Source organism: Melanaphis sacchari, unplaced genomic scaffold, assembly GCF_002803265.2.
Source record: "Melanaphis sacchari strain LSU unplaced genomic scaffold, SCAv2.0 Contig74_pilon_pilon, whole genome shotgun sequence".
NCBI lineage: Eukaryota > Metazoa > Arthropoda > Insecta > Hemiptera > Aphididae > Melanaphis > Melanaphis sacchari.
The window spans coordinates 2,072,499-2,144,587 of NW_020271531.1; the positions used below are offsets into that span (position 1 = coordinate 2,072,499).

At 26.9% G+C, this 72,089-nt stretch overlaps 6 protein-coding genes and 1 long non-coding RNA gene across 16 annotated transcripts; 3 read left to right on the forward strand and 4 right to left on the reverse strand.

Moving 5' to 3' along the window:
- Positions 1 to 4,756: 4,756 nt before the first annotated feature.
- Positions 4,757 to 6,058, reverse strand: LOC112601095. The gene is made up of 3 exons (XR_003115029.1): positions 5,952 to 6,058; positions 5,237 to 5,412; positions 4,757 to 4,839 (listed from the first exon to the last, which is right to left on the reverse strand). It is a non-coding gene; the product is annotated as an uncharacterized LOC112601095 (long non-coding RNA).
- Positions 6,059 to 12,252: 6,194 nt separating this feature from the next.
- Positions 12,253 to 15,780, forward strand: LOC112601120. The gene is made up of 2 exons (XM_025348559.1): positions 12,253 to 12,704; positions 15,509 to 15,780. The coding sequence occupies exons 1-2, from the start codon at positions 12,595 to 12,597 to the stop codon at positions 15,741 to 15,743; spliced, it is 345 nt and encodes a 114-aa protein (XP_025204344.1). The 5' UTR covers positions 12,253 to 12,594; the 3' UTR covers positions 15,744 to 15,780.
- Positions 15,781 to 22,680: 6,900 nt separating this feature from the next.
- On the forward strand, positions 22,681 to 39,653 carry LOC112601138 (LIM homeobox transcription factor 1-beta-like). Of its 3 annotated transcripts, none has more exons than XM_025348588.1 (7): positions 22,681 to 23,054; positions 34,425 to 34,617; positions 35,129 to 35,367; positions 36,460 to 36,599; positions 36,894 to 37,095; positions 37,885 to 37,986; positions 38,397 to 39,653. In XM_025348588.1, the coding sequence occupies exons 1-7, from the start codon at positions 22,988 to 22,990 to the stop codon at positions 38,684 to 38,686; spliced, it is 1,233 nt and encodes a 410-aa protein (XP_025204373.1). In that variant the 5' UTR covers positions 22,681 to 22,987; the 3' UTR covers positions 38,687 to 39,653. The 3 variants fall into 3 exon arrangements, with proteins under 3 accessions (XP_025204373.1, XP_025204374.1, XP_025204375.1); XM_025348589.1 differs by having other exon boundaries at positions 34,428 to 34,617; XM_025348590.1 differs by lacking the exon at positions 37,885 to 37,986.
- Positions 30,444 to 34,014, reverse strand: LOC112601137 (E3 SUMO-protein ligase KIAA1586-like). Of its 4 annotated transcripts, none has more exons than XM_025348587.1 (5): positions 33,648 to 34,014; positions 33,395 to 33,516; positions 33,045 to 33,126; positions 32,871 to 32,993; positions 30,444 to 32,790 (listed from the first exon to the last, which is right to left on the reverse strand). In XM_025348587.1, the coding sequence occupies exons 3-5, from the start codon at positions 33,088 to 33,090 to the stop codon at positions 30,650 to 30,652; spliced, it is 2,310 nt and encodes a 769-aa protein (XP_025204372.1). In that variant the 5' UTR covers positions 33,091 to 33,126; positions 33,395 to 33,516; positions 33,648 to 34,014; the 3' UTR covers positions 30,444 to 30,649. The 4 variants fall into 4 exon arrangements, with proteins under 4 accessions (XP_025204372.1, XP_025204371.1, XP_025204370.1 ...); XM_025348586.1 differs by having other exon boundaries at positions 32,871 to 32,981; positions 33,383 to 33,516; XM_025348585.1 differs by having other exon boundaries at positions 32,871 to 32,984; positions 33,383 to 33,516.
- Positions 39,654 to 41,473: 1,820 nt separating the features above from the next.
- LOC112601035 (cathepsin B-like) lies at positions 41,474 to 45,527 on the reverse strand. Its single transcript, XM_025348435.1, has 6 exons — positions 45,334 to 45,527; positions 42,597 to 42,827; positions 42,259 to 42,459; positions 42,026 to 42,173; positions 41,838 to 41,948; positions 41,474 to 41,755 (listed from the first exon to the last, which is right to left on the reverse strand). The coding sequence occupies exons 1-6, from the start codon at positions 45,451 to 45,453 to the stop codon at positions 41,544 to 41,546; spliced, it is 1,023 nt and encodes a 340-aa protein (XP_025204220.1). The 5' UTR covers positions 45,454 to 45,527; the 3' UTR covers positions 41,474 to 41,543.
- A 3,520-nt stretch (positions 45,528 to 49,047) lies between these two features.
- On the reverse strand, positions 49,048 to 50,588 carry LOC112601076 (U6 snRNA-associated Sm-like protein LSm2). 2 transcript variants are annotated; one of them, XM_025348496.1, is made up of 4 exons: positions 50,468 to 50,588; positions 49,930 to 49,997; positions 49,295 to 49,385; positions 49,048 to 49,240 (listed from the first exon to the last, which is right to left on the reverse strand). In XM_025348496.1, exons 1-4 carry the CDS (start codon positions 50,468 to 50,470, stop codon positions 49,118 to 49,120), a joined length of 285 nt encoding a protein of 94 aa, XP_025204281.1. In that variant the 5' UTR covers positions 50,471 to 50,588; the 3' UTR covers positions 49,048 to 49,117. The 2 variants fall into 2 exon arrangements, with proteins under 2 accessions (XP_025204281.1, XP_025204282.1); XM_025348497.1 differs by lacking the exon at positions 50,468 to 50,588 and adding an exon at positions 50,148 to 50,426.
- Positions 50,589 to 52,473: 1,885 nt separating this feature from the next.
- Positions 52,474 to 56,530, forward strand: LOC112601042. Of its 4 annotated transcripts, none has more exons than XM_025348446.1 (9): positions 52,474 to 52,605; positions 52,721 to 52,805; positions 52,889 to 53,009; positions 53,156 to 53,388; positions 53,456 to 53,711; positions 53,789 to 53,911; positions 54,447 to 54,608; positions 55,295 to 55,533; positions 56,065 to 56,260. In XM_025348446.1, the coding sequence occupies exons 4-9, from the start codon at positions 53,183 to 53,185 to the stop codon at positions 56,258 to 56,260; spliced, it is 1,182 nt and encodes a 393-aa protein (XP_025204231.1). In that variant the 5' UTR covers positions 52,474 to 52,605; positions 52,721 to 52,805; positions 52,889 to 53,009; positions 53,156 to 53,182. The 4 variants fall into 4 exon arrangements, with proteins under 4 accessions (XP_025204231.1, XP_025204230.1, XP_025204228.1 ...); XM_025348445.1 differs by having other exon boundaries at positions 52,475 to 52,605; positions 53,134 to 53,388; XM_025348443.1 differs by having other exon boundaries at positions 52,476 to 52,605; positions 52,721 to 52,809; positions 53,125 to 53,388.
- The last annotated feature ends 15,559 nt before the right edge of the window (positions 56,531 to 72,089 follow it).

The following is a 72,089-nucleotide window of genomic DNA, read 5'->3' on the forward strand; positions in this document are numbered from 1 at the left end:
TCAAAAGTTTTTTGATTGACCTAAATAAAAATAAAAATGAATAACATTGAAAATGTATAGTATCTTCAGTTATTTATTTATTACAGTCAGGCTAATAAATGAAAATAATTTTTTTTTTTTTTAACTAGTAAAATTTCTCATTTTTTTCATTTGTTTTTTATTTTTCTTTCAATTGTTTTGAAAAAAACTGAATATTTTCAATTTTGATTTTTCAATAGTACCAACTAGACTCAATGATCCATAATGTAAATTTCAAAGTATTTTAACACTTTTTGATTATTTATAACCATTTGATATTTTCGATTATTTTAAATTTATATCTATAAAATATTAATATAATTAGGGTTATAGTGAATTTCAGCGAATAAACTATTAAGAATTATTACAATTTGAGAAAAGGGATCAGAATAATTTTTTTTGAAATGTATTTATTTATTTTTTATTTTTATTAAAATTATATTATAAGTTTGAAATGGTGAAATGTGTATATTATGGTTACCGATACTTTTCCAGAATACAAATTACTAATTAGTATTATCTATTATCCTGTTGTTAAAAAATAATTCAATACATTTTATAGTTTTCTGTATTTTAATACATACCTATTGAAGAAATACGAAATGGATAATTTAATTACATTTTTTCAAAAAAACAATAAATGATAAAACATAACTTAATAAAATCTTTTATTGATTAATCAAATATTATGCCTTTGGACCAATTTATCGCTATATTATACGAAACTTTGCATAATGATGGTAGTCACGAATATAATATTATAGTCAACAGCAGAAATTCCTTTTTAAATGAATTTTTTATTTTTTCCACGTATTTTATAAAATCCAAAAAATGTTATATTTGTTTAAAAGCACGACTCAATATTAAAAAAATCTGCAATGATGCGTAAACGGAAAACTAAATGTACATAAAAAAAAAATATTTATACCTTTTTATATTATTAAATATATACATATATATGTATAAACTCTATGTTTATAGATGTTGAGGGGAAGTGAATGCATGCGTTGAAGCGTTTTTAATAAAGTGTAGCTCGTCGTACAAAGGCACGTGTATATAGACAACGAACCTTTGTAATTGTCATTCGGCTTCGAACCCGTGATGGATAAGTGGTGGAATGGAGCGCAGGGTGGGTTTGCACGTAGAAGAGGGCGTATATAGTATATTATATATATATATGTATATTATAATATTGTATATATAAACTACATATTATATACATGTTGTTTATAACACTCAGTTAAGCTTCATTAAGTTTTCACTCCTCATTCGGTATTTGTATAATTTATTATAAATCGTCTGTATTAGTATCAACATCAACCAACAGCAATACGTTTTTAGGTATACATTGCAAACCATTTTTTATCATATAATTATATATTAAATGTTTATTTACTAATTTAATTTGTATTTCTAATAAATATTTACCACTACGTTAATATATTATACAGTTATTATCCACCTAACTTTATTTTGTTGCAGGGTTTTGATTCTTCAACAGTGACCGATAAACAATGGTATTTAAACATAAAATATATCACAATACATAAACTTTAGGTTGTTTCAGAGTATCTACAGCTTCGAGCTGATCACGATAGTAGTCTAAATGACTGTAATATGTTCAATATTGTTTTATACAGTGATGTGAGTAGTGTTATAGACAGGTATGTGTATAGGTACTTAGAAATCAATTTCATTATACTTAAAAAGTTTTTATGGATGCCTGTGAGAGTGTGAAACCCATGAAAATAATGCACAAACTAATTTTTATTTTTTAGATTATAATTTTAATATATCTTATACTCTTTAAAAAAAAAAAAAAAAAATTGCTATGATAAATAAATACGTATAATACATACTATAATAGATATGGTGTTACACTGTTACTGCATGAAAAAAATTATTATCCTAAAGTAATAACAAAAACCATCAAAATAACTTTCCTATAGATTAATTAATAATAATATAAAAATAAAATAAAATTATGTGTTCCTTTTTTCTTCATATTTCTAATTTGGGCTAACTAATAGAAACAAGCATTTAATTACTCTGAGAAATAAGATTAAAATTAAACCATCCTTAAGTAAAAATCAATAGAATTTCTGTATAACTATTTTGGCGATAAAAGTAACAATAAAAACATACACAAATAATTGAGTAGATTTGTGAATTTTTAATCTTTAGCTATTATCTAATAATATAATATGTTAACTGGTTTTAATGTGGAATGGAATAGTAAATATATGGCAAATATTTGCTATTACTTAAGTACTTAACCATTCGTATGTGAACAGTTTACTTGGTTACTAGAGGCTTGTAAAATTGTTAAATTTGTCAAGTATGCCAATCATAAGCCAAATACTTGATTTATAAATTAATAAATTAAACCTCGATACTGAATAAAAGATAATAAAATAAATCTTAGCATTAGAAATTCTTGTATTTACTCTGTTATTATACATAACTATACAACTTTATTTCAAAATCAAACTTTGGAATGATTTAAAAAAATTAATAACGGAGTAAAAAGTAGCATAATGTTAAATGTGTTTTGTTGATTAGATATAATTTAGTGACCATGTAATAATAAATTTTTATAATACTATGTAATTTAAATCAATGAGTTCAATTAATTTCTCTTTCTTTATCATTTTTTAAATGTATTATATTATAATTTATAATAGTAATTATATATTTTTTATCTATTATTATAACCTGAAAAACTCAAAATAATTTGAAAATGAATAAACTCGTGTTAAAATATTTTAAATACATTTCAAAGTCGATATTATTTCAAAAATGTTAACTGCAGTTTAAATTGTTATTCGACTCAATGAACATATTAATATATTATTATTGGTTTAAAAGCTCATATTATACACTGATGTATCGTTTAACAATCCAAGGATGCATCGTGTATAAAAACCTAAATTCTGACGGGCTTTTCATATTATGCAATCGGAAAGCATAAGCACACCACCACCGGCACCGTTTATTTGCATTCATGTCAAGAATTTCATCCCCCATTACGTAGCCGTTTCACGGATGGTTATACAAAAGCACGAGGGAAACTGTGAGTGTGAGTGCGAGTGTCGGTGGTGGCGATGAGGAGACACATAGTAGGAGTGGGGTGGTTGAAAAAGGGAGTGGGGACGGAGAGAAATAAAGATAGACTGAGAGGCGACATCAGTGGAGTGCTTTGCTAGCGTGGATGGATAAGGGACGAACGCTGGGTACAAAAATTCCACGGCGTGACTAACAGCTCGGAAACAGCTGTCTACCCTTCCTCGTAGATTTTTGGCAACCCCTGACAATATTAGATACAGCTCGTTTTGCTCGTGACGGATGACCCTCGACATTCCTGGCCGACTGGAATTCACTAGTGTCGTCCACTTGCTCCATCTCGATCCACGAACTTTTTTTTTTCTTCTCTTACCCACGAACACCGTATACACTGTAAATTCGATATGCTTGGTTTTTCACAAAATATACTATCACACTAGAAAACATAAATTCATGTACAAATAACCGAGACAAAATTATCCTAATAAATTTTTTGATAAAAATAATTCAAGAAATGAGTATGTTTTAACCTTATAAGTTATAACTAATATAACTTACAAATTATAATATATATTAAGTATATACGTAGTACTTAGATGTCTGCTGTAAATTTCAAATGTATAATCAATAATAATCATAATTCTTGAGGAACAGAGAGCGGTTTTCCTAAACGATATCTGCTCATATAATCATGTGTGTATATAATATACATTTAATAGGTAAAATAATATTTGATTATTTTTGTAATAATATGTGTAGTGTATTTTGAAAAAAAATCTGGCAATGTATATCTTTATAAATATGATTTAAATATATATAATATGGTATCAAACGTTGTCAAAATATTTAAATTAATTTTATTGCCTATAAAATTTGAATATTATTATTTATTTCATTTAATAATTGATTGAAAGTTAATTATTAATATTACTGAAACATAATAAATAGGTATTATAAAAAATGTATTATAATATGTTGATACAGTGCAAATTATAAATGCAAAGTTGATTATTTGTATCGTTATTGAGCTGAAAATAATCTTACCTTAAAAATAATAACATAAAAGTCAATTTCTAATAATAAGTTATATGCCTACTAATTTTATTCTTTTTTATGTTTTATATAAATAACTCTTATTATATTTGTCATCCAAATTAATTTTTTTATTAATCGCAGAAAATATATATTGTCTTATAGACATCTCATATTATATTATGAGTGATTATTTAGTTTTATAAATATTCATCGTTATTTTTTTAATAACTAATTAATTTACTATGAAAAAATAAATAGTTTGAGTAATAATTTAAATAATTAAGTATAATTTCCAAGTAGGTATCTTAAATGTATTTGAAATTTTTATTTATATTATAAGTATATTGAAGAGGACACGAAGCTATTAAAATCTTTCCTTTATTTTCTTATTTATTTTTAAGAAACAGTAATACAACCTTAGCAGTAAGTACCTATATTTTCTATTTAGGAACAGTTAAGTCAACATGTTTATGACTTAATATGCAATATGTGTTAAAAAAAAAAAAAAAAAATGCAGTATTTTCAATAAATTATAATATATTTATGTTACAGTAAACAGTTTTTTAAAAATTATTTAAAAGGTATTACATAGTTAGATGAATATAGAAGAATTAACAGTGGAAAAATAGCAAATAATAAATGTAGTGAAGTAAATATATTTTCCGTTATCATCGTTTTCGTACAATGGGTATTAAATAACTGTAGAAAACTCCAGATGGTTATCTAAAAATATACATATACAATTTATTATTCAAAATAATATAATAAGTTAATATACATTTAATCAATAAGAAATTATTAAATATGATTTAAGATGTAATATTAACAGTAGGGAAGAACGAATGTGTAGTAAAGAGTAGGCAAACATAAATTTAATTTAATTTAAAAGATTCAAGAAATAATGTTAACGTTTAACACGATTATAATAAAGACTAATTGATCCTCAACCATGCATTGTATGGCATTTAAAATTTTATGATCATTATACATGAGGGTTTATAGTATTTAGGATACGATTTAGATAATTATATGTATTTAATTATCAGATGACTATATTATATACATAATTAAAACAATATAATAATATATTTAAAATTTATATATAAACTTTTATACTTACAAATTTGGTAGAAAATGTATTTATCGACGAAGTAGAGTGATGTATGGATTATAAGACACAGGGTAAGTGTAGTGGTACAATGGATAGGTGTATACCGGTGCGTAGGTTTGAGGGTAGGTGTAAATTGTTTGAGAAGAAGCAACAGCGATCAAAGCCAGAGTGGCAAAAACCAAAAACTATCAAAAAAGATTTTTAATTAATAATTCATAGAGTACAGAGTAGATTTTTTATATAAACATAACATTATTTTACATTTATTGTTAGGAAAATTAAATTTTCTATTGAAGAATTTTACATATCTATAAATTATATTATATCGATTATTATTAAACAGATCTTATTCGAAAAAATTGTAATTCATTTAAATTAAATTTATTAACACTGAATGTTTGAGTATAATATTTGTTTCTTGAATCTAATAATATTGGGTTTTTTTTAATGCTGATATAAAAATATAAACTAATAAAAAATAATATTCATTAATAAATTGTACGATTTTTTTTAAAAAAAAAGAGGCAAATAAAAATTATTAATTGTACAATATAAAAATAAAAAATTGATTTTTAGTATATATAAATGAAGAAAAATAATCATTTTTATCTTTTAATTAATAAACTTAAACAAGTTTATAGGTATTTACTAGCTATTACCTATGTATTTATTGCACTATTTTCTATATTTTAGAACAAAAAAAAAATAAAAAATAAATACTCACCAATAACTTGTACATGATGATGTTTGGAGTTAAATTTGAGGTGACTCAACTTGTGAAAAACTCGATGTGTATCGATGTAATAACTGTAGATCACTGATGTTGTGTTTAAAGATCTTAATAGTATTTATACATCTGTAAAATATCCCACTCTAATGTAGTTTATACGATTTTATAATATGTTAATAATATTGTGTAATGATTGTTTATTTTGTGTTTTTGTTGTTAAAATATTTAAAAACGTAAAAGCAAACTGGTTTGACAAACCAAAAATCGGGTTTTGGACAAATCAAACAATATAAAGTGACATTGGAAAAAAAACCTGCTAGCTATTCGTAAATATATGCGTATTTTTTATTACATGACATTACATTTAAGGTAATAAATTTAAAGGCTATGAATTAAAACACATTAATGGTCTATTTGTTATAACAAATTAACAAATAATAATAATAAGCCCTTGACATTTGAAATGTGTAAAATGTCAAGATTATAATTTTTATACCTAAATATTTTTAAATGTATTCATTTGATTGGGCATATAAGTTTAAATATCTGGATCAAACAAGGTCAGCTACAGTCTACACAACTTTAGCAAAAATTAAATGTAATGATTATTAATTAAACAGAATATTTTGTTATTTGTTTTATTATAATATTACATAGGTATTTAATTTTACTGACAATAATATTGAATCAAAAAAATACGATATCCAGCTAATTATTTCAGTTACACAAACGTCACTAATGTACATATATGGCCATCGAGTCAACGAGATCATTTAGTAAATTGTAAGTATCTATAGGTATATAATTCATACACGCATAAGTATAAACATCATTGATGATGTCAATTTCAAATATGAATAACATTTTGATAAGTTATGTACTCATATAGATATCTATAATAGTTGAAATATAAACATATTATTTTATACTTATTTTATAGACTACAATATAGCTTGTCAATTTTCCATTATTAATGTTAAGTATGATAATTAACAAATTTTGCGTGATTATGTATCATAAAAAACACGAGATATAATAAAATTTAGTGATCGTTTTGAAATACATGACAAATTTTATTTTATTATTATCATTACTTATAGCTTAATTATTAATAGATCTGATTTAACATAAGACAACAATTATTCAATAGGAAATTTGACTAGTTTATACTACTGTCTGTAAACAATAATAAATTATGTGATCTCAAGAATTTTTATTTACTTATAATCTTATAAAAATTGACTTAAATCAAAGTTGACGATATGAGTAATTATCTTGAGTGCAGAAATGTTTAGAATAAAATACAAATTCAACCAGTACCGCTTATTATTTTCTTAATTTTTAAGCTTTTTTAAAATTGATTGAGGGAGAAGGTTTACTGATATTAATATTTGACTATTTTAGAAATAAAATAATGTATTCTCAAATTTCCTGACAGATTCCACCAGATAATTAAAATAATATATTGAAATATTGAAATATTTTAATATAATTCTTAGATGCAGTATATAATATATACCTGCTTATGTTAATTAATTCGAATAAATATTCAAAAAACAATTTATTTTTGTTTTTTTGATTTTTCAGTAGGTATTTAAAAATATTCATTATAAATAAGGTCAAAAATCTATTTTTAAATCTATTGAATTTTCAATTAAAAGAGTAATTCGTAATTTCAAAAAAAAAAACTGCAAATTTTATCATTTTAAAATTTTTGTGATTTTTAATAGATAGTGCAAACCTAATATCAAATATTATACTTGTTGATATTGTCTATAAAATTTTACATTTTTTTTTTTTTTTTTACGTATATAAGTATATAAATTTAATTATATTATTCATTAAACTAAAAATAAAATTAAAATATATATAAAAAATAAGTTATTTTAATACAAATTATAATTGATAAACAGTATTGACTTAAGTGTTAATTATCAGTAAACTTACTAGAATATTATTAATATTTTTATTAGTACTATTATTTAAATACTTTTAAGTATTTTAAGGCTAATTATAATTTAAATATGCTTAACATATTAAAACGTTTGCTTTAGAAAAAACATTACACGTTTAATTTTGATGACTGTAATGCAGCCTATTAATTTAAATGTTAAAATTTTGAAAATAATAGCAGTTCATAGTGGATATTTTTAACAATTTTAAATCTATTATAAAAACAAATATAAAATATTACATATATTATCAATATGCTTAGTGCGTTCATGGTTGGATGTATATCACTATTTGACACAAAATGTGAAATTAACCGTAAAATTTTATAGTTTACTGTACTTTTTACATTATAAATTGCTTTTATTGCATTCATTCAAAATATCATAGATTTAAAATATTTTTTCTATATTATCAAAAAGTAACTTTATATAAGTTGTCTTTTCATCTTAAAAAGAATTTAAGCTTTATTTAATTTTTTTTTTTTTTTTTTTAATCGTGGTAAAATAGTATCTAATATTTAGTCAATTAATCGCATTCTTCACTAATTACTTCAAACATTGCCATATTTGTTTTTTTTTTAATAATTCTATGAAATTGGTTTAATTAGAAAACAGAATTACGTGAATATCACAAGTAATGTATATTATATACCTAGATTTAAATTAAAAAATTGTTTTAGTTTAATATAGGTTATCCGGACACTTATTCAAAGTGGTCTCGAGATTCAATCTTCCTCCGTCCATACCCGAAAAAAATTTAATATATACTTATACATTGAATATTGTAACAATTTTTTTAACCTTCCCCTAGATTTTTTTTTTTGTGTACATGCCTGAAATTACCTATAGTTTACTATAGGTACTAATATCGTAAATGAGTATGACAATCTTTAAGGCTTAATATCTTTCATATATGATGATAAATATACTTGTATTACTTAAAAAAAAAAAAAATAGTAAAAACTAGAATTTTGATTTTAACAATAAATTTTAAAATTTTTCTATCATGATAAAAAATCAATATACAAAAAAAACCTCAACGAAAGAATATGATAGTACACTCTCGACCCTTTCAATATTAACGTCACAGTCTCACAGAACTAATCAATCAATTGGAAAGAATTGAATATAATAGATTGAAATTAAGAAAGTTTGATTTAGGAATAATTTAAACTTAATTTTATCGTGACCTTAAACCTAATAAAAACGTACCTACGTTATTATCAGTGATTTAGCAATTTTTGAGATAAGAAATTTCAGTTTGAAAATGTTAATGTAATGATTGCACATTTTTTTTTCATATTTACATAACAAAATAGTGTACCTTGACTTAAGTAGGTTTTATAATACTAGCCTATGCCAAGGTCAAAAGTTGTATATGATGCGACTTTACTAGTTTTACATGACAATATTTATGTAATTATGTTGATACCTCGTAGTTTAGTAATACCTTCTAAGTTTAGGAATATCCAAATACCCTATATACTATCTACAAAGTAAAATATCTTAAATATTAATCGTTTAATCGTAATTTTCATTGATATTTACAAATTGATAAAGTATGAAAAAGAAATAGGTAACTATTAAGATCCACTACTAGACTACTATTATGACTAATTAACTTTATGTTATATAAAAACTTACTCAAAAACAAAAAGGTCTAATCACACTTATATTAAATTTTAATACTATGTATGATAATTTTTAGAGTAACAAGTAACTACTATAAATAGTATATAATATGCATATTATACCTAAATATCTATTTATATTATATAATATATTTATGAGATAATAATATATTATTTTGTTAGCTAAATTGATTGAATTTTTCGGTAAATTTAAAGAAATCTTATTAAATCTTAGGAAGGGGTTATATGTCGCACACATTTTTCTTTTCTCGCGTTTACCAGTGTTGCCTCTACGACTCTACCCTACCTCTACTCTTTAAAATGTAACTTATTGTACTGTCCCTAAAGCAATCTGTGTTTATGTGAACGTGGGTGTAAGTATAGTATATGTTTATGTTTGTACATAAGGAACAGCAGTAATTTTTCTTCTAGATTTTTCACTTACATACAGATTTAGTCGAGCTTCTACCCTCTTTCTACTAAGTCGTTGTGTGATTAATGATACAATTTAATTAAAACTACCCCAATACACTATACCTTGAAAAATTATCAAAGAAACGACATACTAAGAATGCAATAACAACAAATAAAAAATAGGAAATGTCAGTTTGTTAGTTTGTTGTTGAAAGAGGAAATAGTTTTATCAATAAAACATATGTTACAAGTACACACTTAAACATTAATGTATATATGGTATAATGTAAATGGTGATTTCAAAAAACATGTGGGGGGGGGGGGGGTACCGTTTGTTTTAGCAAAATCTACTAATAATTTCGACATGACACAGACCCATATGATAATTATTAATAATAATGTATACAGATTACATACATACATCTATATTCCAGTACTATGTATATAGATAAGTAATAATAAATATAGAAATTTGAAGTAAGAATAAATTTTTACTCGAAATAACAATTAAAAACTGGGATTTAGTAAGTATTTGTCAATATTATATATATATATATATATATATATATTAATTAAGTGCAATTTACAAGCATTCATTATTAACAGACAACACAGCACATAATTAATCATAACGTACAAACAATTTGATCATAGAAACTTTAATTATGAAATGTAACATTGACACATTTCAATAATATTGTATGAAATAAATTGTTAATAAGTTGCAACATACTTGGATTTACTTAACAAAAAAGGTGGACAAGTGGTTTTCTACTACTCTTCTAAACAGTAGGTTAGGATGAATGTGATAAATTTAAATCCAATGACATATCATTAAATGCGAAAAACGATACTAAGTGAAAACAGTCTATTGGCCTATATTACTAAAAATATTTTCTAGTTATGTTTTTTTAACATAGATATTAGATAAAGTAACAATAATAAAAAAAAATTGCATTCGAAAATATTATTTTGTAAAATATACACGTAAAAGTTTTATGTCCTCACTAATATTTATTGAACTATTACTAAATAATAAATATCGTTTACTAGTAATTTAAATGTGTAATCTCGTCCAAATTTAATATTAAAAATGTCGTTAAAAAAATTATACTTTTTTATTTATTTTAGATTTTTTTGATTTCAACTAGGTATGGGGATATTTCTATTAAATTTTAAACTTTTTTTATAAAAGTTATATTATTTATAAATTTTCAACTAAAAACAACTTGCAAATTTTCATAGTTCTGTCAAAATTTAAACTTTTAATTTTTATAAAAATATTATGTTATGATAATGTATTTTAAATATTTTTATAAAATTTCTTGAACTTGTATTAAATGTCCAAGCATTTTGATAGAAAAAATTAAAATTTATTATTAATAGAAAATGATTATTTAAACATTTGGTGAAAATTTCAAGTATCTTCAGTTACTTACACGTTTTTTTTATTACAACGAAATATCATAAGTCCCTTGATAGGAAATAGTTATTTTATGGGTAAATATGTTATGTTATTAAAATTTTAAAAACTTCAAAAGCACAAAAGTATTTCATTTAATTTTTAGTAGACATTTTTTTTAATGAAAGATGAAAAACTTTTAAAGAACCTTGAATTAAATTTTTAAATCTTAAATAGAAAGAAAAAATGTTTTATGAATTTTTGACTACAAAATAATTTTGGCATTTTTAGATTTTTACACAGCAAATAATAATATTTAAAAAAAAAAAATAATAAAAAAATAAAAATAAGATAAATTTCAAATGTTAATAAATAGCCAAAAAAGAGTCTAAATGTTTAAAAAATGATTTTATCTATAGAAAACAATCATACAAAGATTTAATGAAAGTTTCAAGTATCCTGCACACTGCACAGTTTTTCGTTTTGGAGTTACATCAAAAAAACAAAATTGACTTTAATTATTTTTGTTTTTCCCATTAATTTTCAATTTACTTGTGAAGTAATTCTAATGTTCTTGTTATAATATTTAAATATTCATATTGCAATAAATTAATGGTATATTTTAGTATTTTACCTATACAGTGTTTATAGTTCTTAACTTTTGTCCGTTTCAGAATTCATCGTTTTAATTTATTCATATAAATTAAACATCAACTGTACGACATAATTCTAATATCACATAAATACTAAAAGGTCTCAAAGTACAAATTGTAATTTAATTTAACGTTAATTGTTTGATATAAAAACCAATGTTGGACAAACTTACGTGTATCACAACGTTCCAAGGGTGTAGCCTTGGAGGAAAGTAATATATTATTTAGCTAGATACTTATTTTTATTTTATCCCTATCGAATATTGTACACGATGCGTCAATGCAGCGACTGCTGGAAGCCTGGAAAATATTTTGGACGACCCTGATCCACGATTCATGATTCGTGAATACTGATTGTGATTCGAGTTCATAGTTTGTTTACGATATTGTCGAATTACGTAAGATTGCTGTAATCGCTGTTTAATGTAAAAGTGATTTTCAATATAGTTACATGTTATTAAACTATTATTTGTTTGTGTATACAAATACAAATTTACCAAGTTTTTCACTGTCGGTCATTTCAATTTACAAAAGTTCAATTGCGCGGACGAACAATCTGCGAGTCTGTCCAAACGAAATACAATCATGTTTAAGAAAATCATGTCACGTATTAACAATAAAGGCATCCCGTTGACACCAATGTCGAAGAAAACGATGCCCAATCTGTACAAGACTACTGTGGCTTTGAAAACATGGTAATGTATTTTATTCGAATATTGATACAATAATAACAAGTAACAACATATCAGAGTAAAAATTAATATTTTTTGTTGTTTAAAAACCACAATCATGTAAAACGATAACAATTAAAAACATGTATGTATACCTACATAATAAATATTGTATTTATATTATTTGAAATCAGAATATGCTTAAATATACTATCATAATGATTGTTTGAACAATTTAAAAATATATTCAAAATGAATACCTCCAAACCAGTTAAATATAATTTTTGAAATAAATTCTGAAGTTAATGTACCTATCAAATTGGCTAAATTAATAGCCAACTGTAATATTATTACTTAACTTATGTATAAGTTAAATGCACAACCAGCATCATAGATGCATGCCTATTCATTTAATTATATATATATATATATATATTATATTTTTGTAATTAATTGGCTGTTTGTACTTTCAAACTAATAGCCTTGTTGTTCGCGAGAATAAAATTTTTCGAACAGATACTATATGTTTTTAAATGTATAAAATTCATAAAATAATTTAATTAAAATATCAAAAAAGTAAGCAATTTTGAATAGAACTTCTCAAATTTATTTTAATTTAAAATGTATATTTTTACAACTGAAGAGGACTGAGAAATTGAGAACTCTTGGAAGTTCAAAATATGCATGTTTGTTGTTTTTGAAACGAAACAAACAATTATATTTTTTGGCATGTGCTGTCGTGCTGAGTGCTAATACTGCTAATCAAGTAAGTGCTAGGAAACGAGAACAGATATTATTTCATGTTTATGGTTCTCATTCTCTTATACTCGCAGTCACTACAGTGGTGGTATCTCACCATTATTAAAAACAGGTTTTCCTATCACAACTCTTAAGAGGACGCGACACTGAAAGTGAAACATACACAACAAATAACAATATAATTTTATATAAACAATAATATTTGTTATAGAGTATATTTTTTATTATTATTCAATTATCCGTTAATCCGATTTTATAATATTGTTGGGTTATTTGTGGTATTTTACATAGATGTAAATGTCTGATATTAAAATTAATTTTAAATCAACTAAAAAAAGTACGATTTAAACCTTTTTTTTCGACTTTCAGGAAATACTACGATAAAATTAATTGTTTAACTTTGAACCAAATGCAATATGTACATTGAAATTAATTTACCTACCAAAAAACCATACATATGGATATACTGGTTTATAACAAATATATTTATTATTTATATATCTAAGTAAAGTATAAATGTTTGTTCGAAGTAATTATCTCTGTCAAAGTTATCTATATATTTATAAATTATTCTTATAAAGTGTGTATATAGTATATGAAAAGAGTGGACTGTAATTAAAATTAAAACTATTTAAACCAACTAATATTGATTACTGTTTATTTTTTTATTGAAGATTCACGATAAACGCGATACGTCACGATGATCTATGATCATATTATATAAGAATTCGTACGTACCTATACCCAATGCAACACTATAGGTACAAGATATACATTATCTATTCCATAGTCTCTACTCTTCAGCATCTAAACGATGAGACGAGTAAATATGTACTATATTCGACTTTAGCTCGTAATGGATACTATAATTCAATTTGTTATTAAGTGTCTCATAGACTCATACTAGGAATGATCTTATAAACTCATAAATCATACCATATCTGAAGCAAGAATAAGCCATTCTTTTTTGTTTTTAAATTAAATTACCATTCGAGTTAGATAATGCAATTTTGAAGTTCTTTTACATAATTTTCAAACAATAACTTAAAAGTTAAAACTAAAATAATAAAATAATAATAAACGTTGTATAATAATATTACAAAACTATAAAATAAATCACGCACCAAACATTAAAATAATTATTATTTACTATAGGATATAGATTAGATACCATTTTTAAAAATATTAGTTGTCTGTCTTATAATAGTAGTGGTTAAAAATTAAAATTGAAAATATTAAATGATAGGTATCAATAAAATAAAATAACAATAATTTATGAAGGTATAAATTTGCGCGATTGTGACATTTATTAGTACAATTAGAAATTGCTGAATTATAAGTAAAATTATCCAAAAACAATGTATATATTAAATAATAAGTAATGACAGTCAAAACTCTGTATAAAAAGCAAAAATCGTTTAAGAGTTTAGTTTGAATTAACTAAATTTTCTTTTTAATGTTTAATGTGGGTAAAATATTAAATGACTGTTGTTATTTTCTTAGATAATGAGATTTCTATCTTAAGATAGTCTGTTATGAAAAGGTTTTCCAGAAATCAAACTATTAATTTTTTGATAGAATTAAGGAGACATTACTATCACATTTCACCGTTTATATCTTCACCTACTATTCTGATCAAGCGTGATAGCTGGCTGCTGGCAATAAATGTGTTTCTATATTATAATATACCTATAATCGTTTGAGCCCGTTATACACAAAATTAAAAAAGTTTCTAATACTAAGTTTTTATCAGTAATTTAAACTCTTTCTCACTTCTATGAAGCCAATAATTATATAATTTAAACTTCAAGTTTATTTAAAAAATATATATAAATGGTTTTTTAATAAAATTCAATCTTAAATTATTTAAGTTTATTCATACATTGTATACCTACTATAAAATATCATATACTTGGTTGATGAGTGATAACCGATAGTTGTCGTCGTTTGTGATACTTAAATTCTCCACATCAAACCAAATTCTTTAAGCTCTTTCTTTGATAATATGAATTTACATTTTAAACATTACATTTAAATTATTACATGTATATATGTATATATATTTTTAGGGGTATGTCCGGATTGTCTTTTGGTGTTACAAGTTTTGTACTGCTATGTTATATGACAGAATGGCGCACTGTACTACAATTTTTTCCTTACTACAATGGTAAATATAGCCAACTGGAAATAGAAGATAACTTGAATAAAATCCATGAGGCCGAGCTTACCTTAGAACGCAAAGAAAATGCTTTAAGAGATTTTCAGCAAGAAAGAGATGTAAAATTCAATGCGGAAAACAAATAATTCTTTAAGTTTTAAAATCTTAAAATAAACATGATATAGTGGAAAATAAAAATAGATATATAATATTATATGAATGAACCATGAAATTTGATATTTTTTTATAAATAATATTTAAATAATTTGTGTAATTTAATATTAAATTGCTTAAGTGATAACTATGTCACTATTTTTTTTTCGTAATTTTTCTATTGTTACTACAATAACTTTATTCATATTTACATTTATTATTCAATTACACCTAATTTTAAAATTACCCATAAATACTTTTATTTCTTGTTATTAAAAATAAAACAAACAAGTGTTTCGTAAACTACAGTTTGCTATGGAAATAATTATTTCTATACATGAAATATATAATTTCAAGTACTCAAGGTTATACCCGAACAAATTTTCGGGGGGGGAGAATACACAAATCTTCTAAGTTGTGTATAAAATAACAAACAATTTATAAATGTTTCAAAATAATTAAATATGTATATTTTAAGTACTCATACATAAATTAATAAGGTTTATTATTAATTATTTAAATACGCATAATATTATATATTATAAAATAAAATTCAATTTTACAGCACATTCTAAATTTTTATTTTTTTCTTTAGAAAAATAGTTGATTACTACCTCAAGATTGACATAAATATTTCAATGTACAGTATACACTAAGTAATTCTAAACCGGTTAGTCTATCTTTAACGATAGTATTTCGCAAATAGTTCTTAATTTTTTTTAGAGAAGAAAATGTCTTTTCGGGTTTTGTGGTTAACACCGATAAAGTAATCAAAACTTTTAATAAAAATGAAATGTTAGGAAAAAAGTTTCGGTTATAATTAAAATATGCTTTAAGTACTTCACTCTGTATTGCAATTGTTTGAGCTATATTGCTATATTATTAATATTAGATTAATAATAAAAAAAATGAATGTTAAATTTCTAAGTTTGCGTAATGCGAAAAAATTTCGGGTGGGGCAAGGGGATGAACTCCGCTAGGTACAGCTTTGCAAGTACCAATATTACTCGCTTGTAATATTTACATAATAATCATTTATTGCAAATCCTAATTCGCTGATTGCAGATTATATATTTAAGTATTTCATCTGTATGTATAGAAGATTCGTACAAACTAAATAGGTACTTTTTCATTTAGTTAGTCACTATAATGGGTGACGAGTGAAATCTGAATTTAATAATAAATTATTGCATACGAAAAATGATCCTGAGAAAGATAGCGGTATCTACCTTTATTTCATAGAATATTTTTTTATTTTTTGTTGTATTTGTAATACAGAACTAATTTTTGACAAACACATCTCACAATTATAGAATATTATACTATAAATCATTTTTGTAATATAAGTCAATACCAAGTATATTGTATACCTAGAAATGGACAAGATAATCAAAAATCAATATCGCTAAACTAGATACTTAGATTTGGAGTATCGAGATACGAGATACAATTTTATCGAAGATACTGCCCAACAGTCCAACCCTGTGTATGTAAACCTTAGAACAGTGTAGTGTTCATGATATAAATACGTTTGGTGCCGAGAAAACCAATCAAATGCTTTTATAAATGACAATATACATTTGATACTTAAAATTGCTTACATAAAATCCAAATGCCGTACAAACAATGAATTAACTATACTCATAACTCATAAGTATTTAAAGTAAGTATATGTATGAGTAATAGACTAAAGTTTTACGGAGTAAGTACCACTATGAAAATTCAAATTATGTAATGATTTCACAATTAAATAATTTTCAGTATGTCGATTTAATTTTGTGTAATTGTATACTATAATATTATTTTATTAATATTAATATACCATATTTTTTTTTTCAGATTTGGAGAATAATTTATTCTAGCTATTTTTAAGACAACTCTAATATTAATATTCAGCCTATATCTTTAATTAATTAAATATATTTTTAATTATTTTTATTAAGTATAGTGATATTATTTTTTATACCTAAAGGTACCTACAATATATTTATATAAACTAAACATTAAAAAAAAATGAAATATGTATTGTGTAGATAAATATTAAAATGTATTAGGAGGTAAAGGTAATTTAATAATTTGTAATCCTATACCGTTATAATATAGTATACCTATGCACCTCACCAATTAAACATTTTTTTTAAATCAAACCTTTTTGCTTTTATAATATGAGTATTGATGAAATTATATAATTTTTAGGTAAGTATTCCATGTTTCGTTTGTAAATTTTAACAATATTTTTGATGAATTAAAAATTTAAATTCAATATTATAATCTCAAATAATATGTAGACGTGGCATATATGTATTATGTATTATATATATATTAAGTATAGTAACTCGAATCAACTATTACACTTATAGTTTACAGTTAAGTTATTGCTAGTGTAATATCTTGAGTTTAATCAACATAATAGGTAATTTGAAACACATGATTTAGTTCAACAGTAGAGCGAAAGAGTAAGTAGTTGATAGTGATTACACTTACAAATTATACGTAATAATGTGTATGTAATTTAAAATAGGTACCATAGGTACATAACATATGGTTTGGTAAATAACTCTAAGTATACTAGTAAACTATACACAAACTAGTATCTAATTACAAATGTAAAAAATTATTTTGAATGCTCAATGAAAGCACACTTCTAAATTGTATAATGTCTAATCTTGATTGTAAAATTATAAGACCCAATATATATTATTGGTAGGTATACTTGGTAATATAACTGCTTATATATTTTTGTAGATAATCTATAAAACATATATTTAATTTCCAAAAAATCATCAAATAATCGAATTTGAAAGATTTTATAACTAAAACAACTATAACGACCGCTATAAAATAAACTATAAGGTATGAAATACCTGATACCGGTATTCCAAGATAAGAAATTGAACTAAGACTTTTTTTACATTTTTACTATTGGCTAGAGCGGTAAGTCCCCATAACTGTTACATAGTGCTCAACCTCAAAAAAAAAAAAAAAAAAAAAAAAAAAAAACATGAACATTTCACTTACCTTATTATAATACCTGCAGAAAACTCTCATAAAGTCCGGTATGTACATGTAGAGTTACAGCCCTCCTCTCCCCCTCTAAATCTCAAACACTACAATTTACGCATAATGTATGATAAGTCTTGCACTTATTTTAATTTGAAACGATAAATGGAAAATAATAATTTTTAAGATATATTGTCATTATATAATTTTATTTTAAATAAAATATATATTAGAAGTATATGAAAGTGCGTAAACCATAATAGTATTTTTAAATCGTGTTAAACATTGTCTTTTTTTTTTTTTTTTTTTTTTTGAAAGAAAAATTTATAAACTATCTTTTTTAACGCACAACTAAAATATACATAAAACATAATTATAACAAAATATAGAAGCACAATATGATAAAAGAAGCCATCCAATGACAAAGCCCTTTAAAACTAAATGTGTTTATTTTATAAATTAATTTAATAGGTTATGGAACCAATGCTTTTTGATAAGACGAAGTGAGTTGTCTGTAGGAAGAGTGCATGATTATTGGTGAGAGACTAAAGTATTTAGATTCTAGATAGTGTATTGGTATTGAAGTTTTAAATGAAACCAATTATAATGAATTTTGGTAAATTGATCACAGTTTTTATTTAGTCCCGTACCAGAAGACCCATACGGAAAGTAATGGACTGGAAGGCTGTATGAATTTTTTTAATGAAATAAGAGTTGGATATTATTTTCAAAACATTCAAATTCATTTTATGGTGTCGTAAACTATGGTTATACTACCCTATACCATGAACCTATTTACACCGTTCTATGATAAGTCGGTAATGTCTCAAAAGTTAATAAACTGTAATAGGTAGATTGTACTTAATATCTATCTATATGATATAAATATATACTATTATGATAATAATTAAATATTAATAATACAATAGATGCAATGTTTTCGGTAAAAATTAATTCGACCTATCGTATTACTTTAATAGTAAAATTAATTACTCTAACGGCAATATATAAATATAGCATACAAACATACACTTAGTATTAAATTGGTTGTCAGATAAATCTTCATTCAAAATCATTTCTCATATACAATGATATATCATTGAATTCAAATTTAACACATATATTGTAATGACTTGCTCAATAACGAGGTACACTAGACTCCTACTGTACAACAGAGCAGTCATAAGCTGTTTTTTTTTTTATTTTTTTTTTAAATGAAATAACTAAAGATCGTTATTTTTTTATTTATATATAATTATTTACCGATTTAATCATTCATAGGTATAATAAATTAAATAAGCAATTATTTAACAAATGTAAATACCTTTATGAGATAGGTGCAACATTGCAATTCTAAATTAGTAATGATTTATGAAGGGTCTATAATATAGGCAATTTTCACGACGTATCGTAAAACTGAATTAAATAATAACTTCAAGCCTCAAGATCTATTTCAAATAGTTTTAAGATATTAAAAGGTATTTAAATTTTTTCTATTAGTTTAATTTCTTTAAATTTTAAAAATGTTTATTTTAAGAAATCAATAACCGGTGTAATCAAACATATTATTATTTGTAATACAAATAATAGGTAATCATAGTTTCTCAACAGTAATAATATATTGGATTTTCACTTTCTAATAGTACCTTATATCTTTTTTTCGTTTTATTTTTTCATATACACACTAGTTATATAATGTTATATTTAACTCGAGAAATGCAATAACCCACTTTTTTATGCATGGTTATGATGTGCAGAGTATCGTGAACTACGCGCATATAATATTGTTATTTTTATAAGTCTCTTAAACATATAGGTATATGCAGTACACTGAACACATATTATTATATTACATTTACTTTGTATAGGTAAATATATAGTTGGAAGGTACCATAATTGTATATATATATTCTATATTATACACAGTCGGGACACAATGAAAAATTATCTTTAATAAAGAATAATATACTGATGTAGAGACACGCTGTATATATAGTCAAGTGAATATCTACGAGATATAATCATATCTTATAAGTATTATTTGATATTACCCAGAAGCTTATTCCTATTTCCTATGTATTTATATTTACAATAAGTATTTTAACATTATAGTTAGGTACTAACATAAAACGAGCGTATATGCACACACACATACCCAAACGTGCAATGGGTTTATGATATATCTTTAACAGGAGTCTCGAAAACATTGCCCGTTATGACTGAATCACTAAGCATAATGAAAAATTCTAAAATGTTTATACTATTAGTAATATATTGCTTTTTATTGAGCTTTTTTTTAAACGAAGTACAATATATCTACTTGATGATACCTCTAGCTTTATTTATATTGAACACATCAACTACAACGAAATCATAGAAAATACACATCTTGATCACACTCTTATCCATGAATTAAGCTACAATTAACATCTTAATAATTCGACTGCTTGTCCCAACAATGGCGTACCATGCGTTATCAATCAATATGGATAAAATGACAACTCGTAATTATTCAAGCGTGCTTATACGTAAATTAAATAAAAAATTAATTTTTAATTTTTTTTTAAAGTAGTGTGAAAGGGGCTAACTTCTGAAAAAAGAACTTTCAAAAACATTGTTTTTGGTTATAGATTTCCGTAATAGTTTTAAGCACACCTAATATATGTCCAGCGGGTTATACAAATGTGTAGTTAAATTTTGACGCGAAAAACGTTTATACATCGTTGTGATGACATATTATATGTACTTTAAAAGTCAAAACTGTAAACGAGTTTATAATAAACGTTTTGGCCCACGTGTTAGTAGTTAGGACTGTTTGGAGATCTCTCACCTATAACACGAAAACACATTTCGTACACAATAATATGATAATTATAATATTGTATAGCGTGGATAAACCGTGACAACATAGGGTATTATTGTACGTTTATATACACTATTTGACGTTTCTCGTGTGACATGCTACGTTATTGATATTCTCATATTTAATAATAATATTATACAGTGGACATTTCTGCGTGCTACGGAGTTGTACCTGCTAAACGGCGGCCCGCGCGTATACCGCAAACCAAATATACCGCGGTATACATTATATTATAACATATATTATAATACGCGCGGTATGCACCTATTATTACCGCCCATCTAAAAGACCGCCGCGCGTACAATCGCGTACTGCGTAGTCGTACCGCCGTCGCCGCGGGTCAACATAATAATATTATAATATGCGGCAAACGGAAGCGATGAGCGCGCGACACTGGTGCGCAACGTCGTATTGCTTATAACACGCCGTAATCAAGCGGACCGAGCGTGTTATAAATATGCAGCGGCGTATATGTATATCATAATAATATCGCGACGTCTGCATGTGCAGCTGCAGGGAGGACGGGCGGCGGCGACGCGTGTACGTAATATCGTATATGCGTTGTATCCGCCGCGACTTTGCGCGACCCAAACGTCGATAAAACGGGTGGCCGCGGCGGGCGAGTGGCGACATCGACGACGACGGCGTTTCCGCGTGTACCTCATCCGTATTGCCCGCGTATGTGTATGTGTGTGTGTGTGTGTGTGTGTGTGTATGTGTGTGTGCGTGTGTGTGTATGTGTGTGTGCGTGTGTGCGCGTGTGTGCATGTGTGTGTGTGTGTTTGTGTGTGTGTCCGTCCGAGAGACGCGACGACACCGCCGGCACCGCACGCTGTAGCGGGAAATCAGAGCGGCGTCGGTTTGGTGCTGCGCCCGAGCGACGGGTTGTTTCGGTCGTCGGGCGGCGGCGGTGGCGCGGGGAAGGGTGAGCGGCAGAGCGACCACTCCCATTGGCCGGCCGGCCGATCGTCGGGACGTCCCGGGCGCCAACGGTCGAGTTTAGTGGGCGTGCCAGTGCTCGGGGCGCTAACGCCATCGACGCCGCCGCCGTAGCCGTCCCACGCGACTCGTGCAGTCGTGGTGTTGTAGCGGTGTAGCGACGGCGTCGAGAGGCACGCGGTGGTGGCGATTGACGACTGCGCCGAAATACGGTTCTGAGCTAAAAGAACAACGATAATAATTATTATCGTTATCGTCGTCGTTTTGCGTATGCTGCGAGATTCATCCGCTGGTAACGCGAACACGCGAAGATTGTCATACGACGTATTAAGTGCAGTGCGTTGACGTGACGACAACGGTTCACCGCCAAATACGTTCGTTCTCTTAAAAACACACACACACACACTGCACCGGCTGTCCGTTTCGTCCGGTCAAATGATGCTGGACATACTGCACCGGCACGTCGTCAGGGACATGGACGGATTTCCCAGAATATCCAACTGTGAGTATTATTTCCACGTCGATACTATTACGCGCGATTGTGTGTAAGGTTGATATTCTCTATTTTATGGCGTTTGTGTAATGTCATTCGCCTCAAAGGCAGTGACGGTATACGCAGAGCAGTGGACGGGTCGTGAACTGTGCCCGCGGTTATAACCGCCTTTATGAGTCGTAAATGGTCTTCGCGTGCTCTGCCGGCGGGCAAATGTGGAGCAGACGTCTTTTTGCAAGAATCGCGCGCTGCGCGGGTTTCGTCCTGGTCGAGATTGTGATATGCCCGCCCCACAAATATTACCGATAAGTGCAAACGAGTGTACCCGCAGTTGGCCGATTGTAATCGTGAATTCGCGAATGATCGTAGTAGCCTTTGTGTACGTTCAAGAAGTCGAGTTGCTATATCCCGTGCATAGGCGTGATTTTATTATTTTTATGGGCCAAAGGTTGTGCGATTTAATCCCTTTAAAAATGATCTGTATCTTTGTATCATAATATACTACACACAGTACAATTTCTGTGAAACGGGGTACCGTTTTTCATCTGCAACGCATTGTCGTGCGCTATATCAAAAGACACCTAAGTTATGCTCGCATGGTTAGGTTAGGTTAGGTGTTCTTTGCGAGCTTCATCTATAGATTTAATATTAGAGACAATTTACATAAATCAATACCTGTAGGAGTATTATCAAGTATATCAGGATCAATTTTTCCATACTTTTTCCTGGAGGCACTGTGTGATGTGTATATTCTACTGTACACATTTCATAATGCGCAATAAATTTGATCTAATCAATTAATTATAAATAAACTGTTATAATAATAATCTAATTCGTAGATTTTGTACACGTCATGTACAAAAAAAAAAAGAGACTTCCTGTTGACATGCGAGTGAAATTTCCGCTTTAGTTTCGTTAAAAGCTATAATTATTATTTATTTTTATTCATTTCATTATTGCAGATAATTATGCCCTTAAGACAAAGATACAATTAATATTCGAATAATGTAGTTCAGGATTTATAAGGAGTCAAAAAAATATTAACGGGTCATTTATATAATATAAACGTTTGTTATTCCATATGGTTTTTGCGTTTTACACTATAATTTAATCTCGACCACGACCAAGCGTGGCATGCTGTTTCCTAGAATTGGTGTGTTTGTGTTATAATATAAATAATATTATGACTGGTTATTTGATAGGTATTTGTTGTCCATACCCGCCCTATTATTAGATATTTATAAAATTATTTGTCTACTAACCGTAATGTAAAACAATATTATTTACGAACACTATGAACAAAATATTTTTAGGTACTGTTCTACTATAATAATATTAAATATTAATAGAATAATATATACATTTTTTTTTATACGGGTAATAAATAAACAATATTAAATTGTATTCAGTATGTTTTCTTTTGGGCGAGTAAGAAATCCAATCGAGCCAGCCAATATTCAGGATTAATAAGACCTGAGTAACTGTTAGACGGGGATATGACACGTCCACGCACCCACAGTAAACGCCATCGATATATTCTCTTCTTTCTGGTGTGACCTTTATCCGTGTTTACCTACGTGTACCTATTAACGATATTTGACAAAAACGATTAAACCCTTCTCTATTTATGGAGACTTAAAATATTTGCAGTACTGTACCGTGGTATGAAATATACTAAACATTAACTCGGTAAATATTTAAATCCAATTACTTGACTTAATTATATATTATATAAATAGGTACTATATAGCAAATTGCAATATAATACACTATGATCTATAGGGTTTATTTGTCTTCATAAAGTATAACGGGAAATCGATAATTTAGATTACTGACCATATCCTTAAGGGCCCGTTTCACATGTACAAATTTTGTTAGCGTATTTTCGATTTTCATTGCTAAAGATCAATCGCACCGTCTACCGACGAAAGAAATGTGCCATCATCGGTCTGACGCGTATGAACTTTAATATTAAAACCAAAACGCAAAGTAGGTACGTCGTACAATATGCGTCTAAAATGTGTCCATGTACAGCGGGCCTAATTCTTTATTTAAGGTGATATCGTTTATAATTATGACGAAATAACAATTATAATACTTTTGCCTTTTAATATTTATAGATCGATACATTTTTGGATTGAATAAAGCATTATTTTTTTTTTTTACCGAATTTTTTCTAATCTAATTTTTCTTGATAATCTCTGCGATAATTGCAACGGTAACCAAACATTGATAAGTGAATAAAAAGTATTTTGTTAATTGATTTAAATTATGCAATTAACTGTGTTTGTATTATTAGAATTTATTTTGGCTTTATTTGATACATTAGAACAACAATTACCAAAAACATGATGATACAATGTTTTTATTGTGTAGCGAAGAAAATATCAAACACTTCTTTATAAATAGTTATTTGGTACCTAACCTAACCTAATAATAGCTTTCTGTGTATACTGTATAATTATAAGTGTACTTGACTATTCGGATTTTTACCACTAAATATTTTCGTGCAATCAACAACGTTTATAGGTGAAAAATTCCTAGATATTTTGGTAATTATAAAATATTTATAACTGATTATTACAAATAAATATTTTTGGGACCTCCGCATCATTAGATTTAGGAAGTTTTCACGAATCATCAAAATTCAAATTGAATAAAGTAGAAAAATCGATTATAATATAGAACGAAATTTACTCGTGCATTAAACCACACCACCATCACCATTGCAGTCAATGATAACAATCAAGTCCGCAGAGTACATAACGAAAATGACATAACGTAACTGTTATTTGCTAATGCCAATTATATACTATAAACCTAAATAAATTATTTTTTCTTATAATCTCTAGTATTCTTTGTGTTTTATGATTTTAATTTTACGTTCAAAATACAATCTATTTTTTTCTATTTTAACCTTTTATCTAATTTAAATGTAATATTATTTTAGTTTCTAGAAGTAGGATACTTGATGTTTTTGTAATGTATAATTTTAAAATTCAAAACTTTAAATTTGATGTATGTTATTTATTAGTAAGTTGGAAACAACTGTACATACATATACTTGGGTTCGACATGCTTATAAAGTTATGTGTATTTGAATTTGAAACGTAAATCCTATCATGTTGTAAACGTAATAAGAGAACAAAGGTAATTGATAACTAATGAGAGCTGGAGTATACAATACACCATCAAATACCTTTTAATATAATGTAGATACTTCAAAAATGTAATCAAATGCATAATAACAGCAATTTTGAATTAAAAATGTTTCTCTCAGAATCATTTAGATTTTAGAAAATAATTATTCATTAAAGTAGTGTATACATGTATTATGTGATTTAATTTGTGTATGCAAACGTTAGTTTATAAATATATGTGCAACAAGTACTTAGGAGTTTTACTAATACTCAAATACTATGTATAGACGTATGATAATATGACTATGTATAAAACAAAAGGATCAGCCGAGTGTTTTAGTCCCTGCAGGGTATGGAAATTATACAATACAATTATATGGGTTCATTACGTATACAATACATCGTGTTTATGAAGCAATTTGAATAATTTGATAATTAATTTCATATTAGTTCATTTAGTTTTAACATTATTTTGATTCTATTAACATATGTAGGTTTGTATTTATTGCAATTACTTTAGTGTGTATCAAACTATATTATGTAACATATTATGAACTTATGAAATACTTGTAGGTATCAATTATTATCAATGAAAATATTCTTTGTCAAATTGTGTAACCTATAACTTCTGTTTTTTGTATTTTATTTGTATTAAGCAATCTATCAAGTAATTTTATAATTAGATTAGATGAGGTTAGTAAGAATTAAATTTAGCTTAGTTCTCTTGAAGAGAGGACATGCGCCCACTGATGACATTTCCGTAAAAACTTTTACTGTCTTTATTCTCAATACAAAAAACCGCGTATATCATTTATGTAAGAATTACCCATTTCGTAAAGTTATAACTTTATTTTAATCAGTGACATGGCTTAACAACATTACAATAAATTTCATAACCGCCTCTATAAACATTATAATCCCCTCATCTCAAACCTCTTCACTTTCACTTCCGGAAACTCCCCCGAGATTGGCCTTTGGATTTTCTTAATTAAACTAATGTAATATCATCTACTCAGGTACTATGTATTATTATTTTTTTTTTTTTCCTTTATTTTTTTTTTATAAAATAAAATAATGACACTTAAGTTACATCACTTACGCCTCGCTATGATATATAATATTATGCTGTATATATACCACAGTTTTTATTATATATAGGCGTGTGCAGGAATTTGGTTTATGGTATGCCATGAAGAAAATTGAGCCGCTTTCCTTTAAAATGAACCTTACCACAAAAAGGGAAAATATACACTATATTAATTCATAATAATTCGTAATAATTCGTATTGGTTTTTAGTTCATATTTTCAACAAATAGATAATTATTGAAAAAATGTATAGATATATTTTTATAATAAAGCTTATACCTAATATCTATATTTCTTATTCTTATTATTATTAATGTTACACAATAATTCACACTTTAGAATGACAGTGATAAGTAATATCATGATTGCTGATTGATTTATTTTACTGGTTACCTAAAGTTGTTCATATCTCATCCTCATAAATTACGTGTATTTTTACTATTTTTAGCTTAAAAATTAAACTAAGTCCTCGAATGAATGAAAGTCACGCAAAAATGCCACGGGCCATGGGGTACGCACATCTGGCACACACTATACACCGCTTATGTTATTGTATTTATACAAATGCAGATGGTCGATTTATCAAAAATAAACCAATTTATAACTTATTATAGTTATGAGAATGAGATACATCATACTATGCTAATAATTAAACATTTAAATATATTAAACTTTTGAGTTCTGTGATATCTTTTCAGTGTAGCAATTTTTAAAACAATTTTTAGTAATTTAATGAAATTTAAATTGTTCAAAAATATAATCCTCGAATAGTAAATATAAAATCTAAGTACTTTTATATTCTGAGCGGAGCAATGAATGTATTGATCTTGAAATATGTCTTCTTTTTGTGTTCTTTTCAGTTATTTTTGTTCCTCATTACCTTTTAAAGGACTAAATATGCTTTAAACTCCAATTTCTTTACTTTTTTAGAGCATCAAAAAAGATCTAATCAGTATTTAAGAGGTCAATAACTTTAAGATACATTTTATTTATACTATGAATCTATTTTTACAATTTACGGTGTTTACTGGAAGATCTTATTAAATTTGAGTTACATAAGTTTATATGATATGGTATAAATACATTATATTATTATAATAATCAAATATTAATAATATAATATTTTTGGAAAACCTACTTTTATATTTAATGTTGATAAAAACAAACCCAAGGTTCCTCCTAAGTGCTATTACTGGAACGCAAAAAAAAGTTGAGCGTATGTCTACAATATTTATTTACCAATATTTGAAATTGGAGTTTTGAAAACATTCGTTGAAATTGTGAAATTTTTCAAATTATTATTATAGTTAAAAATGTTTATCATTTTTAATATTCATATCCGAGATTTGATAATATAATACAACTTACAAGTCTTATAAGTTTTGTATATAATAGATTTAAAAAAAATGTTGAGCCTAATTCCACAAATGTGTTTATGAGCGTTTGAAATTTAAATTTTGACGAAATTGGATATTTCCACTATAGACAAGTAATAATTTTATCTATATTTATAATTATTTTCATCGCGAGAACAAAACATTCTTTCTAACTAAAATCAAATAATATTGCTGAGTGCTGGACTGGTGTTCAGTGACAACACGACAAATTGTGTTATTAGGTACCTGTATATATGCATATCAGTATACGTTGTGTAACCGGAAATGGCAGAAACGTATAAAATTACCTAATAATAAACTGCCGAAATACGATTGTAGTATCTTTACGTAAACGAAAAAGTGTTATAAAAATAAAACATTTCGGCAAATAAGGGTTTGATAAAATATGTTTAGCTACACAGGTATACACAAAACTAAATCTTACACATTTACACTTTTTCTCGATTTTACTTTTATAGTTACAAAGTATCTTATTATATAAAACGAAAAGTAATAATATAACATATAATATTTTATCGACAATCCATTTGAGTACCTATAAAGTGTATATACTTCATACTCAAGTAAACTGAAGGGAGAGGTTTTAATAAAATAAATATAATCATATAAAAGTATTATACACAAAGCTTAAAATGAAAAAAACCATAATATTGGAAGAGGGATGTGACATTTATATAGTTTTAACAATTTATTGTATACTTACATGTTACATCAAACATATATATTCATGATTTTGTATGTACTTTATAAAATAAAATATAAAAAAGAACTTTCAGACAATATTTTAACGATTAGTTATATCCTTGTTCCTCACATTCACTAACATTAAATTTTGACCTAGTAAGAAAAAAAGACAAGATCGTTGTATTATGCGTTTGATCAATCGGTTCCAATGGTAATTACAAAATTATTCAAAAATGTTAAACGTTACTTCATTACCAGATTAGTAAATATGATATAATTTTAATATATTATATAAATAAAGTTTAAATATTAAAAATTACTAATATTATCGTCAATTTATAGAATGTGTAGTATATATTATGTATTACGTTTTATATATATACACATAATAGTTATCTTAGAATATGTTATATAATTTCTTTGAATATCCCTTTTAACATGTTTATTGTCCACTTCAATTATTTTATATCTATCATTATATTATTAAATACTTGCTCGTTACTCAGGTACTGGCCAATCATGTTTACTCATTAAGATACCTCTAGGTACGTAGTATTTTATATTTCACCCTGTACTTTATCTAAAAAACTCTTATTATTCATTTAAAAGTAAAATATTGTTTGACTGTTCAACATCTAAGACGCCATAAACGCGTGCATTATTATTTATTTATTTCACATTTTATATTATTTAATCAGCTGAATGAAGATTCCAAAATTATTCAAATGCGTTATTAAAAAATCCTCTCTGAATAATTGTAATATGAAAGAAGTATACTCATTAAAAAGACCTCGCATCAAAACATAATGTATCTGTATATTGGAATTATTTTAACTATGGGCTAATTTACCACCAGTTAAGTTGCATATACAACCGGAATATTTTTTAGGTAACCGGGTACGGATGGTTTTAATTATGACATAAATAATAGAAATAGAGGAATTTTAATTTATAAATACATATTTATTATTACATCATACTTATAGTAAATAATGCATTTTCCTAAGTTTTGAAAGGTTTTGATTGCTCATTGCAATCATGGGCTATGGTATCGGACAGTAATATAAAATGTTATACCTTAAAAATAATGTTGGTACGGGCCATAGTCCAGAGCTTGCGCTAAGAAAATTTTAGAACTGCCCAACATTTTAATATTTTTGTAGATGCAGATTAAGTAAATTTGTCGCTCGCTAAATTCGCTTAATTACCACTATTTACCAAACTATATATTGACCACACATGTAAACACTTTATACATTACTTTATTTATTATAATTTATTAATAATAATAACAAATTAAAATTTTTTTTTTTTTTTATCTTCAGTGTCTTCGCCACTATCGTCACTATTGATAATTTTGTTTTTACCAGATGCTTCAAAGAAAACTCCACTAAAATAACTTTGTTCCTTTCCTTTTCTTCTTTTGAGGACTCGATGTTTCTTTTTAGACATCCAATGGTAAACTGTGTCCCTAGGATCCCAACCGTATAATGGTGGCATATTATAATTTATATATAAGCTCAAGTTTTCTGTCTCAATATTCATAGTTGAGCGTAATGGTGATTTTAATAAGTTGCTGGCACTTATCAAACGTTCAACATCAGCACTATGAGGTTTAGCAGCTGCCACTCTTGCCAACATTGTACAAACATTTGGAAAATATTTTGAGCCACATAATGTTTTTACTAATTTAATAAGGTTAATTTTTCGTAATTCAGATATATTTTCCATTGATATCAATTCATCATACTCCAATGAAAATTCTTTTAAATCTATGTCTGCGCCAATTAAATTATGAATATCTTTGATGCATGCTACAGAAGATAGTACAACAAATGGTTTTATAATTGACAGTAAATTTTTATCAATAGAAAATCTTTGTTTTAAAAATTCTTGAAGAGAACATACAATTTCTTGTTTAACTGCTGCAAGACATCTATTTTGTGTAACAAACTTATGATGGGATTTATGACGTGGAATTTCTATACTTTTTATAGTTATTGAATTTAATGTAAGTGAACCATCTTTATTGATAACTACTTGTTTGTCTAAAGCCTCAACCCAACCTCCTATAAGTGGGGTAGACTTTAACATTTCAATTTTATTAATGATGTACATAGTTTTTTCATCCATTGAAATAACATTCAAATCATCAGATTGCAATTGTTGTTGATACCTTGAAAAAATGTATAAAACATCAGCCAGAACTGCCATAAGGCGAATGTTGTACTCATGAGTAAGAAACTTGAAATGGCCCACATGAACTTTATCTGAAGAATTTTTAAAATAATTGACTAAACAAGACCATGAAACCAGCACATTATTAAGAAGCGTATATGAAAACTGAGACCATCTAACTTCAAAAACTTTTGGAAGTTGAAGCAATTTGAGGTTATACTCAAGAGCAATATTTTTCAATTCTCGTGTCCTCAAACCAGATCTTCGAAAAAATGTAGTTAAACCAACAAGTTTTTGAAAAAGTAAACTAACTTCAGGAACCGATTCACTCACTGACTCCCATGCTAGATTTGAACGGTGTGCTGCACACCATAAAGTAATTAATGGGCTCATAACTTCAGTTCCACATGCAGTTTTTTTCAAATTTGTTAATAAGGTCCACAAGCCAGATTTTTGTCCTACATTCGAACTCGCTCCATCAGTAACTAGAGAAGATGTTTTTTTCAAAATATTGTTGAAATTTTCATTTCCAAGTCTTTTAACACATGCTGTTTTTAAAGCATCACACATACCTTTCGCACCCCTTTCAACAGGTTCTTCAGCACCAAGAAAATAAAGTTTTTCTTCTCCTTCTAGTGTAATAGATTTCATCAACACATACATTTTATCGATTTGAGTTCGGTCAACACTTCCATCACAGCGCAAAGACAATGCGAGTGAATTATTAAGAATATCTTCCACAAAAGATGACTGATGAGTTTCTACAATACATTCTAGAAGGTCTTTATGAGTGTGTGGTGTTAGATACTGAAGTTCACTATCATCAATATTATTTGATACTTCACCATTTAATTGAAACAAATTTGCTTTTTGTGATACAATAACCCGGCTGGGAAAAGAATAAGCAGATAGTGTAAGTTTCTTAGCATCATTATAAACATGAATCATAAGACAGCCAATTTTCCTCGCCAATTTGTCATTTGCTTGATTGACTGCTTTTCCCATTGGAGTTATGGCCATTTTTTCAGAAGTATTTAAAGTTTTATACTTATGTACCTTAATCGCTTCTATGTGATATGTGGTAGACAGATGGTCATTTAATACTTTCAGAAGATATTTAGTTCCATACTCTTGAGCGATTGCAGGAACTTTAGATTTATTATTACTATATCGCTTTACTATGTCTTGTTCTGCATAACATGGCTCACAACGAATCAAATGTTTTCCTTTAAAATGAAAATGTTTAATGCAACTACTGTCTGAAATAAGTATTACTTTTATTAGTTTTGGTTATTAAATACATTTAAAATATTATAAAAACATTCTAAACAATATTTACCATTAACTAAAGTTGTGTTATTTTGTTGAATCTCACTAATCTCAGTATTTATGGTGTTATCCAAGCTGTTTACTGTAGTGCTATTGCCGCTTGTGGTGTTAATTAAGTTATCTACTAAATTATCTATTATCAGGTAAAAATCTATTATTTATTTAACATTTTAATTTAACATACCTATGTTAAGATCAGTATTTTTACTTTTATAAAGCCATTTTTTCATAAGACCAGAACTGCTTTTTGGGGCTAATTTTTTATTCTAAAATTCAAGTTTTGAAATATTGATTAATTTATAATAAAACATTAAAACATTTAAATAAAATTGTGCGCTTAATTTTAATAACAGCCATTCATGCAAACAGCATCATTTAAACTTGAACCGAAAAAATATGCCAATATTTAACAATAAAAGCAGAGAAGAAATAATTATATAAATAATTAAGCTATTTAATCAACTTATATAAGCAAACTAAGATAATGCAAGCTTAAATTGGGTGCTATGGATACATATATACCATAGTACATACTGAATGTAGGAAGTACTTTATTCTTCAATATTATTTAAATATGATAAATAATATTGAAGCCTTTGGTGACGGTCCACATGTCAAATTATATCCTTGTAATAGTAATAATATGGTGACATTTGCTGGATAAGAATAAAAAAAAATGTGTTTACTTTATATTTATAAATTATAATATGTTAGTATGTACCATTTAAATAATTAAATAGGTAGGTATACTATATAGTAAGTTAGTATTACTGTATTAGTGTTTTACCTTTTTTAAATCCATGTTCGCTACGCACGTCACTTTCACTTGGTCACTTCTTCGTCTAAGTAATTAGTAAAATAAACATAAAACATGACGAATTTAATGGTCACATTATTATCACTTTCTGTATTGCATCGTGTTATCATATAGATTACACAATCTTCTATGTGTATATGATAATAAATGTTATGGAATGGATTGATAACATTTGTGTAAAAAATATTAAATAAAATACATACCTACTTAAATTAAACAATATTACATATTCCAATAATACAGAAAATTCACGATTTTTGGTACTGACCAAATTGGTTTTTAGAGTTGCCCATTTCAATTTAGAACTACCCACATTGGTTAGAACTACCCATTAGCGCAAGCTCTGCCATAGTCGATGATTATGTAATATAGTATACCTATATGTAAATAAAGCAAAATGCATAATAAAATGTTTTGTTTAAATCGGAAATTGCACTATGGGCCCGGGCCTAGGGGGCCCCCACTCCATATACGCTACTGTCGATCATACACGGCATAATACTTGTCATGCATTTTGAAATACCGAAAGCATTCTAAAGTCGGTATGTCTACTTACTGTTATCGCTAATTGGTTTTCGGGAATTTCGACCCCAATCCCTATATAATTGTATAGTAAGTAATACTATTGATCGTAATACGACAACTTTACTTTATTATCATGATACGTTTTACGATCACTATTTCGGTCGTAATCGGAACATCGCAAATAACAATAATTGAGTGGTTTTTTTTTTTTTTTGTTGCCAGCAGACGGCGACTGTGGCGAGGGCCCAGCGAGTTGCGAGGGCTGCGGTTCGAAGATTGTGGACAGGTTCTTGATGCGAGTGGGTACGAGCAGCTGGCACGAGCATTGCGTCACGTGTACCGCGTGTGGCGTCCCACTGGCCAAGTCGTGCTACTACCGGCACAATGGATTGTACTGCAAAAACGATTATGACAGGTAACTTGGAACTACAACTAACGGTCGCCATGACTTTATAAATGCACTACCCATATGCAATTCATATATTATGCACATAAAGTGCATCGTCTGCCGTGACGTGCGCTGTACCTATATTTAGTATATGATTTGTTTCTGTATTATACATGCAGTAAACTATAATAACTTACAATGCATAGATCCCGACTTATAATGTACTCACAACAACTACACACGTTTATCTACAATGATACTACGAGTTTGCCTTTGTGTGACAATATCGACGAATTTGTACCTATTCCCGCGAGACTTCTTTCAACCCACGCCGAACGTATGTACCTGTGCACATTTACGTTCAGCGGTGTGCTAAATGCTAATCGTGCTTATTAGCTTTAGTTTTAAAGTGAATTTCGACCTATTGTCAATATTAACTCTTCTACGATCCGGCAATGTTTATGTGCGAGTGTCGAGTAAATTTTAAAGACTTTATGGGATGGAAGTACGTAAGTAACATGTAAATCGTATATTCTAGACTATTTGGCGTCAAATGCGGTCGGTGTGGTGAGCCTTTAGGAGCCAGAGAGTTGGTAATGCGCGCCGGGCCCAGTCACGTCTATCACGTTGGATGTTTTGCCTGCGTGGCCTGCATGCAACCGTTACAAAAAGGCCAGCAGTACGTGGTCAAGGCCGGCGGTGGGCAATTGTTCTGCCGCACAGACTTCGAAAAAGAAATTTTTCTCATGCAACAATCCGTCGGAAGTCCACAGCCAGGTAACCTTTAATATAAATATATAATTATAGGTGTAAGCCGATAATCTAATTTAGACATAGTTAGTTTTAACGTGTTTGTATTCGTCGTGCATAGATTTATAAATATAATATTATACTCCCGCCAATTATTATAATAATAATATAATATAATAATATGTAATATAATACAATATAATATAATAATATTATAATATTAATTAATATATTATATTTATATATATATTATTACTATAATTATATTATAATATTTGAATATTCAATTGAAGTAATAAAAATAATGTTTATTTTGAGGTATTGAAACCAAATAAATTATAAATTGTGATAAATTGCTCTTCGGTACTTTTGAAGCATTAAAATTAAAAAAAAAACTCGTTGATGGAAATAAACACTGTAAGAAAATATCCTATTTACTTCATTACATGATGTATGAGCTATTATAGTAATATAGTATTTTGATTGTAGGACTATTTTTTAAATAAAGGTTGATGTTTTACCTGTTATCGTTGTTGTTTAGTCACAGACTACCTATATGATTTATTTCGACGGTATAAAACTGTGCTATTGTACAGTCTCAAATTGTTGAATTGTAGAATTGTAAAATGTTGATGCAGTGTTGCGCCCAAAAAATTATTCATTTAGGATCGTTGGTTGGCACATTTTTTCAATATTAAGTAACACGCGTTATACTCCATCGGTTAGTTGGCAATGCCAAGAGTTGTATTTTTGTTTTTAAATTAGTTTAAGTAAATTAAACATTTTGAAAAATGATATCATGAAGTTCCTCATGATAAAAATGTAATTGCGATTTTCGGACGTATAGCTGCCCCCTGCCGGTTTTGTGGATATAATTGTTAGGTAAATAAAATTGAAGCAAACTTTTTTGAATTTTTTGACATAATGAAAGTATATGGGGAGAAATGGTTGGCATAAAGAAATTATTTTGTTTGGACATTCAAATAAACTTGTGCATATGCCATATAGTCATCGGTCACAACTACGTATTACCTTTAATTATACGTTAGATGAAATATAAGTATTACACTATTTAAACAAATTATTTAAATATTAAAATTCATCGTTGTTTTTGTTTAGATGACAGTTTAACTTTAGACGAGAATTGTAGACCTCGAGACGGCCGCCGTGGTCCCAAAAGACCCAGAACCATATTGACTTCAGTACAACGACGGCAGTTCAAAGCTTCGTTCGAAGTCAGTCCAAAACCTTGTAGAAAGGTAAGTTCGTTTTCTCGTAATAAACGGTATTCATATTATATACATGTACAGTTGAACACAGTATTAAGACAATTAAAGACGTTTATAATAACAAACTATACATCAAATTTGCATGTTCCACGAGTCATAACCCATATTTTGTTATTATTTAAATGATAAGGATAAAGATATATTAGTTTTAAACCAGGCGTCGTTTAAATCCAATTATTATTTTATATTTTGTCATTACGTTTACTTATTGTGTACTTAACACTATAACGGTGATATTATATTTTGTATGTAATTTATATTTAGGTACGAGAAGCTTTGGCTAAAGACACCGGTTTAAGCGTGCGAGTTGTACAAGTATGGTTTCAAAATCAGAGAGCCAAAATGAAGAAAATCCAAAGAAAGAGTAAACAGGACGATAAAAATACGAACAATAATAACGCGAACAATACGGATAAAAATGAAACTGAACACGCTACAAATACCACGTCTAGCGTATGTTCTGGAGGTAATACAAGTCATTTAATATTTTTTTAGTTGTATAGCACAATATTAGACATAGATATTTAATTATATTTTAATCAAATACTGACATGATAAAAAAACTAATATGACACTATACACGTCATACTGATACCTACAGCTTATATAAATTGTAAAATATGACTTACGTAAGAGAAGAATTTTATAGCTTATTTTTACTCGCAGCATACTAATATGTACAAGAACTTAGAAGTAGACATGTTCTTAGCTACATTTTAAGTATTTTAAAATTACTAAATAGGTATTCATTCGATGACCATAGTCAACTGACGTTTATTATAAGATGTAAGCTCATTACTTGCTCATTGCACATATGCACTTAATTAACATCATCCCATCTTAAAACATCGTCAGTTATTAAACATTGCATTATAGTAGATCTCATTTTATCATACAATTTTTTTTTTTTTTTAGTGTTATCCGCGATCAAATAAATAAATTCATAATATATCTATAGTTGTTAAACATCAGCGCGATGTAATAAAGTATAAAGTTGTATAGTGTATAATGTCTTATAATACCGAATATCATAAAATTCCAATACATTATTATTTTTTTAACCATCAACAGTGCATTACTGCTGCGGATACTATATCACGGTTAGGTATATTTTAGGTACAATCGTGTGCCTACAGCCATAGAGTAAATATAACTATACAGTTATAAAAATATGGGTTAGATACTTCATCACACGGTGAACAAATGCATTGTTAGGTAAAGTCATGTGTAAACGTGCGTCTGTTTTTGTCTGTAGATCATTACTTGAGCTTGAGTACGCTGAGCATGCACGACAGCAGCGACTCGAACTATCAGAACAGCCAGCCGCTGAACCCCAACATACCATACTCGCCCGAAGGTAAATAACATTCGCGTGGTAAATAATAATGTGATGTCGAGAGCCGCATTTATTCGCGAAAATCTATATCGTATTCCGCATCGAGAATTGAAGTGCAACCGCAGAGCTGGTTACGAAACGAACCTATCAAACACCTAACCTAACCTACGCGTTGATCTGAAATGTGTGTCGATGTTCAGTGTGTGAATATATCTCGAGATCGTTTTTTTTTTAATCGTGCGCTGTAACTGCACAAACAAGTCCTTTCGTCTCGTCGCTCGTCAGACTCGTCCGCGTCCCTCGCCTTGCAACCTCCTCCTTCCCCCCTCTGTCCCTCCCCTAAATTAATCCGATCGCGGGTCATAGTTTTATGATATCTCAAGTCTTGGCGCGTATAACGCAATACTAAGATATCGTCTGTTGCTGTGCAGGTACGTACACCGGCGAACATTCGGTGGACAGTTTCTGCAGTTCGGACGTGTCCCTGGACGGCAGCACCACGGCGGCGGACGAGATCGGCTCCGATACCATGTCGCTAGACCTGTCCGTCCACCACGGCACCCTCAATCAAAACGTGCACCACCCGAATCATCATCACCACCATCACCATCATCACCACCACGTCGGCGGTGCCGCGTCCGTGGTGCCTGGCCAGCAGATCAACCCCATCGACAAGCTGTACCTGATGCAAAACTCGTACTTCAACAGCAGCGACCATTAAACAATATCGTTGTTTTAATTGCGCATATCGCGCACGTGGGCGTGATAATTATTGATATTATTATTATAATTGTGTATTTTATTATGGTTATATCATAATACGGGCGGTTACTGTGTCGTCGGTAATTATTGGACTTGATCGCGATGAGTTGAGATCGTTCATCCCCGGTCCTCGTCGCGTCCATTCGTGTCTCACTATACCTATTCGATACTAATATTACATATTGTGTTTATGTATATATATTGATATATATATATATGTGTACGCTTTCCTTACATCAGCATACTTTAGTATATCTTCACGTTCACACCATGCCTATTGGACAATGTTCTAGCAATACGTAAAATGTTTACCCCGTGTTCTATCTTTCATATTATACCGCATTGCCGCAAGGTGTAACAGAAATGCATTTTGTCGGTTTTCCTGTTTACACCTCGTGCACGTTTTCCATGACATTTACCGTGTTTGTTGTGTATAGTGTTGTTATTTTTGTATCGCCAAAGTTTTCATGTAATATACATTAACTCATCGATTATTGTAGGTACCGACTTTGTATCATATTAACTCGTTTTAGTTCATTACGAGAGACTTACATGTCATACATACGCGATTTTAAAAGAGTCCTTTATACCGATGTTTACTGTCTCCTGGTGGAGTTATTTACTTAGGTTTAAGAAATTATAAGTGTGCTGTAACTTCTGTATAATACGATTATTATTGAATATATACATATATTTGTGTATAAATACACATATGTATGTATATGTATAAACGTGTGTATATTCCGTCGTACTGTTTTATCGATGTTAAATGTATTTTATCGCATTATTTAATTTGAAATCTAGACGAATACTTTATACATAGTAATGTAGTTTCACTGTTGTAAAAACTAAGAAGAACGTTTCCTTAAGTTAATAAAAAAAGAATATTTATGTTAGGAATACATACCGATCACTTATAGTATAAACTCTATGTAATATTTATATTTATATATAATTTATATTATAAATAGGTTCACACATAAGCTATATACTAATTAGTAAAAATGTGGTATTTATTGTGGTTTTAATGAATTATGTCCATTTGAATTTATTGTCAACTCGTGTTATGTTTACTTATATTTATATGTATGTAATTTTGTAAACTTATTTAGTGCACTTAAATTCCAAAAGTCAGACAAAAGTTTAGCTACCTAGTTGATAAATATGTGAAAATACAGTGTAAACAATTAATGAGATCGTAAATAAAAAAAGCACTGATCAGAATATAATATATTTGTTATCGTTTGTGCTATAAATAAGAATATTAAAATATATCAACGAGTTTTCATAGGATATCAAGTGATATATGCCAATAGTGTACTAGTTAACCTTTCGTATGTGAACAACAAATAATAAAATAGATTATAAAGATAAGCTCTATAACTTACGAATTTCTAGACTATATTATGAGATATGTGAAAATTACAAGCGATTGTTGTAGAAATATAGAACATTGAGAACAAGAATTAAACAATACCTGCCGATCTAAGTAGGTTTAAGACTTAAATTATTCTTTTAATTAGTTTTTGACAAAGTATCGAACTAAACGAAATATTATTAACTGTATGATTAAAAAAAAGTAATACTTACAAATTACTTCTTGCCCAGATTCATTTTTTTCTTGAAAGTTAAAGGCGGTCTCGCTTCATATCGTTTTTATTTTTTTTTTGGTCTTTCTTTATGATTTTCGTCAACAATGATATTTTTGCACCTCACTTATTAACATCTTGCAGTCAATATTAATAATGTCTGTCTCAGTAAAAGGATTTTTAATTTTTTATTATAATTTATAACACTTGAAAAATATCACAAGACACGTGGCACGGGTTGTCTATATGTAACAATTAGATTTTTGATCCCGTCAATTGTTATGAAAAAAATTGAACAAGTTCATACGTAATTAAAAAATACTCAAAATAACAATAAAAATATAAATATTTTTTCGTACAGTTTTTCACAATTATTTCAAAAAATACCATACAAAGTATCCAAAATAGAAAAAAATGTTAAATTATGTATGTAATCTAATCTTATCGAATTTTGCGATGACGCGATGAACACGACGAGTATGAATTTTATCGTCTATGCATGTATAATTATCAATTGATAGCATTTCATGTAACATCTAAACTAAAACGCCTAACTGTAAAGAGGAAAAAATTAAGGTGTTAAATTTTTATGTTAAAAAAAATGTGAACACATGCACCCCCTCAGATAAATTTAAACTATAAGAATTGAGCCATCGATTTGATAAAAAATAAAGATATGATTTAAGTTATGAGAATCCCTCAGTATAATGATCAAATGAAAACTGTAAAAATGTTACTGTTCAGCTTGAAATAAGTTACCTAATCCGTAAGCAATAGTCTACGTTTTATGTGATTTTTCGAAATTTAATTTAACTACTTCTATTTCAATTTAAATGATTATTATAACACTAAAGGTTTCATTTTATTTTAAGAACATCGTAGAATATCCATTCTACGACTTATCAGTTAGCTATTACAAAATACACTGACATGTAGGTAATCACTAATTATAGACAATACAGTTGAATTATAGCGAATAGTTATAGATTTTTTTTAGAGTATTCGATTATACGCCAGTACTTGTGCTTATAGTGAACAAGTATGTATAAATTACGAGGTGTACCAATTAATGAACCATATAAAAATAAAACTGACTGGTATTCTATGAAAACCATATTTGAAACGTATTAATTGTTGAAATTAAAATTAAGTTATAATATTTTGAACAATAAAAATTGGTTTTATTTAATCAAAAACGAAATATCATTTTTTTAATTGATTATACACTTAGTAAATTACTGGTACACCTCCAGTAGTCGAATAATCAACTCTACATTCATTTGTGCCTCGTTGGATTTTGAAAAGACCATTGTCACCCCAATCTTCATTCCATGAGTTGACCATAAGCCAATATGGCACTCCATATTCTTCACCCCATCCAATCAATTTTACGGCATGTCCTCCTAAATACGAAGCATTTTCCGTTCGAACGTAAACTCCTATAAGTATAAATTAAATTGATTTTAATAAATTTAAAACCCATAATAAAAAAAGTTCACTATAATAATAATTTCAGCTTACCAGACTTGTAACTAAGGAAGTCATCGTAAACATCAAACGATGCTTCAATGGGACCATAAACTAAAACGTCCTTTTGGATACTTTCGTATGTAAGGTAATACGAATCTCTTGCTGTAATCATGATAATTGTATTGGTTAAAATAATATTTTAATATTCATGTATAATGTATTATCCAAAGAAACCATACTGTATCTGTGATCATAGTGATAATCAATTTCTTCATCTCCGTAACATTTCCTTTTGCATCTATGATTTCGTTCCATCGGTTTACCAGCACAAGTACTATTTCCGGACTCGTCGTTGGGGCACGGAGGGACTCTGTATGGTTTACAACCCTAAAAATACACAAATTAATAGTAAACACTATATGTGAGCATATGCATTATATAAGCATTTTTCTATAAATAATTATTTCCCTACCTCTCCTGATCCATAATCTCCTCCAGTAACCAAACCGTATTTCCTAAAACGTTTCCAAGCTTTTATTGGGTAACCTCCTCTACACCCAAAACCACACGAAATACAACAGAAAGTTATTTCTTCTGCAGATAACAATTGATTAAATTCTCCATTTGTAGCTATACATAAACGGTCAGCAAATGCTGAACTTGTTGCTATTGCCTATCAGAGAAATTATAAAAAAATAAATATTTTAGTTTTGTCACCAACAACTGATTTATAGTATCTATAAGTCATAATATATAGTATCTATAAGTTAAAATAAATAATTAATGTATATTATATACACACAAACATACCCAACTTGATCCGCAATTTCCTTGATCTCGGACTTTTCCAATCGTACTACATTTGATCCATTTTTTCCTCGCATCAAATTTCCTTGGGATATTGTAGACAAATTTATCATAGGCGTCGTCTTCTGATTTATATATTTTGCGGTTAGCTTTGTTTGGAATTTGTACTCCTTTGGATCCCAAAAGTTTTAAAATGTGTTCATCTGGTGTGTTTGGTTTGAAATTGACTCCGGCCTAATGTAAGTAGGTAAATAAAAACATCAATATAAAATAATAATACTTCTTATTTTACATAAATTTTAAAAACGAATAAATATATAAGTATATAACTATATAAACATTAACGGTCAATGGAGGCTAATGCACCGTTTCTTATGACGACGCCAATACAAATAGTTAGCCTATATTATTAAAGGCTGACTGTTAACTATATCTCCATTCAAAATCGTTTTTGTATATGCAATGATTATCATTGAATTTCAGTTAAAATACACCAACTATATAATTAATATAATTAATTATTATCATTATTTTTATTTTGTTTATTCATCACACACATTACAATCCTTTCTCAATCACTCAAAGTCTATTTTAATTCAAAACAACTGCCCCAGTTTTTGACACTTGAATTTATTATTATCTAGTTAAAATTTGAATAGTTTGAATAAATTTATATATTTTTAATATTATAATTTGCTTAACTTTTTATAATTGAAGGCATTATGTGTAAGAGTGAAATAGATTAGGAATTATGATGTCTTAAATTATATATATATGTATTTATAATTGTGTTCATCGATTTTTAAATCTTTCTATCTCTATTTAATATTTCATACGTTAAAAAAAAAGATTAATTTTATACTAAAATTAAAAAACTAACGTATTAACTTACATCACCGGTGAATATTTATTATCAGTTTTGGAAAATATAATACAGTTTTGACTTTTTCCTTGTTAATTTGTATTTTTTACTTATTGGCTATTGTACATTTGTACTTAAGAGCGCAACTAGGGGGGTCCCTGGGTACGGACCCCTTTTGAACCATGTCGTATCTTTTTAAAATACCATTATTTTATTATTATTACAGCAATACAGCAGTATACTCATTGATATTGTCAGGCCTGGATTGGGCCCCTGTGCTACTGGTTCTACAGCATATAGTAGGCTGCATGTCTCAATTTTGTAATAAAATACTTGTTTTATTGAAAAATTAATGAGCAAAAAAAAAATTTTTTTTTATATTATGTCTATGCGCCGCCTGGCTTACTAAGAGCAAAGTAGGGAGTTATTCGAATAAAATTGTATTTAGATGATATTCTATTTGAATGATTTTTTCACGATTATTCAAATAATTTTCAAACGTTATTATTCGAATAAAAAATTATTCGGATAATTTTCAAACGTTATTATTCGGATAATTTCAAAACGTTATTATTCGAATAATTTTCGTTAATTTTGTTTGGGTAACCGTAGGGTTGGTAATTAAAAACTGGTTAATAGTTGGAATTGTAGGTATTTTAAATTACATGATGATGAAAATATTATAAAATATTATGTATAAAACAGATATAAATCTATAGAAGAAAGTAAAGAATTTGACATATTTTTTTTAATAATAATTTAGTAATATTAAAATATGAATATTATTTCGTAGTAGTTACAACAATTATAAATAGTAGTAAATAGTAATAACAAAAATCTAAATAAATATTTTGGAAAAAATGAAAATAAATAAATATAGCAAATTTTTAATTTCAATAAATAAAATTATTATTAAATTTTTAATAAATTATTAAAAAAATTAATTTAGTTTAATATATAATAGTATAATTAATGCTATTATTAAAAAGACTTATAAATTATAATCTTATTACCATTATATGATACATATTTTGTACTACTTATTATAATTTTTATTTGAATAATAACAGTTTGAAATTATTCGAATAATAACGTTTAGAAATTATCTGAATAATTTTTATTCGAATAATTGTGAAAAAATCATTCGAATACATATTTATTCGAATAGTTATCTAGATAAAATTTTGCCCAACTCTGACTGAGAGTAATAATTATATTTTTAGATTCCCCTTAAAAAAATCCTATTTGCGCTACTGTTTGTGCTACATACCTACTGTTTAATAATTTATACTGTGTGTCTGTGTATAGAATATTTCTAGTATACTCGTAAATAATAAAATAATATTATAATAGAGTTAAACATTTTAGATAATATATTTTTTATCTTGTATATCTATACTTATAATTTAAATATTAGTTAAAATGACACTGAATAAATATTAACATCAGTCTATCGACATTTTAATGATGTGGTATTTGACATAGTTGATAATCTTCCATGTTTTTCCATTTACTTATTAATTGATTCAATATAACCTATCCTTATGTTAAATTGAACTGTATTTACACATTTCTATAAATTCATTTCTAAAGACTTATTTTTAATGTAAAAATTATAACTCAAAAACTACTTGTTTGAATTTTAAATTATAATAAGTAGGTATGCAACAAAAGTTAAAAAGAAAAAGAAAAAAAAGTAGTTTGTATCACCACGAAATGCTTTTTTAAGTAATATAAAAAAAAAAAAAATCTTGTAAATTTGAAAATACAGTATAAAATGCATTTAAAAATTCTAAAAATCAGAATTTTAATAAATGCATCACTAAAGAAAAAAATGGGTGAATTAATTGTATATAAAATATATGTTATACAACTTACCTTCCATGTTTTTGTTTTTTCATTGATTTTGTTGATGTAATCTTCTTCCAAAAAGTAAGCTTGTTCTGTCATATAGACACTGAACAAAATCACAGATAATAAAATCAATAACCTAGCCATTATTGAACTTTTTTGCTTAAATGTATTAAAAAACAAAATAAATTACAACATTCATGGTTGCAGTCTGCTGATACAATTGGTAATGAGATTAATTTTTAAATATCCATTTGATATAATATATTACCCATCATGCACACCTCGGAGTACTTGAATAAAATACTTAGTATTTTATTCGTAAGTTTTTCTCGGAAGAATCAATTAAATATTTTCAAGTATTTTACCATAAAAATAAATATTTTTTTTATATAATTGGTTTTTTACACTCATCATACATTTATCAGGATTCTACAAGGTTTTAGTAGATACCTAATTTAAAAACTATTGTCATATATATACTTTCATAGATATTTAATTATTTGAAATTAACTTTTGTAATAGAATCTTATATTTGAAATAATTACTAACACTCAAACCCCTCTCCCCTGGCTACGCCACTGAATGTAAGATAGGTATTATACGTGATATCATTGATTATAGAATTCTATAATCAATGGTGATATATATATTATATATATATTGAATTTTATTTAAAAAGAAATATTTAATATTATATATAACAATTAGGTATATGATTATTACAGTATATCATATTTTGTATTATTTATTCAAATGAATCACTTCTACATTATAGCATTTTAATTTATTCCTTATACTTAAAAATCTATAAAAATATCTTTGTACGAACTCTGTTATAGGTGTTACTAATTTCAAACTGACTTATTAATTATGTGGTTGATGTTTCAGTAACAAAATTAACTTTCATACTAACAAATTTTCATCTATAATGTCCTCTCGAGGACAAAAACCAATTTTAATAAAATATAAATTAAATAATCGTTCGATAAATCACACATCTTCGAGTGTTGTAGGTATAATAGACGGCAATCACGTCGTGGTCGTCGTCGCTGTACGATTCTCCGTTGCCGTCGCTGCCGTCCACCTCTTCCGTTTGACACAATTATTTATCTGTGACGCAGATGCCGACGCTGACGTTCACATGCGTTTGATTTAGTTTATCTGCGTATCTTCCATTAATTCCATCGGTCATTGATCTTCAGTCGATTTCTGTTCTTTTTCGGGTTTGTTCTGTTTACGGGTGCGCCTTGTACAACAACCCACAAAAACGTTCAAGAATTTACTCAGGTTCTTCGTTTTTTTCAGCGTATCTAAACTTTCGAACTGTATATTGTACTGTAACTAACTGACGACTGAAAAAAAATTACATAGTTATCGTTCGTTCGTAAAATTTTTGTTGGTTGTTGTTATCATAGTAATATTATTTTTGTTACTAGCCAGCAAGTTCTCTAGAACTTTGAAACTATATTATAACATTTTGGCATTTTACCGTTAGCAAGCTCTTTGACTTAATTCGTTGCAATCTCGTTACACGTTTTTTTTTTTTTTGTCATTGAACAGATGAAAATAATGATGTATTCTCAATATCTCTTTAAAGAAGTCAAAATAGTTGTAATAATTAAAGAAACAATAATAATTGGTCACCGATTAATCGGCAAACAAGTTTTTGCTTAATACTTTGCAGTGGTTCCGATCTGACTCTCATAATAGATATAGTTGTATGTTATTTGTAACAAATATAAAGTATTAAGTTATTGTCTTTATTATGTTTAGGATATTATGCGATAGCCGATAAGTGTAGTTTATCTGTGTCTTCTTACCAAAATAAAATTGTTTGTTTGACTGTTTGAGTTGTAATGTATCATACGAAATGTGCTGGAAATTTCACGACGCAATCTAAGAAGCATTCCTGGATATGCGAGTCGCGCATTCTTATTAATAAAAATGAAAAGAAACTCACTAGTCGTAAAAAACATAACTCTTCTAGTAACAAAGATATAAATATATTATTGATTAGAAATGATGTATCTAAATTATTTTCTAATAGGCGCATTAGAGAATGTTTATAAATTTTTACTACATACATATTATTATATAATAAATATTAATATTTTAATATAATATATTAAAATATTGGTATATTATACCAATTTCAATGCATATATAATATATTTATGTATATTCAAATCTCTATAGTTTATGGAGTCTCCTTATAGTGGACATTTTTTAATCTCCGTGGGCCGTGGCTGTCCATTAGGTACTTATATAGAGGTTTCACTGTATTATAAATTATATTATATTTTCATTAAATATTATTTATTCGCATATTCGGAAATATTAATATCTGATTTTTCATGATCCGATTGTAATACATAGTCGATTACTTTTGTTTCGTGTTTACTAAAAAATAAATGAATTTGTTTATTTAATTAAATAATTGAAATAAATAAATTAGTTAATTCACCTTGACGTTAGTGAGCTCCAAATAAAAGATGTTTCGGACCTAACACTTATAATACTTATATCATTGTCTTCGACATGAAAAGTTAAAGTTAATTAACTAAAACGTAATTATTATTTTTAGAAAAGAATTATATTATAATGCATACTCTATACTAGAAGATTTTAGAATAGCATCTAAATTATTCGTGGCAAGATTTTCACTTTCAGTCATGTCATCTAATACATTAGCTGGAGTTAGTAACAGACCTTCACCAAAATAATTATTCATAGCAATCATAAAACAAAAATAAACATCTAAACCCGATACTCTTATAACTGTAGATATCTAAAGTAATTACTAATTACTAATAAGTAAGGAACGGATGTAAATGCAAAGTGCATTTTTTATGTTTTTATGTCATTTATATAGGAATAGATAAAATTAAGCATTATTTAATTGAACAGTGCTATTATGAAATAGGTAAAAGTATAACAAATGTATCTATTTAAATAGTAAATTTTATATTCATTTTTTGGAAATAATTATTCTTTTTTAGAGAAAAAGAAGATAGAATAACTAAAAGATGATGAAAATGATATGAATAATGAATACCTATGAATATAAATGTAATTGTGCTGTTAACTAATTAACTAATACAATTAATTTGTTAAAACTAAAATGTAACAAAGCAAGGATAGGTCACCTAAAAAGAAAAAAAATTTTTAGAAGTTTTGGTCTTAAACTACCTATTACAAAAATGATAAATGAATAATATTTTGAGGATAAGACATATTGGAACATAAACCTTAAATTATATGGAATAAATCTAAGAGTGAATATTACTATAGCTCTAAAAGAATATGTATTTTAAAAATCATTGTATAGTGTTAAGGTTTAATTTCTTTAACAGAAGTATAAATATAATACAATCCATGATATATTTTTTTTTCAATACTATTCAGTCATTTATATGCATTGTGATATTTACTAAATTTCATTACAATAAAGTGGCAGAATTTTTTTTTTATGGGCCAACAATATTTTGTTTGTATGAGGCCAACCGCCCAAATTTTATTTCTACTAATACAGCTTGCTAGAATCAAATTAAAAGTTAATATTTTGATTCAGTTAATCTATTAGGTATATTCACGAATTAGTCATATGTTGATGTCTAGAAGTTTTTCCACTATCCCAAAAAAACTATGGACCAAAGCTTCTTTATAAAAACTTCTATTACAATGCCATTGATTTTCAAAACAGAAATTAATGTTTAAAAAATAAATTATTTCAAAAGATATTACATAATTATTTTTATATTAGTTTTTAAATAAAAATGTCCTTAATTGTAATTAAATGTAAAATATATTAGCGAGTGACTGTTGCTTCTTTACGTGCAGCATCTTGTAACAACTGTGTATCAACTTCATCTGCTGGTAATTGTACATAACGAACCACTGAACCTCTAATGAAACAGTTCCTTACAGAAGCCTAAAAAATTAACAGCATGAATTTTTTTTTTCGTATTCAAGTAAAACTAATTACCATATGTGGGTATTTTTCAGGATCAGTTACACTAATGTCAATGAGTTTGATATTCAAATATTGATCCACGGAATGTAACGTTCCACATATACTAGAAAGAAAATGTTTTCAAGAAAATAACATTAGTCAAAGCCAGATTAAGAATTAAGTTGGCTTGGAGCAATATAGATTCAATAATTTTTACCCATAAGGAGCTATTAAAACAACATGATGTATTTAATTTATAATAATACTATGTAATATAGAAAAGATGCAGTCCTGTTATAAAAGTTTCTTTTGCACTTATGCTAAAATTAGTACCTGACCAGTGGCGTGGCAAGCATATTTCAAATTTTAAGATAAATATTTAAACAACGGCCCATCCAGTACCCCCAGCAATAAAATAAATAACTTGAAACTATTCCAATTTAAAATTTTTGTTATAGGACATAGATCATCAACAATTTAATATAGAAAAATACTATGATAATTGATAATATATTATGTGATTATATATTTATTCATACAAAATTAAATTTTTTAATTCAAGATAAATTTTTAGAATTGAGTAACTGAATATGGCAAACATTGTTCAACACACCACTAGCCCTGGCGTTAGTATATAAATAATTTAAAAAAAAAAAATCAGCACTTACCTAAGATCATTTTTTAATTCAACGACAACATCTTTCCCAACAAGTGATTTAAAAAACGAGTAGAACAACTGTGAAAAAACAAATTACAATTTAGCATTGTATTATTATTATTATTTATTTATATACTTTATACAAGTGTTATGTATGTAATGTGTTAAAATAATGAACACAAATATATTGTAATACTTAATGTAAACTATGAAAAATGCAAGCACTACCATTTAAGATTAAATAACTTTAAGATTGGACGCCATACTACATGCTTTTGCTAAATATGTTTTAGACATTGACTGTTCTATTTTATGTGATCGTTCTATCGCTACAACATTTTTTATAGACCGATCACATTAAATGCATACTGGTCAATCAAGCAGAAACACATAATATGACAAAAGTGACCGACTCATTAGTGTATTTACAAATTTACGATAATATAATAATAATGACATTTTTCAGATCCACAGACCACAAGGCTTTATTAATAAATTCTATACGGTTACTATTTACACGGTCTACAATAAACGAGAAAATCACATACCATTTTTAAAACGAAGTTTTTTAACGTGAATTATTAACGAACGATACACACTATGTAGATATGGGACTATAAACAGTTGTAGACATAAAGCATAGAGATAACAAAAAGTAGTTATTGAAATCAGACAGTGTTTAACACATGGAAAATAGATTATAATATAGAAAAGTAAATGCCTAAAAAAATATTGATACTAAAAACGACGCTAGCGCTCATTAATAATGTCTCAAAATATAAGATCGATAGCATTAAATTATCGATAGAACATAATCGATTATTGTTATTAAACAATAAACATAATTTATAATATTTCTTAAAACTTCATTATTATACGTATATACTTATTATTACCTTATAATGGTTATTGCCTATTGGTTAACATAGTAATATAGAACATAATCCTTATTGTCACTTTTAAAACTGAAATTAACATTGAATTATTTAATAAAACAAGTAAGTTAATATATTTGTAAACAGTTTCAAAAAATACATTAGATATTGGTTTTTAAAATTAAAAATAACATGATACAAAGTTATAAACAATTTAGGTACATTTTGACGTTGTACATAAAACTTTCTTTTTTTCCGAATATTTATAACTATACAAAATTCTAAATTGTTTGATGAAATCTAATGTATTTGTTTTTATCCTTTGTATACATTTTATTGATACCTACCTGCAATAATAATTAATATAAAATAAAAGTTAACTGTAACAGTTTTTAGAATGATATCACTTAAATAAGTCATGATTTGAACATTTAAAATTTTCAATAGGTGCAAATTTTGAAATTCAGGCTGAATAAAAACTTATTAAAAATCGTTTTTTTTAAACATAAATATTCATGAACACTTAAATTAAAAACGCGAATAATAAAACTATAAAAATATTTTGTTTCTTAATTATTCGTGAGCTTGAATAATAAATTGTTAGCTATAGTGTTGGTACTTTGGATTGGAGTCAATAAATTCTGTTTGAAATAAAACAACAAATATTTTCTTCGTTAATGGGTATTCCGTTGAAGAAAAAAAATCATTCAAATTATTCAAAACTCCACAATGTCATCATATTCATGTGCTCAAACAGAACAATAATATAAAATATTTAAGATTTTACAACCAAAAAACGTCTTTTAATAATTATTATTGTTATTGGATATGACATTAGTACACCGTCACACCGATAAAGTTACACTACGAAATCGTTTCCGAAGGATGTTATATTAATTATTATTGAATTAGCGTGTAACGTTTGGTGTTTGGAACACCGAAATCGAATAATAATATAGGTGCGTTCGGATAACAAAAATTTATTGAGCAATCTGTTATTGCTATTTTTAAGTTATTAATTGTCATTTTCATGTTTTTCGAGGTTCTTTAATTACAGTCTTACAGATTTTAAATCTAATTCCTTTGAACCATTTTCGAACGGCAGAATAATAATCATAACATTCATAACAATCATAACGAGATCCTAAGTGTGATGTGTGAACCAAAAAATAAATATTATGTTTTTTCGGATGGGTAGGTACACTACGTTCAACGCCATCTACGAATAAATAACCGTAACGATTTTATTTTATTTCGATTTTATTAGATTGACGTGTTAAAATTTAATACTTCAGTGTTCACGTTAAAGCATGTCAACAGTAAAACATGAGTGGTCTGAGCAAGTGAGTAAGGTCTTTACGAATAAAATCTATACGATTTACCTTTCTATCATTATATTATATTATTGCTATTGCGAGATAGCGTTCTAGGCTATGTACTGATTGGGCGGAGTAGTAGGGAAGAATCATTTCACCACTCCACCGTCACATAAGTAATCGTTAGTAACGATTAGTTATGATATTCGATTGTATTATTATCTATACATAGACCTTAGGTAGATTGTATACACACACACACACATGCATACATATACATATATATTGTATTTATGTTTATTTATATCATTTATTATTATGATTATGAACTATAGTGATTGGTCAACTATGTGCGTCATTAAAAAATAATCATAATATTATTATTTTATTATTATCACGAATACATTTTACGTTTTTTTTTTTTTTATGTTTCATAATAATTATTAATTATTGAATAAGTACAATAACATTGATTCGAAGTTATCACTGTGGACTGTGAGCATCAGACATAATATTAAATGTTATAATTATATTGCGTTCATTATACCGAAAATCGAAACGTCGAACGTTCGTCATCATGATAATAATATTATCTTAACTATTATTACAGAAGTACAGAAGATCGAAGAATGAGCCACCTACCTGCTGTCTGTGTAGTACTAGTTACGTGATCGCGATTATTTGCATAATAATATGTAGGTAATTTATATTATCATATAATATACTGTTCAGTAATACGTGTCCGGGGCGACATTATTAATTTATTGTTTCGTTGTAGCTTGAAGGTTTGGAGTATGAAAATTCCAACATCTCTTCAATCGTGCATTTTCGTTCTCATGTACCTATTATTTTGATTGAAACCTGAGTGGTACACCATACCATCTCGCCAACCACAGCAGGTGAGTAAAGTGATATGTACGATTTTTGGTGCTCATTACTATAACCACGTATAATTAGAAATATACACCTATTAAATTATATTTATTTATGTCATGACTTTATGATTGACCCAAGCTCGTTTAGGTGACTCTTCTTTTTTCAAAAGTTGAGAACGATTTAAACATCTAGCAATATGGAGAACAGTAACAAGAGACCATTAGAAGATGGATGTCAATATTCGCATACAGAAACAAAGAAACCTAAAGCATCTCAGGTCACATCAACAACATCACATCCTAAATCATCCAAGGAAATTGTTGGTTTTCAAGATTTATCTGATGATGTTATCATGTATTTATTTAAATATCTATCACATGATAATCTTGCTAAAATGGCACTGTAAGTGTTCAAACTTAAAAAATAAATTGCATTTACCTAAGTTAATTTGATTGTTTGTTTTTTTTAGAATATGTCCTAATTTGTTAAGAATTAGTCATGATTGGACTTTATGGAAAAAACCAAGATTTGAAAAGTTTGAAAAATCCATGGAAGACATATACTTAAGCTACCTAAAAGAAGATACCACTGAATTGTCTATATCGTGTAATGATGTTCCAAGTCCTGATTATTCAGTTTCTCACAAATTTTTAATACAATTAGAAACAAAATGCCCAGAATTACAACATTTAACATTAACAAATCAAGTCTTTGATGCTGGTGAAGTAAGAAAAATTATTCTTCAATTAATATATTGAATATTTAATTTAATTTACTACTTATAACTACATTTTGTGTGTAGATAAGTGTAAAGATTTTACATCGGAAATTAAAAATGTTGACAATTGATAACACGACTATTGAAAACATTCCAGATAGCTCCTCATATTTATGTGGTATAAACAATGCTTGTCCAGATCTAGAGGTAAATTTGTTTTTTATTTTTTATTTATTAGATGCATTTCTACTTAAGAGGACGCTACACGACATTTGTTGTCTCCTTACAAGTGCATAACAGCAAATTTATGTTCAGCAGATTAAGTTTAGCTTTGTTAGTTTAAAAATTTGAGTGAATCGAATTATAATGAAACTTGATGGTAAGAACATTATTTCTGTTAGTATGTGGATTTTTTATGATAGCTTAATTTTTTATCAGGTTCTGCGTATGTAAAATATAGTAAATTAAAAATGCTTATAATTCACTTAAAAATTGAATTATCGTTAAAATCCACTTACAAATACAGAAAATGTTCTTACCATCAAGTTTCATTATAGGTCAATTCACTCTAATTTTTAAAGTAATAAAACTAAACTTAATCTGCTGAACATAAATTTGTTATGTTATACACTTGTAAAACAGAGAAAACTAATTCCTGTGTAGCGTCCTTTTAAGAAATTTTAGAAATGTTTGTTTTGTTTGTACATTTACATTTTTTAAATGATTATTTGTACTTATGTAGAGAATTATAATGACAAACAATGATTGGTTTTTGCCAAATTGTTTATATGCATTAGCCAAGCTAGAACGTTTGCACTACTTAAGTCTCGCAGGTTGCAAACAGTTTAAGGACTGTATTCCATATGCAAGTATTACAGCCATAACTGGATTTAAATCTTTACAGGTTAGTAATGAGTTACCTTTTATTTTTAACTTGGGATCTATAGCGTAATAGGAATGCACTGTGCAATAATGTAACTAAAAGGAATCAGAAAGTAAGGTTTATCTGGGTCCAAACAATGTCGTTGTCTTGCTTATTTTTTATTCAAGTAATACAATTATATTTCTTATCATGTATTTATGTATGAAAAGCTTAGTTTGGTTAGTTAAATTAAACTATAGTTGTTGCAGTACTGCAATTTATTTATCATTTTTGAAACAAGAGCCCATTATATTGTGTGGTATAAAAAACTGTGAAAAAATAAATAAATAATTTAAAAAAATTAAATTATTACAAATTTTTAAAAGTAGATAGTTCTTTTTTTTTTTAATAAAAATTACTCGGGCTATACTATTTTTGATGGGAAATGTAACTTTTATTTATACCAGAAATAAAAATGTAGAAAAAAAATATTTTTGATTTTTATGACATTTCTAATTATTAGTATTTCTTATTTATTACTTATTAATGTAATGGTTAAGTGTTTTATGAAATTAATTTAATATAAAATAATGTACCAGTAAGTTGAAAGTAAGAAGATTATTATAGTGTTGTATAGTTCTACTGTACAACAATTTGTATATTATTTTACTTGATGTTTAATTCACTGTTAAATATTTCTTATCTGTTGATTTATTTTATATTTTTAGACACTCGATTTGCGTTTTACTCCAGTAAGTGATCATGAACTTGTATGTTTTCAAAGATTAACAACTTTGAAAAACGTTCTTTTGGAAAGTCCTTCTTATATGAATCATGAAAGAGATGCAACAATTACTGATTTGGGTTTGGCAGGATTCTGTACTGCTACTTTTGAATTCCATTATCCATATATACAAATTTTGATTGATAGACGCGGTGGAGTGAACTTGAGAAGAGTTCATGAAAGGTAACTTAAATTAATAATAAATTATAAAATAAATATTTGAACATATAAGCTAATTTGAATTTTTTTATTTCAAGTTAATATATTTCTATATAATATATTTTTATTTATTATAAAAATCAAACTAAAAAAATTAAATTGTGTATACACTCATATTGGCAATGATTCATGATCTTGTTATTTTTAAACTAAAACTTTCAAAGTTATTTATCAACAACAAGTTACAAAAATATTTTGTTTTAATCATTAAGTAATTATTGTATTATATTATTACAAACAATTTTTAATGTTCTTGGTTTTACATCAAAAAAATGTATTTATTAGGTCATATACATTATACTGTAATAGTAAGTTTTTAAATTAAATATAACTAATTTATTCAATGGATTTGAATCAACTTGAAATGCTTGCTATGGTTTACAACTAATATAAATAGTTTATAATTATTATTAAGTATTAAATTAAATATATTACTATTAGATATTAATAATAAAAGGTTTATTATTTAATATATTGTATTTTTTTTTTATATAGGAATGGTAATGTTGATAGATGCAGCATTGAAACTTTATGTGTACGTAACTATCCCAAAGTAACTGATGCATTTTTGAAAACTGCTGTCAGAACTTGCCCATATCTGAAATCTTTAGATATAACTGGCTCATGTTGTACTTCAGAGGAAATTGAATATTATAAAGCAAACAGACCTAGTACAAAGGTAATATGCTAAAAAGACTGAGAAATTATATATATGTTGACATATAGGGTAATATATTGTTGTGTGAAGTAAGTTAAAAAGGGAAGTTAGATATGTTCAATCCTTATATATTTTGTGTTATATAAAACTCTTATAACTAATTCTACAGTATATTAATATTAATAAACTAGTTTAAAATTAAATTAATTTGTGAAGATAAATAATTTATTATTTATATTTGTTATCTTATTCCTTATAACTCATGAAAAGAGTTTAAACTTAAAACTAAATTAAAATTCAGAAAAATGTTTTTTTTATGTCTAAAAATATTATAGACAACTTTAAATAATTTTTATTCATAAAGATATACATTATTTCAAATTTAATGTTTTTATAGATTAATCTATTTGTATTTTAGTATAAGGTTAGTAATAACTTTGTATAAATTTTATATAGTTATTTATTATACCATATTAAACTGAATATTTGCATTTTATAATACACTAAATATCTTTCATTTAAATACTGCAAAAATGAATCTTAGTACTTAAATTATAATTTAAAACATTAATTATTATATATACAAATTGTACATAATATACTGCTATAAAAATAAGAAAACTGATACTTTTTCAATGAAATCTAGCTTTTTATACATTATTAAGATTAGTTTAAATATAAATTAGTGCTTTATTTGGGTACAAATTTACTCGGTCAAAAACTTCTTATATTCTAATGAAAAATTTATAGCTGTATATAATAAAACATTTATATCACTCAATTGTGTTATGTGTAGTTTGATATTTAATATTTATATATTATATATTGTGAAACAGTATTTGAAAAATAGTTAAATAATTTTCATATGATATTAACATTTTTATATATCAAATAGTTCTGGAACAATCAATACTCTACTTTGTGTTTGAAAATATTATGCATTTTCAGTGATTTTGATTTGGTACCTTATTCTTTTTTCAACAAGTTGAGCAAAATTAGTTTTTTTTTTATTTTAAATAAAACTTATTTAATATTTATGTATATATATATTTATTGAATATTTTTATTTTTATTTATGTTTTCTTAACTTTTTTATTATTTATAATGCATTGGTTAATGAATATTTATATATTAATATAGCTGTAAATGGAAAATTACCAAAAAAAAAAAAAAAAATAATAAGTTGTAGTAAACTTAATATTCTATGTTTGACAGTAAATATTTAATAGATTATCAAAAAAAAAATAATTATCATAAATCTTGTATATCATATTTATCTATTTATCATAATCAAACATCAATAATTTTTATATGGTCTGCTCTATTGTTTTTTAAGTTATAAAAAATATAATTTTTATGTAACACAAAATTCTTACTATGTTTGTACATTATAATTTTAATATTTTACAATTCATGATTAATGTCATTGAGTATAAATATAATATATTCCTATTTCGTATTTTATTTAATACTCCTATTATGTCTTCTTATGTGTTTTTTTAAATAATACTACTAAATTTGTTAACTGTATATAAGTTTAAATATGTTTTATTCAGATAATTTTAATAGTATTAACAACATTAGTGTTATAAATTGGAATAATTTAAATGCAGATGATAGAGGTGAATGATTAGTCCTTATAGAAATTAATTATTGTTTAAAATCTGTTAAAAATTATTTATAAATTTGATTAAAATACCTAATGTTTAAACAAATACTGAGAAAATAATGAAAATATCAGTTTATATTTAAACATTTTTATATAATTATTTTATGTTTATGTATTATTTATGTATTTAAAATATTTATGTTCTAAATTTAGCATAATATTGCAAGTATATAATATTATTTAAATTTTATAGCACATACTAATATAGTATGTTTAGAAAAGTGTTTGTAATATCTATTAGCAACATGAAATGTTAAGTTAAAATAAAGATTTATCCATTTAAAGAAAATTGTATAAGTAAACAGAACATTTTTAAAATAATTTTTCACTTGCATGTTTAACTGTTAGCTACATAATATAGACATTTTAGACTCTAATTTGAAACTATTTAAATTAGTTTTGTTTGTTTTCTTTAAGATTACATTGGATTCTTTATGCTTTGTAATTTTAAAATTAAATTGAAGGTTTTTTGATGATAAATGTTTTATTGTTTTATTAACCATCTACCCTTGATTTAAAAAATATCAGCTATAACTAGTGACGCATAGTCATGTTTTAAAACTAACATTTCTCATCAACCATCCACTCACAAAGTTAGTAAAGCATAAAAGTACAAATTAAAATTTAAGATGGTATGACAATTTTTTCCTGTTGAACAACATTTTAACAACTGTTATGCGCAATTAATATTGGTTATTTTAGACTTTAGGCAATGCTTAAGGCTTTTTCCATACTAATATGCTCCGTAGAGCTTTCATTTTTGTACTCTACTAGGTTGTTATTAATTTATTATTGTCTACGTTTATATAATACTTGAGCAAAATTTATCATATTCTGGCTCATGTATTTTAAATGTACAAAAACAAAAGCATCTTAGGATGATTATTATATAGGTTTATGGGCATAGTGCATAATGGTATGCATGCTATAGACAAGATATACTACTGATATCAATTATAATACACACTATACAGGCATACAATTAAAAAAAATGTCATTGGGGCAATGAAAAAATACATTAAATTACCTAATGTTAAAAATGATGAAAAGTACTTGATTATCTTTAGTTTGATTAGTATTTTTTTTTTGTTTTTAAAATAAATTATGTATTAGAGTCATAATTGTTGAACTGTTGAGTGATTTAGAAAATAATATTCTTGATTATATATTTTGTATAATTGTATGTAATATTTAGGATACAATACTTATAATTTATATACAGGCCCGTATTTACAAAAATTGTCGCGAGCGGCAACATACAATTTACCGCCCTCCCCACTCCCCCCTAAAAAAAAAGAAAAAAATATTTTAATTAATTGGTATTACACAATTGTAGTAGTAAATAGTTACATTCGAGTTGATAACGAATAAAAATTTTATTAGGTGCATTCAAAATCTATTTTGGTGTAATTATATTATTATAGTTATTTTTTTATTATACCAATTATATTATATTATTATATTTTATACTATATTTTTGTATTATTATATTTAATAGGTAAAATGAGTTACAAATACATTTTACATTTTTGACCATTTTACTAAAACTAATTTTAACATTACCGCCAGGGGTAATTAGTCCTCCCTTAAATACGGTCTAGCTTATTTAGTTATATGTCTACAGTCAGTACAGTCTACATTGTATATACGGTTGTTTTTTGTAATCCAATAGAGTACCTATAAGAACAACATTAAAAGTATCAAGACATGATTTAATTTCTTAATAAAAAATTAGGTTACTCAAGTCTAAAATTATTATTATTGGTAGACATAATGGGCATTGGTTGGTTCATATGCATGTATGACTGTATAAGTTTCTGTATGATGCAAGGAGGTATTGTGGTTTGAATATTTAAATTTGCTTACCTACAGATATGGTCGTATTATTTAAAATTATTTTTTTAAATTTGATATTCATTTATTGAGTGGGTGTTGATAAATGGTTAGTGCCGTTATTGGTCGTGTCCAAGTTTGGTGTAATTATTGGATAATTAAAATTTACCGCGCGCTAGGTTCAAAACGCGTTATGCTGATAAATGCAGCATAGTATTCTCAAAACACGCATTGTTGGAATTTAGATTATTGAATTTTGGCTAATTATAGTATAGCTGAGCTAAGTATAATAATTAACTAGATATGTGCGTTAACATCGTTCTACACGTGATATTTAAATTGCTTATTCCGTTTATAAATATTCTGTTGCTGTGATAGGTGTATTATATAATTTCTGTAATACAAGAGATCCAAAAACTTTTTACCAATTATTGTTCTCTAATAAAAATATGCTGGTTCTCAACTATCTAGTCAATATTTTTATTCTTGCGAATAAAAAAATCGTTATTGACTATTCTTAACATTCTTTATCTCTATCTTTGTAATTCGTGCTTCTATTATATAAATTATGTTAACTATTACTAAATAGATATTACCATTTCTTAGCGTTAAGATAATATTCAATTTATAATATGGGATTAACTTACTAACTTATTAATTTGAATAAAAAAAAAATAAATAATATACAAGGCGATTCAGCAAGCGTTATAATAAATTCATTATTAAATGAAAAATATGGTTGAGCATGCTTGGTTAATCATCCTGCATAATATATGTTATACGTAGGTACATAACTTTCACAACTCGTTCTTGGTGATCATCACAATTCATATGGAAAAAAACTGTTTTTCTTTTGTTGTAACTGAGTATAGGGGTATTTACGTCATGCTTAGTAATCACAAGGAATAAGTAAGTGATTTATCAGTAAACCTCGGTTAGAAAACTCCTTAACTTATTTAAGTAAGTACATATGTGTCTGCATGGTACTTATTTTGTCATTTTGATTATGTTCTTGGACAGCCGTATATGACAGTGCTCTAATACGATGGCATGGTATATTATGCCTTTTTCGATTTACTTTCGTTAAATAGTTAATGAGTAATATGGGTATATAATATTATAGCCTATAGGTAAGTATTGTCCACTAAAATTGTTCATTATTTTTTGAGATATAGATATGTATAAACCTATAGAAACGAGCCGGCACAATATTAAAAAAATAATTGTGTGCAGTTTATAGGTATTATATATACAACCACCCGCATAGTCTGAGATTGTTACCGTCATTAGTAAATCAGATAAACGGGAGCGAAAGTGACATTTTAATGATTAGGGTAGGGGAAAATGACGATTCGGTTGAAAGACCATAAATGTCTCAAAATTATCTCAGTGCAAGACCTCTCTTTAGTTCCCCGAGTCGCAGGAAAATGTATATTTATATCTTTGAACGTCGTCCTTAGTGTGGATAATGATCCGAGTTAACTGTTATTTGTGAATTTCTAATAAATTTCTCAACGTACCTAATTGTTTGTGATTACGTTTATTATTTATAGATACAAGAATTTTGGTCGGAAGGGTGATTATTACCAACAAACGATATTATTAACTTAAAGCCATTGTATTAACCTTAGAGACCTAATTAAAAATTAACGAATATTTTATGAAAAAATAGTAACAATCATAGTTTACTTAGTTGGCAAATTATTTGTATAATTTAACTCAGTTTTTTTTCACTTAAATAACGCAATAGTTGAAATATACCGATACACGAGTATCTTAATTATAGTAATTATTTCATGTCTATGCAATGTATACAAAGCAAAAGTAATATTTTTATAATTTCAGGTGTGTATACCTATATTTAAATATTAGACATTAATAAATAAGGGGGTGACTATATTTTATTATTCTTTCTTAAAATAATTGAATACAATAATTGTAATTAAAATATAACTTTATTGGCATGTTAATTGTAAACTTTTAATAATAAATAATTTTAAGCAAAGTGTTTAATGTTTATTAAAAAAAAAAAGTCGATTGAGATCAAATGTGAAAGTTTTATAAATAATGTTTAATTGATTGATTAAACTGTAATGATGCTTAAAACAATACACATCGTGGTATTAAACGTTTTGACGATGGTTAGAAAGTGAAAAGAGGCTTACAATTTTCGTAATATACAAATTACTTAAAAAGAAGACGTTCTTAGATTATATGTAAACACATTACTCAATTTGCTTTGAATAGAAAACCTTAATGGCTAACATTTTTTTAGCTATAGATATACGTTCAAATTAATTATTAATTGGTTTAAAAACAATGTTTTTTTTTTTAAATTAAATAATTATTTTTTGTAATAATTTATATTATTCAGTTTTTAAGTATGAGCGAAAAAAGGAGTGAGAAAAATTTTGATTCTATTATAATGTGTTTTTTAGTTAGTTTTAACAGTGATCGATAGTTTATAAATAGTTAGAATTAGGAGTACTGCAGTTCCATGGACCATGACTTTTAATCATATATACTTATCTATTATTATTTAGGTAGGTATTCCTGAATTTCCTATCGATAGAATTTGTGTTTAAAATTGGTTTTAAATATTTTCTTGTTAAATTCTTCCTTAAATCGTAAACTAATGAATAGTTAATTTCCAATACTGAATTATTTGAATTAAATACTTATAAAATTGTCATGTTTTGAGATTTTTTTCCAATTTAATTTATAGTTTATATGGTAGACAAAACTTTTAATTTTAGTATAATGTTTAAATTAGTATACTTAGACATATTATTTATAAATATGGAATAACAGATTCACATTTATATAAATCATAATAATAATAATAATATTTTTTTATTTTTTTTTTAATGTAAATAATATTATGATGGTCTATAAACATTTTTTGAAATATAGTACCTATGCATAACTGGACGTAACTAGACCAATATTTTTTGAAGTGACAAAATGTGAAGAATTCACTAATAGTTAGGAACATAATAGGTAGGTACTTATTTTTCTCAATGTAGACACATTATTTATGTGTAAAATAAAAAATATTTTAATTAATGATAATATTTATTCTGAAATAGTCAAATATTATTAGAAAATGTTTTTTTTTTTTTTTAGGAAAAGTACTAATTTCTTGTGCACCCCCTAGTTACGCCAACGCATATAGGCATCATACAGTTTTTAGGGTCTACACAGTAAATCAGATTTCTATTGATAAACTTAATAATAATACGTCAATATCCTGTGCCCAATCTTGAATTTATTATCGAGATGAATAATTATATGTCCTTAGGTAGTTCGCTGTTTTGGTTCTTAACCGACAAACACGCTACACAATATTTAACTGCAATTTTACTTTTTACACGTATTTCGATGTAAATGTCAAGCAGGCTACTACGATGGTATAATACTATTATATATGTAAGTACATAATACGCGCGTACGTGTCTATTGTAAGTAATTTTCTTTACACACAGAATCTGGACAAAAAGTGATGTGGACTTGTCATCATACGTAAATATTATTATAATAATATACATCATAGCGTATTGTGTTGAGAGGCAACGCACGTTACATAAACATAAAAAAAAAAACCTAAATAAAAATAATCATTCGTATAATGTACATAATATAATAATAATAACACAATACTCTCCCTTTCTAGCTGAGACTTATACAAATCAGTATTACCACTATGATTTTCGTTAGCATGATTCGGGAGAATTCAAAGGCAAAGAGGAAATGGAGTAATAACAATGTATGAAATCAATGTGTTGTTTATCCATGCCAACAATAATAAGAATGATGAAAAAAAAAAACAACACCAACAACAATATATTATGATTTGCCACGGACGTATAATCCTATTAAATATAATAATAATAATACGAACAGATAACACGTCATGGTAAGCAGTTTAACGAGTCATTCGTTGATGATGGATTTATGTGTTGGTTTCGTTAAAATCAATTCGTGAACGTCGCATATAGTCGGCGCGGTACTCCACGGGCACATTTAAAACATTGCGAATTTTCAACAATACACCTATGTACCCTCTTAGCCTCTTATATTATACACGCAATGCGTGTTATACACTGAAAAAATTGCCAAGAAAATAATATGAAAACTAGACGCGCAAACGTTGGATATAAGCTTGTATCATATTAAATACACATTAATTGTTATTTATTTCGTTTTATACTTTTATAAGTATGTAAATATGGCAAAAAGATGTCCTCTTTAGTTAGCCAAGGATGCCATGGTGTTCCGTGGCTTAATTTTAGTATCTTCAGCTGACTAGCTCCAACGTTTTGACAATTATATAAACAAATATTTATATTACTGTTTCATTTAGGATTATTTTGGATATAGATAGGTGTATAATTAAAATACGAGTAGTACTTGACGAACTTTGAAAGTCTATAGCTGCGTAGAATAGGATTTTCGACGTTCAGTGTCACGGCTTCTTTGGATTTTAAACGGTTCATACACGATGTGCATGAGTGTGAACTGTGCTATTGAATCATCATTGGTGTTTTGTCAAAATGTTTCATAGCAGCTTTTAACTTAAAACCATATTATTATAGTTACTGGACGGTGTTGAACTACTGATAATGCGTAAATGCACCGATTGAAATTAAATATTTCAGTAAACTTGTTTTTAAATTGTCGGTTAGATTACTGCAGAATATTTGAGACAAGAAGATGATAATTGCAACACCCACATATCTTAATCACTTAGTACTGTATGTCTGTATGGGAGAGGGAGATGGCATATTGTGATTTCATGGCTATAATTTATTTTATTACAGATTCTTATTTTTTTTCAATGAAAATAATTATATAAATATTCTAATAATTAAAATGTTTATTATTATTGATGGATATTTGAATAGTATTAATGTATAGCATATTGTAAATATACATAGGTACTCTTATAAATATTTGAACACCAAAAGTTTCCGAAAATTGAGTTTAAAAAATACAAATATATAAAATTATAAATTAACAAATACTTACGTATAATAAAAATTGTCAATTTTTGAAATATAATTAATTTTATAATAATTACAAAATTGTGATTAAAAAAATAATAAACTGTAGGTACATAGGAACATTTCGTGATTTCCTCCGGATCCACTTGAAAATCAGATACCTGTATAATCGTACTCCATCAACTATTAAAATTACATAATAATAGTACACATGATCCTTCATCTCTATAGTTGGATAATACCTGTAAAATATACCTCAATACACGGATATGAAATGTCAATTGTTGTATGTTCTGCTGTTCATACAGCTAATACAAGTAGATGTATGTTTAATTACCGTGTTTACTGTTTAGGCAAGACATTAGTTACCTAACTAGGCAATAAGTAGTATGCTTAAAATAATCAGACTATAAAGAATTTTAACAAAATTATACACTTTTGTCATTTTCGACATAATTTAATCGGTCGGTACTATTCATAGAGTCATAATATTAATATATTCGACAGTTATTAAAATACATACTAATACATTATTATTATATTATTTAATTTAGTTTATTTTGTGTGTTAATTATTTTAACGAGGTTAATGTACCAATTATTGAACTTTGTCGGTACGCACAGGCGCACAACAGAAATTTAATGTATATTTATATTACTATATACTACAAAACTCGAATATAGAATATGAAATTTATCATTCAAAACCGGCAAAATTACTTTACTCAGTAATACTTTTTGATTAGGAAGACACTGTAATCTATACCTAAGTGTTTAATTTGAATTCAATGATATTTCGTTAACTTGGCATTAAATAATTTTTTATTAAAAGTACAAACTAGATCCATTTGAAACCAGAAACCATCCTCAACGTTGAAAATTGAAGCACTTAAACTGCTCCAAAAGATGGTGAAGTATAAAATAAACAAAAAACACACATCGTTTGCTCAAAATCTGTAATTTTAATATAGGTATATAATTTTATTTGATAACATGAAGGTATATAGAAATAAATTATTATATTTTTGTGTATAACACAGTATAAGCTTTGTAATTAAACACAGTGCTGTAATAAGATACTTCAATTAATATCTAAGTACAGATGAAGATATGATACATATTTTTTTTTTTTGAAAGTATTTATATAAACTTCTTAAGATTATTTTAAGATACATTTATTTAAGTAAATTATTTTATTTATTAAGATTTAATAATCATCATATGAAACTAGATTATAATTAGGGCTCGGATTTTGTAGCAAATGCTTCTTTTGAGGGAAGTGTGATAGAAAGATAATTCTTTTATATAAATACGTTTTGAATCGTTCTGATTTTAATGAAGTAAACTTTTTTTTTGCTTTTTTTTGCTTTTTTCCACAAAAATCTGCTTTTTATTGCTTTTCCCATATTTGGTTATTTTTTCTTGATTTTTATATATTTTTCTTGAAAACTTAGCTTATTTCTATGTATATTATACGTCTTGGACTATATTAGTATTACCAGAAATTATAAAACAGTGAAAAAACCAGTAATAAATATATGACTGATAAAATAACTGTCGTTATTGTGCCGAAATAGTTTTCAAAAAATAATGGATGGGCAGAACTTCAAAAAGTCAATAGTATTCATAATGGAACTGCACTAAACGTAAATGTGGAACAGTATGTTTAAATGATTTAGTTTATATGAAATATGCACCGATTACATCGGCTGACGTGGAAAGGTCTTTTTCTATGTATAAAAATATATTAGCACCCAATAGAATGAGTTTCAATGAAAGTAACTTGACTAAATATATGGTTGTGAATTCCTTTTTTAATATTTAATTTTATGTGTAATTGAAATTTGCTTTTTTAGAATTAAATTAATAAATGCTTTTTTTGGCTTTTTTTGGCTACTTAAAATGCTTTTCTAAGGATTTATTTTGCTACAAAATCCGAGCCCTAATTATAACCATTACAACAGAGACAAATCGTAATAAATTGTTAACATTATATTGAGTTTATATACATGTTTTTTTATCAGAATAAAGTTAATATACACAATTATTTATTATTATTAATTTATTGTGATTGTAATTCTAGGAAAATCCGTAGACTTGCTATGGCTGAAAAACGAAAATGATTTTTTTTTTTAGTAGAAAATCGTTGTTATGGTGACATTTTGTGGCAGGTAATGTTTGGTCGCAATCACTTTCAAATTGATTAATATTCCAATAATAAATGATAATAACAGCTATAGTAGATATTTATTTATACAAAATCACAAAACAAGGTTCAAATCGCGTTGACCTACTTGTTGCTTTATTTATGACTAAAAAGAAAATTTTGAACATGGGTGACAGAACTGCGGTTTTTAGATAGTTTTATTTGTAGAGAAAATAATAAAAAAAAAAAGAAGAAATTATAGTTAATGAGGCGAATTAGGAAAGAAAATAATATTTTAGTTATACAGGGAAGAAACATATTTTTTCAGTGACTATTTAAAATTTATTCTCATATGTTATAGTAATATTATTATTGTAATCGAATTTAAATTAAAATACAATTTTAAATTTAAAACAAGATGACAGTGAATAGTTTAATTATGTATAAACTATAACTAAATTAGTCATATTCTACACCAACTTTCATGAAAACTTTTTTGGATAGTATATATTATATTTATAAGTATACGTAATACTATAAGAATACTGTCAGATGTTGAAAAAATGCGAAATATAGAACGGGTATGCATGGGTAATTCATAAATGTTGTCACAGTTATTAATTCTTAGAACAAGTGTTGTGTTTCAAAATACACAGAACATTCTTAATAATTAAGATACAGCTGAAAAATTAAGCTAATAGTTAATTTATTTAAATCTATATTGTAAATATGAAGTAAAGTAGTAAGTATATAAAAGTGGTATATTATATTAGGTGTATTTTAATTGATAAAAATAAAATACCTTTATTGGTATAATTTAAATTATACATTATTAGATATCAATTGGGTACTTAAATGGAAAATATTCGTTCCGGTACATTTGCGGATATATGGATGTCCGAAAAATTAAAATCAAAATAATATAAATTATAAAAAATAATTTAACAAAAAATATCAACAGGCGACTGCATGGCCTTAAAAAAAAAATTGTATATTTTTATTTTTTTTATGGTTATTATTTTTTGGCATTTCATCTTATGGCAAATATAAAGTTTTGAAATTTAAAACTTATTTCTTCGCCTAGATTTTGCATCAAATGTGGTTTTCATAGAAAAATGGTTTTTTGAGGCCTTTTGTGGTAAATTATTCGAAAATTAAATTAATAATTACATTAAAAGGTAGAGCGACATTCCATTAAACATTATAACTTGTTTTAAAAAACTTACAAACACCTTATACCTACTCTAAAAAATAGGAATTATTAGGTTTTTAAGAAAAGAATTTTCAATAATGTTCTTATGCCTTATGGTATTTTTAAATATTCAAAATGCCAATTTTAAACTTTATCTCACTATATAAAACGTGTATTTCAGTTGTTCGTTCTTAGATCCTTTGAAAGTATTTAATTAAATATGTACTTATAGGTTACCAATGTTTTGGTTTTAATTCAAACGGTGTTTTTCGCTGGTATTACAATAATATACATAGATGTTGTTATTTTATTATTGATATTGTTCGATGTCGTTTAATAGAGTTATTGTGTAAATATACACTGATAATGAACCTACATAAATACATATGTTTATTGTTGATATACGTTCGTTAATCTGCACTAAATCAAGACGCACGAGACCGTGAGAGACTGCACTGCTATAAAAGTCGTGTGAAAAATGAAAATAAATTTGGGCCATCCAAACGAACACAATTATTCACGAGGAACAAGTGGAGAAACTCAGAAACAGGCGTAAATCGCATTGTACTGATAACTTGTACACATTTGTTTTCGAAGGATGACTCGGATACCGACGATCATCATCATATTATGATAATAATCATCGTGAGATAAAAAAAAAGGGAAAACGTCCGACATTTATATTATGTGCATTTTATGTGTACCTACGCTTCTACGACGGACTCATCATCATTATTGTGTAGTCTCGGCGGCTCTCATGATACAAATTTAAACGTTTATCGTGTTTTGTATTGGGTATAGACATGCATTTATACATTACCAGATACCAGTGGTCCAATTAAGATGCAAATGCGTTTTTTGATAGGTGGATCGATGTCGTTGTAATATATTATGGTCTATGGGTTCCAATGAACTGCGCGTACAAGTTCATTCAGAGTGGCAATTGAAAGGATATTATGTTTATATATATTTACATCATAGCGACGATAATTGATCGTTGCTTGTTACTTACTTACTTAGCTACGTAGAACATAATATAATAATATATCACATAAAATTGCTTTTCACAGCAACCGTAGATTTTTATTTTCATCCATGTGCATTGTATACCGTGTACCTACAACGAAACAAGTCTATTATCGATGTCACAGGATATTGAAAACAGTTTTCAAAAATGAACAAGTTACGAGAAATAAAAGAAACAAAATATGTAATATTGTGTCATAGTATAATAACTTATATTTGTGTATATATATTTTTGTAGCTGCGTTTTCAGATCGAAGTATTGAGATGCTTAGCGTATTGCGTATAACGTTTTTTTTTTTTACAAGTATGGATTTTTTGTTTTCAATAACACACCGCCAAGAGAAAAAAACGATAAATATAGTAAATATACGTAAGAGGTTATTTAAATATTGAAAATTATTTTATTTAACTTGACATTGTAGCAGAGTGACGAGTGAGCCGTGACCTGCATGACCAGCTGTCTACTAACCACAGAAAAACACTACTGCATCTTGTTTAATATTTTAAGTGGAATTATTAGATTTTATATTCAACGAAGTGTGTTTTTATTTTATTTTGTATACACGATAAGTAGTTGAAAAATGTTTCAATTTTGAAGGTGGTTTTAGATAATAAATTGGAGTTAGCTTGTACTAATATTGGAGAGGTCAAAATTTTCGGTATTTTTCAAAAATAACCTGTGAAAAATAATTAATATAAATGGGAAATTTTACTTGAATTTAGTTTCTGTTAAGGTTGATTTTTTTGTGTAATTTAAAAAAGAATAACTAAAGTTATTTTAAATTTTCACTAAATGTTTAATTCTTAAATCATAATATATACATGGTAACATTTCAAAATATTTGGATTTTTGTTGAGTTATTTATAGACATTTGAAAATTTATATTTTTTTAGTTTTTTTTTCTCCCTATAAATAGAGATAAATAATAATAAATTATTTACTAAATAAAAATGCTTAAAAATTTAGTACAAGAGTAACACAAGTCATATTTTTACAGATACGTAAAAAATATTTGGATACAATTTATTTTTATAATGATTTGAAATTTTAATTTTTACTAAATCTTTGATAATCACGAGCATTTTCAAATTGCTTTGCAGTTAATAATGTACAAAATGTGCAATTTTAATAGGCTATAGTCTGAAAATGTTAAACTAAAGTTACTCATAACTCATAAGTAGCTGAATCCAAAAAATCTAAAAATTAGATAGGTATTTTTTTTTAATAATTTGTTTAAGTTTATATTTGGACAAACTTACATACTTGAACAAAGAATAACGATATATATATATTTTTTTAGTTCAAAAATAATATTCATGGAGGTATAAAACTTTTACACATATTATTATACTTCATTCACATAATGATATTTTTAAATTCAATGTTTTCGGAAAAAATTATTTCAATATTCTGTGAAATATTAAGATATATTTAGTAATATAGGCTAATAGACTGTTTCCGCTCAGATTCGTTTTTCGTATACGACGTATCGTTGAATTGAAATTTAACACATACATTACAGTGACCCACTCGAAACTTACTAACTAGGGGTATATATATATTCCAATTTTCTGACCATTTATCATTTAAAATTGTTTACTTCAAAACTTAACGTTTGATAAAATTTAAATAAAATATTTAAATGAAAAATTATATGAAAAAAAGAATAGATCACTTATATACGCAAGTGTAAAAAGAAAAGAAAAGTAAAGAACTTAACTGTCTAACCGTCTAAGGAAATAGATTTGTCCTTCAAATTAAAAACGAGCACATATTATAATGTTATCATGTCTCGTGGAAAACACGATCGTGAATAATGTATTATAATATGAAATATATTTCATACTCAATGCCCAATTATCCAATAATAACAGCGATTATTTTAACGGTAACCTGCAGACATCAATCGTACCTCTAGACTTCGATGACGGGTACATAATATTATAATTATGTTATAATTGACAAGCATTTAACTGCGCTTAATATGCACAAATGACAAGGCGCCTATGATTTTTTATTATTTTTTTTTTTGTGCACATCATTATAATCTTCGATCACACCGTTATATAAAATGCTATATATTCTTACGCGCGGGGCCGCCTGTCTGTGTATTATATTATAAACGCGTGATAATAACGCGGTAATTGACACGTGCGAAATACGTATAGGTACCTAAACCTCAATATATATATACATAATAATAGTAATAATAATATAATAATAACAACACGGTATCTACGACTTTCGCCATCCATCAAGATTTTTTTGTTTTGATTTTTTTTTTTTTTTGTATCTTTTTGTTCGATGTTACACACCGCATACATTATTCTAATTATTATCATTATTGAAAATAAAATAAGAAATAAGAAAAACATTGGGTAAAAAAGAATCACTCTCTCTTTCTAATTGTAGGACGTAATGATCAAGTTAGCGCGACCACGCGGCGGCGCTGGTGGCTCGTTCTTAGAGAAACGGTTGTCGACGAAAAAAAGGGTTATCGAATCGATCATCAACTGTACAACACCACAACGCTCTATACGAATCAGAGAAATTGTTGTTTTTATTTTATTATCGTCATTGTTGTTGTTCGTCGTCAAAGTGCACAAAGGGCTCCTGCCGCCGTTTATAAATATATTTATAACTATATATGCACATGTTTCCATTACTTATTGTCATCGTAATTGGATGATTTCTATATTATTGTCGTTTTGTTAACGTATATCATTATTATTATATTATGAATTATGATTGTTATTATTATTATTATTTTATTATTCTACACATATTTCAGTGTTCTTACATTATTATACTTGTATAGACGTATACGTATTACAGCTATATATTTATTATTTTTTTGCACCTGCTCAAAATGTACCTGCTAATATTTTTGTCAACTTCTGTATAATAATGAACGTGACGACTAGACGACCTGCTTACACCTTATTTTCAATTTAATATTAAACTTGGATCAATATCTCACGGATGTTGAATAT

Coding starts and splice junctions, on each gene's coding strand:
- LOC112601120 (XM_025348559.1), top strand. CDS start 12,595: ATGTTTAAGAAAATCATGTCACGTATTAACAATAAAGGCATCCCGTTG. Junction 12,705..15,508: donor ACTGTGGCTTTGAAAACATG/GTAATGTATTTT, acceptor ATATATTTTTAG/GGGTATGTCCGGATTGTCTT.
- LOC112601138 (XM_025348588.1), top strand. CDS start 22,988: ATGATGCTGGACATACTGCACCGGCACGTCGTCAGGGACATGGACGGA. Junction 34,618..35,128: donor TGCAAAAACGATTATGACAG/GTAACTTGGAAC, acceptor CGTATATTCTAG/ACTATTTGGCGTCAAATGCG. Junction 37,096..37,884: donor GTCTAGCGTATGTTCTGGAG/GTAATACAAGTC, acceptor TTTTGTCTGTAG/ATCATTACTTGAGCTTGAGT.
- LOC112601137 (XM_025348584.1), bottom strand. Junction 32,994..33,044: donor AAATACTGATCTTAACATAG/GTATGTTAAATT, acceptor ACCTGATAATAG/ATAATTTAGTAGATAACTTA. Junction 32,791..32,870: donor TAACACAACTTTAGTTAATG/GTAAATATTGTT, acceptor TACTTATTTCAG/ACAGTAGTTGCATTAAACAT.
- LOC112601035 (XM_025348435.1), bottom strand. CDS start 45,453: ATGGCTAGGTTATTGATTTTATTATCTGTGATTTTGTTCAGTGTCTAT. Junction 42,174..42,258: donor GAGATTATGGATCAGGAGAG/GTAGGGAAATAA, acceptor GTGTATTTTTAG/GGTTGTAAACCATACAGAGT. Junction 41,756..41,837: donor CTTCCTTAGTTACAAGTCTG/GTAAGCTGAAAT, acceptor TTATACTTATAG/GAGTTTACGTTCGAACGGAA.
- LOC112601076 (XM_025348496.1), bottom strand. Junction 49,386..49,929: donor GAATTAAAAAATGATCTTAG/GTAAGTGCTGAT, acceptor TTTTCTTTCTAG/TATATGTGGAACGTTACATT. Junction 49,241..49,294: donor CTGAAAAATACCCACATATG/GTAATTAGTTTT, acceptor TTAATTTTTTAG/GCTTCTGTAAGGAACTGTTT.
- LOC112601042 (XM_025348446.1), top strand. CDS start 53,183: ATGGAGAACAGTAACAAGAGACCATTAGAAGATGGATGTCAATATTCG. Junction 53,912..54,446: donor ATGCTTGTCCAGATCTAGAG/GTAAATTTGTTT, acceptor GTACTTATGTAG/AGAATTATAATGACAAACAA. Junction 54,609..55,294: donor CTGGATTTAAATCTTTACAG/GTTAGTAATGAG, acceptor TTATATTTTTAG/ACACTCGATTTGCGTTTTAC.